The 72,089-nt window shown below is 38.8% G+C and overlaps 1 protein-coding gene across 4 annotated transcripts; it reads right to left on the bottom strand.

The window, feature by feature from the left end:
- Positions 1 to 26,238: 26,238 nt before the first annotated feature.
- ARHGDIB (Rho GDP dissociation inhibitor beta) lies at positions 26,239 to 64,157 on the bottom strand. 4 transcript variants are annotated; one of them, XM_020994321.2, is made up of 7 exons: positions 64,050 to 64,134; positions 61,420 to 61,524; positions 42,723 to 42,909; positions 41,449 to 41,532; positions 37,617 to 37,693; positions 28,573 to 28,636; positions 26,239 to 27,179 (listed from the first exon to the last, which is right to left on the bottom strand). In XM_020994321.2, exons 3-7 carry the CDS (start codon positions 42,898 to 42,900, stop codon positions 26,980 to 26,982), a joined length of 603 nt encoding a protein of 200 aa, XP_020849980.1. In that variant the 5' UTR covers positions 42,901 to 42,909; positions 61,420 to 61,524; positions 64,050 to 64,134; the 3' UTR covers positions 26,239 to 26,979. The 4 variants fall into 4 exon arrangements, with proteins under 4 accessions (XP_020849980.1, XP_020849981.1, XP_020849978.1 ...); XM_020994322.2 differs by having other exon boundaries at positions 42,723 to 42,906; XM_020994319.2 differs by lacking the exon at positions 61,420 to 61,524 and having other exon boundaries at positions 64,050 to 64,157.
- Positions 64,158 to 72,089: the final 7,932 nt, after the last annotated feature.

The following is a 72,089-nucleotide window of genomic DNA, read 5'->3' as shown; positions in this document are numbered from 1 at the left end:
TAGATCCTCTATTAAGAAAACCAATAGGCTGGACAGCACCAAGTTACTTTGTTTACGCAGGGTCTGGCCTACTGAAGGACTAGAGGTCTTTAATATTTCCTTTTATTTGTTAAGCAGGCTGTTTTGTTTGCATGGGAATAATAAATAAGCATGGACTTTATTCCTATTCCTTTTTTTCTGCTTTGGAAACATCTTCTAGTTTGATGGAGAAGCTTAATTATAGAAATTATTCTGGATTTGCTCAGAATCATTTTGTAGTTCTACACCCTAAACCCTGAGAAAAGATATGTGCTTATGAAGAAAGGTAGAGTACTAATCTGTCTCGTCACAGAGAAATCAGTCTCTATACAGTAGGTAAGGAACATCTATTTGTCAAGAATGAGCTCCTGTAGATTCAATATGTAGAATTTCAATATGGACATCAAGGTGATTATAACTTTCTATATCCCTAACACTAAATTTGTGCTGGGTTCTGGGGGTTTGGTACCCTTGTAAAGTCCTAAAATTGTCTTTCTCAGTGTATCTAGTTTATACTACCCCCAACCCCCCAGCTCCTGATTGGATGAATTGTTTGTTATTAGTCCAGTGTCTGAAATGACATGTTGGGTGGGGGAAAGGTGGGAAATGTATTGCACCCTCTGGGCTCACTCTCTCCACTTTGATGTCCCAAAAGAGTATAAGCACAAGGTGTTTGCCTTCTCAAAGCATTCCCAAAGCCTGGATGACTCTCTAAGCAATTTCTGTAACAACAACAACAAAAAAATCTGGATTCCATTAGACCAGAGGTATGACTGATTCTTTCAATTAATCCCAAAACATTTTCTGAATTCACACCTTACACTTTTAATTAATCTATTGATTCAACAAAGGTGCCCAGGAATTGTCTAAACCCTATTGTTCATTAATTGACTGGTTTTACGATTCAATCAAGTAGAGAATTCTCACCCAACCAAAGCATGAGTGTACTGTAATGAGAATTTTGTTACTCATATCAGTTGGTGTAGGGGGTTATGGATTGATTGATAAGAAATTTGTGTGACCTCTGCCTTTATGATAGGATTATAGTTCTGGCTTTACCATCTCTATCACTGGTTCAAGATATTGTCTACAAAAAGTTAAAATAGAAACACATTTTCATTGCTGAGCAGACTGAATTAACTGACTATAAGTACATATTGTTGGGGTCCCCAAGGCCACACACTCAGTTATTAATTAATAATCTATTTGATGCACACTACGTACACAATGGAGTTTCACTTCTTTCAAAGATCTCTTAAATGGAGTGACCTGCAATCACATAGTTATTATGTAGTAGTTAGCTACACTGGAGCATGTTTCAGTTAGAGTTGGAAGTCCATTCATCCATCACATTTATATATGCCTTTCAATTATTTCTGGGCTCCTTTTAGTTTTGACATATGGTCCTACTCAGTCCTTAATCTATAGAAAATCATTCCAGTAAGTTCCCTAACACTCTGACTACAGCTAGAATCCTAAACATTCTTGTACACTAGCTTGGATTCCTACATTCATATCTACAGCAAAAGAGTGAGAGAGAACAAGAGACCTAGAACCAGAGAAAGGAACACATATACAAATAATCCTATTGCAAGTTTACTTCCCTGAAGTACTATAGACTTATAATCTATATTTTTCCATATTTGTGTTTGGTCCCTATTGCTTTGGAAATGGATAAACCTAAAGAGATTTGGGGAAATGTATACACTTGAGTGATAAGGTGTTCTTTGGGATGAACAAATCCAGAGGGCTAGCCAAGAAAGGAAGCCAGAACAAGAAAACTAAATGTGAGAGTTGGCATGGAATAGGTCAGGACACTCTTTAGAGGCAGCAGCAAAAGACACCAACTTCCTTAACACAGATCTATGTGACTCACAGCTCCTAGTGCTAGAAATCTTTTTCTTCCCATTTATGGGGTGCTCAAGTAGTTGCCTTAGATATGCTTGAGTTTCCTTGCTATGCTCCTTGCAGAGCCATGGGTGTGGCCTGTCCTTTGTTTCTAATACACTCACTGCCACTATTTATTGCAATAGTGGGGTAATAGGAAGGGATAATACTAGGAGGTTGAAGATAAATCCAAATACTTCCAACCCTTTGAAGCTTGTAAAGTCTTCTTCTTTCCAAAGAGAAGTCCAAGAAAGATCTGGCCAAGGTCACCCTGACCCCTACAGGTTCCTCCTCAGGGATGTACTGGAAGATACACCTCCAATCTTTTGAATGAATCTGGTTGAAACTAGCCTGGTAATTTGTAAATGATCCCTGGGGCCTTGCCCTTGCAACATTATTCCAACGCAAAGACTACACATTTTAGATTCTAAAGCCTGGGCCTCATTGATTGATGGAGACACATTCTCACCTGAGGTAGACTAGTTTGGACCCCACCTTTACATATTGATCATTACTCTTAAATTTTTCACAGTTGTTTTCCTTGACAATGTTTTAGTTACTGTATAAATTGTTCTCTTGGTTCTTGCTTCAGTATAAATCAGTTCATACAAATATTCTCATGTTTTTCTGAATCCACTTCTTTTGATATTTCTTATGTCACAACAAAATATTCAATTACAGTAGTATGCAATAATTTGTTCAGCCATTCTGTGCTTGATAGACGTCCCTTACTTTCCCATCCTTTGCTACAACAAAAGGTGTTACCATATTTATGTACATATGGGTCCTTCTCTGATATTCTCGGGCTGCTGAAACAGTGACAAATTCTTTTAGCACACAGCCATCCTTGGTAGAGTTCTGAGAAAGTGTTATGACAAGCAGGACCTTTTTCAGCCAGATCATCCCCCAAACTTCTTATATCTGCTCTGGGGCTCTGGGGAGTTTTTCTTCCTCAAGCTATAGAGATAGGGTCATAGTAGCTTTTCACCAGCCATCTCTTCCAATAGCAAAGGATTGTTTTTATTCATCAATTCATTAGAGCCAAGCCCTGAAAAGTTGGTGTAAAGCCTCTTTCCCACTGTGTTTCTTCCTCTAAAACCAGAGAGGTCGTAAAGGGCAATACAAACCCCTGAGATATTTCCTCTCTTGGGCTGTAGATGATGCTATGGTGAAATCCTATCTTCTTCCATTCATTTAGTCCCCAGCAAACCAGTACCTCTCTTCTGATCAGAACAGCTCCCAGAAAAACAGATGCAGATTTTGCCTTTCAACTTTGATCAATTCCTATATGTTCCTATGTTCTGTCTTCTGTAAACAGCAATTCTTGTCTCCTACTATGTCTTCTGCCTCTAATCCCTGCTGGATTAAGCTTCCTCTCTTGTTTTTATCTTCTCTTTCCTATTCTGCTTCACCAGGTTTCTATTGCCTCAGATCAAGGCTTCCTCAGAAGCCATGACTCATCTCTAACTTATGAAGTAAAATTCAAACATGCCATATTTCTTCCAGGTCCCCGGCAGTCCTAATAAAATCTTCCCATAGTCTCCAAATAGTTATCAGCTATATCCTTCAAAATTCTGAAAGTAGGCACATGCAAATCAGCTGATAAACCATAGTGCTCTGCATCCATTGTGACCTCAGTTCTCTGACTTGAAAGAGATCCTCTCAGTAGTTTAGCTGAAGGACAGTTCTTTCTCAGATCTTCAGAACAGTCTGTGCCTCTTCTTCAACATGTGTTTCTTCTTAAGCCGATTTTATCTTTTTTCCTTACACAAATGTCCTTTTTATACCCCTTTCAGCAATCAAAATGTCTGTCTATTAAAAGAGTATGTGCACTTATTAGGTCTGGAGCAGAGGTGTTCCCAAGCAGCTAAACTCCCAACTACAGCCCAAACAAGATTAAAATGTAGCTAGAGATTATTTAACAAAATAAATAACAACATATGTAGTGTTAATTTGTCATTTTAAAGTCATTTCTATTTGAGTTTGATGTACCACTAGTCTAGAGCCCAGTGTGGGGTTGTAAGGTAGGGAATCACATGTGGGAAATGTAAAACTTAGATTTGCCCATTGTTATTTCATTAGGTTGTGACCTTCTGTTGTGTTTCTGTGTTTTTCTTAAGTTTTATGTATTTATTTTTGGGGTAGGTTGGAGTGAGGACCTGAAAAAGTTTGTGGGAAGCAACTATATACCCATCTTGACAATCATAAAACCTTCTGAGTTTACTTTTTAAAATATATTTTATATCTTCTTAGATACAAATGCTTAGACTTAGACAGAATGTAAGCCCCTTGAGGGAAAAAAGTTTTTCATCTTGCTTCTCTCACTTACAACCCATGGGATCACTTAGCCTCAGTTTTCTTATTTGCAAATTTATGGGCATTGAATCTTAGCTTCTAAATTTACAAACCTATGATTCCATGATACCCAGAATCTAAAATAGTGCCTGGCACATAGTAGGAACTTCATAAATGCTGTTTAAATTTAGTTAAATTTGGCTCCATCTTCTAGCCTGTCCAGATTTTTTAGAATCATGACTTTATCACCCAATATTTTAGCCATCTCTTTCGGCTTTGTGTCATCTGAAAATTTGAGAATGATGCCATAATTCCTTTGTCATTAATAAAAATGTTAAATTGTACAGAGCCAAGCATAGGTCCCTGGGGAATTTCTTTAGAGGACTCTTTCCAAGTTGAAGTTGGACTCTATTAAAATAGGTTACTTCCTCTTGAAGTATGGAGTATGTTTGTCATTCTTCCTCTTACTCCTCCAAACTTTTTCATATTTTAGCACTTTCTCTTCTTTTGTCTTTTTTTCCCCAGTAGTGTCTTTGTTGGTCCTATACAGGATCTGTCAAGATGGCCTCTCCCAATTTCTAAACCAGGCTCTGTAATCAGAGAAATTCTGAAGAGACAGGGAGAACTAGATAAAATAACTTGTAAGCAATTGTAATTTCCTTGTGGCAGTGTTTGAAGGCATTAACTGGAGCACTTAAGGAGTAGTAAAGCTATTGTTGGTAGATATTTAGACTGGTTCTGGTCTAGTGCTTTTCTGTAGTGCATGTAATTTACAGATGTAAAGTTAGATTTAGGTAAACCTTTAAGACCCTAGGAAGAGAAGATCTGCCTTGTCCAGGAATTCTTTCCAAGATAATTTAAATCCATGTGTCTCTACATCTCTTGCCTGATGTCTAACTGGCAAGGAGGAACTATAGTCTGGGGAGAGTATCTGTGTTCATGTTTCCCTGCCCTGGGCATATTATATCCAGTTCTCTTGGAAAATCTCAGCTTATAATGAGACAATGATTAACATGCTATGCAGATTACATTTCTTTTTTCTTTTTTTTTTTTGTGAGGCAATTGGGATTAAGTGACTTGCACACAGTCACACAGCTCGGCAATGTTAGGTATCTGAGCCCAGATTTGAACTCAGATCCTCCTGACTCCCGGGCTGGTACTCTATCCACTGTGCTACCTCGTTCCCCCCATATTACATTTCTGATACTGTAATCTTGAGGTCTGCCTTAGTATCTTAAAGGAAAGTTTGATAAACTGAGACATAACATCAACTTATCTTCCCTTGGATGAATTTGGCTGCCTCCTGGTACTTTTCAATTCTCTCTTTCTATTTTCCTTGGAGGTCTTGCCTGTGATGAGAACATGGTCTGAATTGCGCCATTGAGTAGGTTTATCATAGTCTGGAAAATTGAATCATATCACCAAAATAAACAGAGGCGGAAAGAAACAGAGAAATAGACCAACCACAGGTAATCCAATGAATGTGGAATTTTTAAAAATGGCTCCAAGAACCTTAATATAATAGAAAATGACATTGATAGTGGTCCTGTCTATTTTTCTTGTTCTTTTGTCATAGCTTTCTCCCTCTTATTCTTACTAGTCCTGTCTAAATGGGGGTGGAATTATGGCTATAGTTATGCTTGGAAACAACCATCTCTAAGCCATTTTCACAGGATTGTAGATTTAGAGTTAGAAGAGAATTTAGAAATCATCTAGTTCAGCCCCTTAATTTTACATTTGAGGAAACTGAGGCCTGGAAAGGATAAAGGACATAACCAAGGCAACTCGGTCAAGGACAGGAGGATTTTAATTTATTTCTGTGACTTCAAGCCAGTGATCTCTTCACTTTACCATGCTGCTAATCAGCTATTGTTTATCATTCAGTTGTATCTGACTTTTTGTGACCCTTTGGACCATAGTGTACATGGGGTTTTCTTGGCAAAGATATTAGAGTGATTTGCCATTTTCTTCTCCAGTGAAGTAAGGCAAACAGGTTATGTGACTTGCCCAGGATCACACAGCTAGTGTGTGCCTGAGGTAGGATGTGAAATTGGGTCTTCCTGATTCCAGGCCCAGCACTCTATCCACTGAGCCACCTAGCTTCCAGACAGCTCAGCTTCAGGTAAACAGCAGAAAAGATTCAGTTGTTTGAGCTGAGCTGGAGAAAACCATAATAAACGAAAAACACAGTTTGGGGCCAGCAAGGAGCCAGAATAATGAGGGACAAAGGATAGAGGTAAGATTTATGAAAAATCCTCTAACCCTTTCCTTACTTTTCCTTTCCTAAAAATATTATGGGAATGTTTCTCTTTGGAAAAAAAATGCCTCTCCCCTCCCCCCCCATCCCTTTTTGGCTTCCTCCTCCTGCATCCCACCTTTCCACCCACCCTTAACACATAGACCATTGACAGAAAGGTAATGTGTATACAGGAAGAGAGTGTTTAATGTAACACTGACAGTATTCCAAGAATGAGTAACAGGGAGGGAGGTAAGCAGATGAGATTCTCTTAAGCCACACACTGCTCTTCTGTACACAGATGTTATGATTCTGGCTATGGGTGGTTCCCTGAAAACTGCCAATTAGTAGAATGGGCAATGTTCCATTTATTCTTTTCTCTCTATTTCACCACATGCAAAGTCCACTCCCCAAAGCTTAAAACTGGAAGATTGTAAGGCCTGTAGCTGACCTTTTATCCAACCAGCTCCTTCTACCAGGAAGGGGGCCAAGTGTACATTCTTCCTGTAGGAAGAAAGCCTGAGGCATAAAGCATGAAATTACTTTAAAAAGTAAGAGGGAGAGAGAAAGAGAGCACAAGTCTCTCAAATACAGAGGACTTGTCAATGTGAAGTGGTTTCTCTTCAACAGAGATAGCCTGATGCTCCATTTGGGAGCAAAAGTATACAGCCTTGTGCATTGAAACATGACCATTATTTCAAAGAACCGATGGCAAAAGGGTGTTGGACTCAAGATGTAGAATTACATATACGTTTGGAGCCATGGAAAATGTGTGGATTTGTTTTGCTTAATAATGCTTATTTGTTACAATGATTATATTTGTCTTCTTTTATTTTTAATTTGAAGGAGAGAAGAGGTAGTGATGAGGTTCCAAAAAAAAAAGGACAAAAAGGAGAGTCATTTAAGCACTTTTAAAAACAATATACAAAAGAGGCCTGAAGGATATTTAGAAGGAAACATGGACAAGTAGTACAACTTTGATAATAGCATGTTAAATTTATTATATCTTTTTAAAAATGAAGATTTAAGATCCATTTTAATATTTAGCTTTAATTTATAATGAAGCTTTTATATCCATTTAAAAATGAAGTAAAAATTGACATTTACACACAAATCTCATTTTTGTTCTGCTTTGCATATACTATATATATATGTATATATATATATATAGTTCATTAAATTCGGAATTTAAAAAAATTGTAAAAGAAAACGTGAAGGGTATCATCAGGAAGTTAAAAAAAAGAAATACAAAGTAAAACCCCTTGGGTTTTCTTTTTTAAAAAATTTCCATATTAGCTATGTTGCAAAAGAAAAGAGAGAGACAGACAGAGAGAGAGACAGGAAAGGGAGAAAGAGAGACAGAGACGGGGCAGAAAGAGGGAGGGAGGAAGAGAAAAAGGGAGGGAGGAAAAGAGAGAAGGGGGTAAAAAAAGTATTCTTCAATCTGCACTCCGAGTTCATCAATTATCTCTATAGAGGTGGATAGCATTTTTCATCACGGGTCCTTTGGAATTGTCTTGGATCGTTGTCTTGATCAGGGTAGTTAAGTCTTTCACAGTTGATCATCCTTACAATGTTGCTGTTACTGTATAATGTGTTCTCCTGGTTCTGTTAACTTCACTTTGCATGAGCTGATTTTTCTGAAACCACCCCCCTCATCATTTCTTATAGAACAATAATATCCCATCGCAATCATATGCCATGACTCGTTCAGCTATTCCTCAGCTGATGAGTAATCCCTTGATTTCTAATTCTTTGCCAGCACAAAAAGAGTTATAAATGTTTTTGTACAAATAGGTCCTCCCCATGCCCTTTTCTTTAATCTCTTCAGCATACGGACCCAGTAGTGTTATTGCTGCATCAAAGGGTATATGCAGTTTTATAGCCCTTCAGTCATAATTCCAAATTGTTCTTTATAATGGTTGGCCCAGTTCATATCTCCAACAGTGCATTAATGTCCCAATTTTTCCCCATCCGCTCTAGTGTTTGTTATTTTCCTTTTCTGTCATGTTAGCTAATCTGATAGGTATGAGGTAGTATCTCAGAGTTGTTTTAATTTAGGTAGAGCATTTTCTTTCATGTGATTATTAATAGTTTTGATTTCTTCTTCTGAGAGCAGCTTGTTCATATCTTTCGACCATGTATCAATTACAGAATGGCTTTTTAAAAAAAATTTGGCTCAGTTACCTATATATTTGAGAAATAAGGACTTCATGAGAGAAATTTGCTGCAAAATCCTCCCTCCCCCCAACCCAGTTTCCTGCTTTCCTTCTACTTTTGGCTGTATTAGTGTTGTTTGTGCAAAACCTTTTTAATTTCATGCAATCAAAATTATCCATTTTACCTCCCATGATCCTCTCTATCTCTTATTTGGTTGTAAACATATCTATATTATCCACAAATCTAACAGGTATGTTTCCCCAAGCTCACCTAATTTACTTATGATATCGCTCTTTATGTCTAAATGATTTATCCATTTTACCTTAACTTGATATACAGCATGAGATGTTGGACTGCATCTAGTTTCTACCAAACTGCTTTCCTGTTTTCCCAGCAATTTTTGTCAAATGGTGGAATCTTTGGGTTTATGAAACACTAAATTACTATAGTCATTTACCATGGTGTACTGTGTACTTAATCTATTCCACTGGTCCACCACTCTATTTCTTAGCTTGTACCAGATTGTTTTGACGATTATTGCTTTGCAATATAGTTTGAAATCTGGTACTGCTAGGCTGCCTTCCTTCACATTTTTTCATTGATTCCCTTGTTATTCTTGACCCTTTCTTCTTCCAGATGAATTTTGTTAATATTTTTTCTAGCTCTATAAAATAATTGTTTAATAAGTTAATTGGTATGGCACTGAATAAGTAAATTAACTTAGGCAGAATTGTCATTTTAATTATTGGCTTAGCCTACCCAAGAGCAATTAATATTTCTCCACTTGTTTACAGATGTCATTATTTCTGTGAAAAGTGTTTTGTAATGGTGTTCATATAGTTCCTGGGTTTGTCTTGGCAGGTGGACTCCCAGGTATTTTATATTGTCTATAGTTGCTTTAAATAGAATTTCTCTTTCTATCTCTTGTTGCTGGGTTTTGTCGGTGGTATATAGAAATGCTGATGATTTATATGGGTTTATTTTGTATTCTGCAACTTTGCCAAAGTTGTTGCTTCAACTAGTTTTTTTAGTTGATTCTCTAGGGTTCTCTAAGTATACCATCATATTATTTGCAAATAATGTTAGTTTTGTTTCCTCATTGCCTATTTTTGTTCCTTCAATTTATTTTTCTTGTCTTAATGCTATAGCTAGAATTTCTAATACAATATTTAATAATGGTGATAATGACATCATTGCTTCACCCCTAATCTTATTGAGAAGGCTTCTAGTTTATTTCCATTATAGAATATTTCCATTATGGGAATATTTCCATATTCCCCTTATATTCCCATTACTCCCCTTGTTTTTGGTTTTAGTTAGAGACTTGTTATTTTAAGAAAGACTCCACTTATTTCTATGTTTTCTGGTGTTTTCAATAGGATTGGAGGTTGTACAAGTGAGATTTTCAACCTCATACTCATTAGGTCAGTAAAGAAGGAAAAAAAGGAAAATGGTAATTGTTGGAAGGTGGTGGGAGAGAAGAAGCACACTAAAGCATTGTTGTTTTAGTTGTTAATCCAAAAATTTTGGAAGATAATTTAGACCTGTACCACAACAGTTTCTACTCCAAGATGCCACTACAAGGCATATACCCATAAAAGGTATGCTTCCTCCGTAAGATAGTATTGAGCATTTGCCAACACAGCATTGCCTGTTGTCCGCAGTCACCTGGATGAAACACTGATCCATTAAACTTTAGGAACGGTGTTTTAACATATGTCTCCATACTAACTAAATACTGATGTTCATGAGACTAAGGGAAAGAAAAGCTTTCAAAATATAAAGGACAAATGGAAAAAACCGAAACCAGGTGGGAGCCTGATGAGGCTATGTATTATCACTCAATCGACCTGCTACTGGAGTTGTTCAGAAGGTGCTTTCAGTGAGCTTAAAGGGGTCAAACTTACATCTTAATAAAACTTTTATTCATTTACCAAAAGCAGTTATTTCATCCACCCTACAATAGTTTATAAAACATTAAATCACAAAAACTTGTCTCAGGATCACCTCTATCACTGAAAAAGATGAGATGGATAAAAATATTAATAATGAAAATGACAGCAACAACAGTTAATTCCACAGCTAGGTGATGTAGTGGATAGAGTGCTGAACCTGGAATTCTGAAGTACTGAGGTCAAACCCAGCCTCAAACACTAAATGTATGACTCTGAGCAAGTTGTTTAACCTGTCTGCCTCAGTTTCTTCATTTATAAAATGAGGATAATAATAGCACCTACCTCCAAGAGTTGTGAGGCTAAAATGAGATATTTGGAAAGTGCTTTGCCGGCCTTAAAACGCTATACAAATGTTTTATTGGTCAGGTGGGTGATGCGGTGGATAAAGTGCCAGACCTGGAGTCAGGAAAACCTGAGTACAAATCTGGTTTTAGACACTTACTAGTTGTGTGACCCTGGGCAAGTCACTTAACCCTATTTGCCTCAGTTTCCTTATCTGTAAAAAATGAGCCAGAGAAGGAAATGGCAAACCACTCCAGCATCTTTGCCAAGAAAACCCCAAATGGGGTCATGGAGAGTTGTTATTATTATTTTACAATAGTTTACAGAACATTATATATAAAAGAATGATAATAGTATAGTAATTTAGTCCAGGTCCATCTTTATCTGAACTACATCAAACAATAAAAATGAGATAAACCAAGTGATAGCAATAATAATAATAATAATAATAATAATAATAATAATAATAATACCAATCAACTATATCAAACTAGAGTGTTATCATGTACGAAATTGTTGCTTGGAATTGCCCAAATAAAACATTAATCCTTAAAAATTTAAAAACCACATTTTTACTAGATGTCCTCATACTGAATACTCATAATCTCCAATCTATGTGGGAAAAACATCTTTCAAAATTTAGAGACCTAAAGAAATCAAAATCATGTGGCAATAAGATAAAGTACATATCAGCCCCAGTATCTTGTCTGCTACTGGAGTTGCACCCAAGGTAATTTTGTGAACCTAAAGAAAATGAATGAGTTTGTATCCCATACTTTTGTGCAACTATAAAAATCAGTAATTTTATCCAGTTTTGAAACAATATATACAATATTTCACATAAAAAAATATTATGAAAGAACCCTATCAGGACCATTTTTATCTGAACTTGATCAAGATTAGGTGAGAAGGGCTAACAATAATATTTTAAATGGTAGTAATGATGATGGTAAGCTATCATTTCTTAGAGGGCAGGGATTCTGTCATTTAAAAAATGTTTATATACTAAACCTCTAACATGGTGCCTTTCACATAATAAGATACTTAAAACTGTCAAATGAATAACATCTTCATATGAAACTTCTGTAATTTTTTTCTACAACTTAAAAAAATAGTGACTGAGCATGGTGACTCGTGACTGTAATTCCAGCCACTGTGGAGGCTGAGGTGGGCAGTTTGCTTGAACTCAGGAGTTCTGAGCTGCAGTGGGCTATGACAATTATGTGTCTGCCCTGGGTCTGGCATGAATATAATGAGGTCCAGAAGCGAGGGCCCCCAGATTGCACAATAAGAGGCAAAATGGTACAAGTTGGGAAAGGAGCAGGTACAAAGTTCCTGTGTTGTTCAGCACTGGGCCATGAGGAAGCTGCTGCATTACCAATCTGTGCAAGATGGGAAGACCTAGTCTTAAGGAAAAAAAAGTGAAAATCGTCACCGAGCATAAACATTTTAAAATTCAGAGAAGAATATGATAATTGTATAAGAAACTGGATTTCTACTATGTGTAGTTTTGTTTATTGTAGTAGGTAAAGGCACATATAGATGTACATAAAATTTAACAAGAATCTAGTGATATCTCCAAAACATATATACCCAAAAGACAGAAAAGAGCAAGGGAAAGGATTTATACATACACACAAAACTATTATAATGGCACTTTTTGTTATAGCAAAGAGCTAGAAACTAAGGGTGCCTATCTGTTAAGGAATAGCTGATGAAATTATGGTGCATAAATGTAATAGAATATTATTATAATATAAGCAAATATGAAAGGAACAGTTTCAGAGAAACTTGGGAAGATTTGTATAAACAAATGCTGAGTGAAGTGAACAGAACCAGTAGACATTATATGATGACTACAGCTGTGTAAAACTTAAGAATTATGATCAATGCAATGATCAACCATGATTCCACAGGACTGATGATGAGGCATGTTGGCCTCTTTCTGACAGAGAGGTGGACTCAAGGTACAGAATGAAAAATACATTTTCAGATGTTTCCATTATGCATATTGGCTTTGTTTGACCATTCTAATTTGTCACAAAGGAGGACTGGGTTTTTTTTTGGTGATGGTGGTAGGGTGATGGGGCCAGTGATAAGTATACTAAAAAAAAGAGAGAAAAGAGTACAATGAAACATTTTTAAAATGCACAGAAGAGAATGTAAGGAATTTCAGAAGGAGGCAGAGACAAGCAGTACTCTTTCCAGGAAACTGACTTTTTTCAGAATTAACTTGACCATGGAACACTCTTGACTTTGGAATATGGAACCCATAGCTACTAGTCTAGTGAGACTGGGATTATACAATACCTCAGGGATGAAGAGAAGTCATAAGGTGCCTTAGAAATCATCTAGTCTGACCTCATTTTACAGAATTAGGAAATTTAGGTTTATAAAAGGGACTTGTTCAAGTTTGACTGGTCATTTGAATGCAAGCCTTCTACCTCCTAATCCAGAGTTATTTCCACTACATAAAATTGTAGGAATGCAAATCAAGCCCATACTCATAAGGAAAACATGCTAAAATAGTGAATATTTTGTTACAATTTAGTATTTGGTATTTTAGAAGGAAAATGTCATTAACATTGAGATTTTCTCACAGAACCCTTATTCATATTACAAAGAACATCAGACCAAATCCTACAAAAACGGTTGGTGAAATGTGCTTTTAGACTTAATTGCCTCCTGCCAATAGGCTCAGCTGCATTGTTATTCTTACCATAATCTTAATTATCAATTCATTCATTAAACAGGTATTTATGAGTGTCCACTACTGAAGCAACATCCTTATCCCTTGTTCCTCCAGCAATTTCTAGTTGCAAAATACTTGGAAATTTTCCCACCTAATTTATACTTTTTGCCAAATGTACCCTCCCACTTTACTTTCATTCCAGTTATTTCTTGAAGTTTCCCAGAAGTGGTGGGAACAGGAAACACAACTCTTTTCAGGTGTTTTTGAATTAGAAGTCAGTATTAGCCTATGGTGATAGAAATATGGGAATGTATAAAAATGTGTCCTCAGGAAGCAGGATGCAATGAAAAGAAGATGGAACTTGGAGTCAGAGGGCCTGGTTTCAAATCCCAGGTCTGTCCCTTATTACTTGTGTGACCTTAGAAAATTCACCACAACTCTGTTTCCTCATCTGTAAAATGAAATGGATGGACTAGATGACCTCAAGAACCGAATCTATGATCCGATGTCTTGCCTCCCTTTCTTCAGCTTATGAGGGTCTTTAAAAAGAGCCTGTCTATTCATTTCACTATTTCTTAAACTAATAAACTCTGGAAAATTCATATGTAGATTTCCTGAAAACAATATTGGAACAAGAAATCAGTCTCTTGGAAAGAGAATTTGCATAGGGCACTGGAAAGAAAATCTGACCCTGAAACCAACAGTTTGGGGAAAATTTTATTTAATTACCCCCTTTATATGTACCAGGCAACTTTCCACAGACCCATCTGTTACTTAGCAGAAAAGCCAGTCCAGAATGAAAAGCAGTAGAGATTTGCTTGGTCCTCAGGTCATAAACAAAAACAGCAGCAGCAAAAACAACATTTAATAATAATGATGATAATGATAATAATAATGATGATGATGATGATGATGATGATAATAATAATAAAATGATGACTATTCCAAGTTCTTGATGAAGATTCCTGTTAAAATTATAAGATGTAAACTGAGGAAAAAGCATTTGCCTGGGGATAGGAAAGACATAAACAGAGGCACTCCCAAACCTGCCAGTGAGTTCAGACAGGAAATAATGTGTTTGTATTTAGTAATGCCTATAAGCAAATCTGTCTAAGCAGATCTCAAAGGCACACTCAAAACAGCTATGCAACTAGTGGTAAGTAAAAAACCAAAAAAATAAGAGAGAAAAAATATATTCCAGAGAAGAACACAGAGTTCTGGAAAGTAATAAATGTGACTTTATGAATAATAAATCATGTCAGACAATTCAGAATTATTTTGCAAAAAGCACTAGACTTGGAGGCAGGAACTGACTATACAATTTCAAGTCTTGGCTCTGACACTTACTAGTGGAGAGTCCTGGGAGAAATCACTTTTTCTCTTTGGGACTCAGTTTCCTCATCTGTTAAAAAAGAGCAGATTAGATTTGTGAGTTCTAGCGTCTTCTCTGACAGAGTTAGGTCTTCCAGGTGCATGGGAAACAATACTACAGCAACTTTCGTTTCCTAGGATTCGTCTTATATTCTCTTCTGCTTTGGCTTCTATGACATTACTTTATTCTAACTCTTTTGCTTCTGTCTGAACACACTTTATGCCTCTTTTGCTGGTTCGTCATTAATTTCTCGTTCCCCTAAGTTCTATCCTGTGCCCTCTTCTCTTCTATTTCTACATGAGCAGCGATCTCATTATCTCTTATGTGTTCAATCATTATCTCTTACGAGATGCCTCACCACATAATTCTTAGCTGATAACTATATGTGAACATATGTTTACATACACACATGTCTCTGTATCTTTCTCTTTCATAAATTTAAGCTTCATATCACCAACTGCCTGCTGGGCATGATGTGAACAATTGCATAATCCATCTGCATCTCGAATGCAACATGCCCCAAAGAGAACCCATCATCTTTCACCTTAACCTTGCCCCTCCTCCATAGGTCCCTATTTCAGTCTCAGTTACCCAAGTTTATTGCCTTGGAGGCATTCTTGAATCTTTTTTCTTCCTCCTCATATCCTCTTCTCCAACATACAATATTTCTAATTCATTGCCATCACAAAAGAGCTGCTATAAATATTTTTTGTACAAATAAGTCCTTTTCATCTTTCTTTGTTATCTTTGGGATATAGACCTAGTAGTGATGTTGTTGGATCAAGACCCCAGGAGATTTAATCAGATCAGTGAAACAGGGTATAGGGAAAGAAGAGCCCAGGGTAGATCCCTTAGGTGTGACCATACACGGCCATGGAAGATAATCTAGCAAAGGAGGTTAAGACAGACTAGTCAGATTAATAGAAGGACCAGAAGAGAGCAAAGTTATAAATATACAGGGAAAAGAGAATATTCAGGCTGACAGGGTGGTTAGCAGTGACAAATACTGTCAAAATCATTTTCATAAAGCATAAGGAAGTGGGGGAAGGGAATATTTATGTAGTATCTACTATGTACCAGGCACTGTGCTAAGAGCTTTATAAATGTAATCTCATTTGATGCTTGCAATAACGTGTGAGGTAGGTGAATTATTATCCCCATTTCACAGCTGAGGAAGCTGAGGCATAGATAATTTAAATATCTTGCCCAGGGTCACATGGTTACTAAATGTCTGAGGTCAGAGTAGAACTCAGGTCTTTGTAACTCCATGCCCGGTGTTCTATCCATAGGTCTTACCACATTATTCCCCTGCTCAAAACTCTTCAATCGGTCCCTTTTACCTCTAGGATGGAACAGCTTCTCAGTCTGGCATTTAAGGTCCTTCACACCTAGTTCCATCCTTATTCCCCATAAGGTTTCATGTGTTCAACTTCATCTGTTCCCCAAACATAAAATTTCACTTCCCACCTCCATTAATTTGGTTTTTATTCCCCATGTCAGGATTGAAATCCCTCCTTTAGTCCTCCTAACAGAAGCTTAATCTTCCTTCAAAGCTTAGTTTAGATGCTACCTCCTCTGGGAAGCAAAATATTCTGTACCTGTCTCTCATTACCAGGTAAAGAATTTTATTCAGGATTTTTGCTAACTGCAAACTGTAGAGAATTGTCTCAGAATGCTTTGCATTAGATATTAGGAGTTGGTAAGATCCACGGAGATAAATTACTGTTGCTGTGGACTCTTCTTTGATTACTTTTGCGTTGACTTGATGATACAAATGTTTAGAGATGATTTTGGTTCAATTATTATCTAACAAATTCAACTAATATTAATAAATGCCTACTATTTATAAGACAGTGTTCTGGACAACGTGGTTTTGTAGATACCAATAGAATCACTGCTATCAAAGCTTATAGACTACAAGGGAGGATATAATATGCCCATCACTAAGAATAGTGAGAATATGATGTTACTAAATACCTTCAGCATGATTGGCATATAGTCATTGGAGATAAGTGTATGGACTATGTGACTACTTATGATTATCTTTCAGGCCTCAGATCCTCTTATTCAGCAACTAAAAAACTGTGATAAAGGCCTCACTACCCTGCCAATGTATGATGAAATAGGGTGATGCTGCTTCCTGTGACATAGTATTTCCATGCCTCCACAATGGTGCTGACCCCAAATGACACAGCTTCAAACTTTTGAACCACAGTATAAAATGCAGACGTTGCTATTTTTTCTAAATCCTAAAGCAGGAGAATAAAAAAATGATTGTGCAGGAGAGAAGAAACTTAGGAACAGAGCCAAGAAAGAGGAGCACAAATGAAAACTCACTAACAGTAGCCCAAATAGAATAGAAATCAAAAGCTCAATTCATTGTCCTTTGAAATTTCATTGAAATCTACAAATGCAGGCTGATTTTTGCAATTACATTCCTCTAAAATTCTTTAGCTAGCCAGATTATATTCTTACTGTAGCCTAGACATATTATTTCATTTTTCAAAAGTCTTCAGTAGCTAACCTAGAAATATTACCATTCCCTGAACTTATCCTATTGCCTAAATTTGTACAGCCCATCCCCTATGGCTAGCACACACTCTCTCCAATTCATTCAGTTTTTTCTTCATTTAAACTTTCATTCATTTATTCATTCAATAAATCTTTATTAAGCATTTGCTGTGTGTGGATCCTGGTGCCAAGTACTAAAGAGGGGCAAGACTCAAGTAAGACACAGTCCAGGACCCCATAGAGCCTATGATCTAGTAGAAAGAAATTTCATAAAACATAGATTACTATAATGTATATTATTATGTGGGTATTCAAGTTATTTTTTTAAGTACTGTATGAGATCTGATTGGGAAGGTCCTTACCAAACAAGGGTTCAGGGAAAGCTTCATGAAGGAGGTAGCATTTGAGTTAAAGGGTAGGTAGGAATTCAATGTGCAAGGAGTTTAGGGTTTAACATTTCATAAATAATAACCTATTTGGTATAAGCATTGGGAATAAATGCTTGTAGGAGGAATGACACAGGGCATGTTCAGGGTGAGGTAGGACTGCTGACTAGAGGAGAGAAATTCAATTTACCAATAGCATAAAGTACATGAAGGGGAGTAATATGAGATAAGATTGATAAGTTAGGGTAGCATCAGATTTTTGAGGTCTTTGAAAACTAGGGAGAGGAGTTTCAACAATGGTAACCAATAAGGATCCAGTGAATGTTTTTAACAGGCTAAAGGTATGAGCAGTTTTGTGCTAAATGAAAGGAAAGGGCAGAAAGTAGAAGTTGGATGATTTATTAGGCAATAAGTCTAAGAACATAATAATGAGGTGGATAAATAACAGGGTGACAAGAGTGGGAAAACAGAGGAGAGGATGGATGTAAGAAATGTTATGGAAAGGATATGGTAACTGTTAAGATGTAAGGACATATATAATATAAGTGATATAAGGAGACAGAAAAGTACAAGATAACTCCAAGGTTTAAAAACAGGGTAAATGATGGTGTCATGGACAGAAACAGTGAAGTAAAGAGGACCACATTTAACTGAAAAGACTATAAGCTTGGGTTTTAGACATGGGGAGTTTAACATAGTATGGAGTAGTGGATAAGATTCTAGACTTGAAGTGAGGAAGACTTAAGCTCCAATTCCACCTTGGATACTTACTAGCTGTGTTCCTGAGGATCTCATTTAATCTCTCTGTGCCTCAGTGTCTTCATCTGTAAAATAAGGAAGAATCACCCTCTAAGGCCTTTACAACTCTAAAATCTATGATTCTGATTATAAGGTACTAATAGGACATTTGGGTGTGACCTGGCATTCATAAGAAAGGTCAGAGTCTTACATATATACATTGGGGATTCATCTGTACAGAGGAAATAGTGGTTGAAGTTGTAGGAGTGAATGATATTGCCAAGGAAGAAAGAGTAGAGAGAGAAAAAGAATACCGAGGATGGATCTTTGAAAAATACCAGCATTTAGAAGATCAGGGGGGAAAAAAGCCAAGAGACAGATGAAGTGGATAGAGAAGCTGACCATTAACAAAAATATGCATCTGAAGCCAAGAAAGAAAGAGTACCTGGTAGGAGGTGTGTAGTCAATAACCTCAAAAGTCGTAAAGAGATCTATCTGATAAAAATGGTGGGGGGAACTAATTTGGTAATAGCATGGTTTATGGTGATCCTAGAGTAGTTTCAATGCAATGGTTGATGTGAAACCCAAATTGCAAGGGGTTGAGAAGAGAATTGATAATGAGGAAATGGAGACTTTAGCTGTGGACAGGGTTTTGAAGTAGTTAAGTCATAATGTCAGGAGCTAAAGAAACTCTGAGGTCAAGTGCAAATGAAGACACAACTATAAACCAGAGAGTATGTGATGAAGCCAGAGCTGACAATTCCTTAGCCTGTTTATGTGAATTAGGATCTAGTCTCAGGGCTAGTGTTGGTTGAACAGAGGTACAGTGACCTGACTGGGAATAGAGACTAAGGGATAATAGAAAAGAATAAGGCAAAAGAACAAACAACTAGTATAGTTAGGAAATGAGCTAGGGTGGGAAATTTTACTGATTGAATGGTAGTAAGGTTGGAGATTGTAGTTGGGGAGCGAGCTCCTGAAGGAGCTCGCAGTGTGAGAATGCTTTGTTGACTTTATAGCAGAGAATAAGAGAGTGAATCAGCATGGGATAGGACAAGTATGGAGCTAGAACCATGGCTGTTCATTAAGGCCTACATGGGAAAAATATGTAGAGTAAGTGGATATTAATGACCCTTCTTGCCCAGAGATATACTAGTGGGAGAGGGATGTGTTGGAAAGCTGTAAAGATAAGATTCTGTTTTGTGTAGCGTGCATGAATTATGGGAGCAAGATGTAGACAGAAAGGTTAGCAGTGATAAGGAGTAGCAAGTGATACCTCTCATTCAGTGACAGAAAGGAAGAAGGTAAAATTGGATGATGATGCTGAGATTTGAGGAACAGAGGAAGGAAACTCAAGGAGCCCATGTCAGGAATCTTAGAATTACCAAAAGTGGCATGGCCTGCCTCAGGAAGTGGTGGGTCCACTCCACTAGTAGACTTCAAATGAAGGCTGTATAACTATTTGTTGGCCTTGTTGTAGAGAGAATTCTTTAACGTGAACTGGATAGTTCCTGAGACCCTTTACAATTCTTGAGATTCTATGATCTCCTCAGTAAAGTTAGGAACCTGAGTCACCTGCTGGAAATGGGGGAAAGGGAGGGAAGGGTAGTCAGTATGAGAAGAAAAGATTTGTAACAGCTGATGGGGGAAATGAGATAGGAATTAGATAAGGGTAGGGTAGAAGATTGTCCTAAAAAAGCTCCCAAATGAAGTCATATACTACTGATTTGTAGTATTAGTAAAAATCAGTTTGTTTTCTGGACTTTGTGACACTAAGCTGTCCTACTGCAGGTATGGGGGAATGGTATGGTTACACAGGGCTTTGCAAGTTGTGAATGGCATAAGATTGAGTAAAAGGAAGGATGTGAGAAATCTTAGAGTAATGGCTATTGAAAAGTTAAAGTGGCAGTCTGGGTATGAAGGCAAGTGAAACCAAAATGGAGGAGGTGGTCTCAAACCACTGGAATAGGTTTAGGTCCTAAAGATCCCTTGAGACATAAGGTCAAAGAGTAGATTTAGATTGTGCCCTACAGTTTGACAATATGGAAGAGATAAAAAGGATAGTAGATTATGTTTAGGAGAATGTCAAAATTATAGATCTTGGAGGTTGTGCTAATCCCAAAAGTGCAACCAGAAGTTATACCTGCTAAATCTCTCCTCACCCAGAGGCTTATAGAAGTTTTTGTCTCACTGAGCATCAGGGGAAAGTTTTGTTCTGTCTGTGCCTTTTGAAGGTACCTTCATTCTGCCTTTAGAGCCAATTAAGAGGCTTTTCATCACTTCAATTTAAGGCAGCAGGAAACAGTCAAAGGACATCTAAAATGCTTTTGAACTAGGGAAAATCTTCTCCATCCTGTCTATCACATGTTTCAGGAAGTATGCTCACCGAGTCTCCATGCAAGTTGATACCAGGCAGAGCACACACAAGGTACTCTAAAGGCTGGGTTCCTATTGGACAGTTCCCCTACATGCATAGATAGCGGAGAGTTTGATGAATATAGAGTAGTGATTTGGAAGGGCTCAAAGGAATTACTTAAGAGTTATTAAAATTGATTGGAGTAGGTCTGGAAAGGCATAAGGATTAAAAATTAAATAATTAAAATTAAAATAATTAATTAAAATCAAAATAGGGTGAAAAGTTAGGAGAATGTGGTATGAGAATGCCACTTGAATCTAGACCAAAATTCACCTCTAGGGAAAATGATTCCTCCATCCTCAATATTCTCATTTTGCTTAGACTTTTCCTTTGTACTTGCTTTACTTCAACCTTCTTTGCATCAGGTATTCATATATATCTCTTTTCTCTCATTTATGTCCTTGAGAACAGTGCCCATGTGTTTATTTTTGTATTCCCAGTGTCTAGTAGGGTACTATATATATATGTGTGTGTGTGTGTGTGTGTGTGTGTGTGTGTATGTATATATATGTTTATATATATGTATGTATGTATATGCGTATATATATGTATATATATATATACATATATATATATATATATATATATATATATACATAATAGATGCTTAATAATTGTCTGTTGAATTGAATGGTATTGTGTGGGACCAACAGGTGGCAGTCACAATAGCTACTGCTTTGGTTCCTAACTTGGCAGCCAACTCTTACTGCTATCTCTAGCATTACTTTCTACCACAAACTTGGAGGGAACTGAAAGCCAAGATACCTGGTAGAATTAAGGATGTAGCATGCTAGGCATGCCAGAAGGAGGGGATCCTTGGGATGTCCTATATATTCCCCCTTTTCTTGCTAACCTCTGTAGCATTACAATTTTAATATATGCACTGTGAATTTGAGTACTACTCCCCTCATTCTCAAGGAATTTGGGCTTCTACTTGGTCACAGTTGACTACTCTGCTCATGGACGGAAGAAACCAATCTGAGACAGAGACTACATTTTTTTTTTAAAGAAACAGGAATTAAAAAGCAAAGAATAACAGAGAGTAAGGGGATGATTTGATAGACTCAGAGATGGTTAGAACGAAAGGGGTGCTGGGGTCAGCTATAAGAGGATGTTAAATTTTCAGTTTGAGCATTTACACCTCAGAAATCAGCAATTGCCGTAAAACAGGGCTTGATTTATTGTTTTCTTGATTGTCTAGACTTAATAAAATGTTAATAATGAGGGTCAAATTTAAAAGATTGTGCCCTATAGTTTGTTCAATATTTACCAGCATACCCCTGGTATTGCTTTATAAACATTGCTTGAGCTCAGCAAGAGTGCAATAGAAGGCTCGGGGAATGAAGTCATAACCATCCTGGAAGGCTGATGACTGTAGGCTAATAATAATAATAATACTGATAAATGGCATTTCTATAATACCGTAAGGTTTGCAAAATGCTTTACATGAGTTATCTCATTTGAGTCTCACAACCTTCCTGATTAAGAGCTAAAGGGAACCTGAGATGATGGAATCCAAACTCTTCATTTTACAGATGAGGCAATTGAGGCCCAGAGACTTGTCCAAGGTCACACAGTGACTAAGACAGGATTTAAATACAGACTTCATGACTCAGCCCAGTGTTTTTCCCATTACACCATGCTTCCTTCCTGGTAAATATGGGAAAATAAAATTTGAGACTAACCAAATATTATTGAACTGTTCCTTCTAAAAGTTTTTGTGATGGGAATTTGAGTGTAGCAGGAATTAATTCCTCTCCCTGCACCATGCACCAGTGTTGAGATGCTGCATATAAATCATTGCATGCCCTGACGGAAAAGAAATCCTAATTAGGAATAAAGGGGCCACAGATATAGGTCATCACTGGGCATGCATTTTGTAGCACACAGTGACCTGGTACAATTTTTCCTGATATAACAAACTACTTTAGGCTATCAGAGGTGTCCTTTCCAGTCAGGGCTTATACAGGAAAAGAAAGAAAAAAAAGTTTTTCTCTTTTCCACATGACAATGAACACTATTATTTCCTTGATAACAACCCTGTTTGGTAGATAATAGAAGTGTTCCCTCTATAAAGGGAAGTATCCCAATCTATAAAGATGAAGAAACAGAAGTTCAGTGAGGTTTAGTGATTTGCCAAATTTTCCACAGCTTCTGTTGGTCAGAGCTTGTGTCCTGACTCCAGATCCACCTGAGTTCAAGTCCAGAACTCCAACCATAGTGACATCCTGTCTATCTCCATTCACATGTAAAATTATTATTGTTTTGTCCTCCATTTATTTCTTTAGAATTGTTTTTATTCTATCTCCTTTTAAGTTAATTCTTTGTTCCCTTTGATTAGTTCTGCTTGAACTACTTTGCTGCTAGTCTGTTCCCACAGGTTCTCTCCCCTTCACCTTTTCCCATTTGCCAATCTTTTCCCAAGTTCTCCAATTTTAAATTATTATTTTTCTTTATTTTATTCATTTAATCATCTATATTTCTTCCTCATTTGCTCTTCATTTCTCCCTTCAGTTATTGAAGCAATTAGTTCAAAATATCTCATCCCTTCCAACATCTTATTTTTAGTAATTTTATCTTACTATGACCTTTTCTAAGAACTTTCTTTTGTCTTGACCTTCTCGTTGTATATCCTGTGTGTTACCATTTAAAATTGCTGAACTATAGTTTTACTTATGTTTTTTATTAATTGTGTCCCTTGTGTTATTAAAGATGCCGAAGTATCATGTTTGAACTCCTTTTTTATCTTATTTTTATGTTATTGTAGTTAATCAATCAATAAACTTTTATTAAGTGCCTAATATGTGCTAGGCACTGTGCTAAACACTTGTATATATTGCTTCATTCTCCTCTTCCCTCCTCCCCTTCACACTCCTCCCCCCCTTTTTTTTTGCCATGTCTTATCAATTCATGAGAGAAGCATGGTCAAATGGAAGTAGTACCCTACTGTAGAAATTATCCTGTGACTCAAATCAGGCCTCCTGGCCCCATGCCTTGCCCTCACCATAATTGGTCTTCTTCTCAAAGACCATTGCATACCATCTCTGGTTCTATGCCACGCCCCGCTTTGAGTACTGATTGCCCCAGAAAGTCCCATGTGTTTTCTCCTGGGGCCGGATGTTGCTTACAAAGGCATGATGTTCTAAGATCCCTCCAGTCTCGGTGGGAGTTGGGAGCTTAATTTTTATTCCCGGCTGTCCCTTATTTCTTTTGCAACTGTGTGGCATTTTCCTTAGGAAGAAAGTGATGATATCTGGTGGCTTTTTAAATCATTGCAGACATCGACAAGTTCCATTTTCATGCCTTTCCTACTCGTCTGTGTTTTTGTCTGAAGCTAAAATGGCTCACTACTTAAAAATGTGTTCCTATTTCTCCTCCTCCACTCACACCCTATTGTGCCTATTTTCAGCTGTGTACACAGAGTTGACAGCTGGGTGATGGGGAGTTGGAGTTGGCTATAGACAGGAAAGAGAAGGAATTAGGAGATTAAAGAGCAGGGATATCTGTGGGCTATCAAATGGTTGCCAATTAGAAAGTGGGATATCTGACTGCCTAAGCTTCCATCAAACAAAATATGCAAAAGCATGGGCAAAAGAGGAGGGAATTTTGAGGGAAAGGCATGTGTCTCCCCCGGGAGTTGCTAGGGGCAGTGCACATTTGATGAGAGACAGAAGATGTCTTTCAACTGAATACTTTCCATTGGTCCTAAAGATTAAAGCCCAGGGCCCTAGTAGCTCCATGAGATTCACAAGTTGAAATAAGGAAGACAGGGTTCCAGTAAGTTTGTTGGTTCACCATGCTATATGATAGATAGACCCCAGTCTCCATTAGCATCATACTACCCTCCTTGCCTAGAAAGTAATATATAGCCAGAAAATTCAGCACCTGGGGGGAAAATACATGGGATAGAAGGCATGGTGCCTAGGATTCTTTTTAAATGATGCTACACTGTTAGTTAATTCAGCCTTGGTCTCTATACTTTTTCTCTCTGCTTCTAATTCAGTATCATTTTTCTAGGAGTGGGCTATTATATCCTCATGATTATGTCAGAACATCCTTAGGAAAACAGCAGGTAAAATTTTAGGCCTTTGAATAATCAAGAAACTATCTAGAAAAACCTCAAGGACCCCCCCAACAGCCATGTTAGTAGTAGCCATGAAAACCTTGGCTACTCTGATATCCATAAGCAGCATAGGTTCTTGGGCAACATCAGCACTATCGAGGCACAGAGATAATAGGAATGGTCAATGACTCAACTGAGAGAAAAAAGCAGCTCAAATGGATATATTTATCCATTTCAGTACCAATTCCCTCAAAGTGCTATCCTCCAAGATCTTGGTGATGCGTGGGAATGACCCTACTTGATAGTTGTTTATGAATTATAATCCCCCAGACACTTTTCTGTTAAAATTTTCTGTTAGGGGTGAAATTCTTTTTTTCCATGAGGGGTTTTCCATTTTTCAAAAGATAATTTTAACATTTATCTTTGCTTTTACATCTCTATGTGGATAAATGTAGCTAGTAACTTGTTCTTTTACCCAGGGATTGCTGACCTTCTGCGACAAATTCTAGAGGCAGATCCTGCATGAGGAGGAAGCAAAAGAGCCAGCCAGACTGGACAGTTTCCAATGACTGCCTTGTTCTTCTCCTGTTTCAAATGTTGAACTTGGTGGATTGCCTGGGAAGCTGATCCTAATGTGCTCTTCTGTTAATGGGCTGAAGTGATCTCAGAGCCATGGGAATTCAGCCGATGGATTTAGGGCAGGGCTTCTTAAACTTTTTGTGTCATGGACCCTTTGGATAATCTTGTGAGCCTAAGGTCCCCTTCTCGGAATAATGTTTTTAAATGTATAAAATAAAATACATAAGATTATTACAAAGAAAACCAATGATATCAAAATACTTCTTTTAAAAAATCAAGTTCATGGAACCCTGGTTAAGAATCTCTACTTAGTGAATGTCGAGCTTCTGAAATAAAATGCCTAATTAACTAACGGGGTAAGGAGTAACCCTCCTTTTCACAGGCTGGCCAACTACATTGCCTTCACCTCATATCCAAAGAATTAATAAGAGAAACTTCCCTAGGGAAAGCTTCCAATCTGTGCCCTACAAATCACGGGAGCTCATGCTGCACTGTGACCAATGAAATGGGTGGTTCAAGGGCTTTAAGATCTCAGCACCACTAGGTATGCCCATGTACCTAGCACATGTAGAAAACAGATGACTAAAAATTTCCCAAGCTGCTGGTTTTGTTTAAAGGGAGAAATTGGGAAAATGAGAGGCTCAGCCATAATGGACAGCAGTAGTTTTATTCATAAATGATTGAATTGTTTACAGTTTTGCTCACAAATAGAAGACTCCAAGGTGGCTTTATTTATAAAAACAGATTAAGGCAGATTAAGGCCCTTTATCAGAACAGCAGCAACCATTATAGGATATTCCAATGGGAATTGGTTATTGGAACACCTGGGAAGTGGACTGCTAGTGGGAGATTGCTCTTAATCTCTCTCTCTCTCTCTCTCTCTCTCTCTCTCTCTCTCTCTCTCTCTCTGTCTCTCTCTATCTCTCTGTCTGTCTGTCTGTCTCTCTCTTTTTCTCTGTCTCTGTCTGTTTCTCTGTCTCTCTCTCTTTCTAAGTTCACTAGCTGCCGGGAGGGATAAATGGTACCTGAATGAAATGTTCATGTTGATCAAATTAGGGCTTCTCAAGGAGTTGATCCAAAAGGAGGAGAGAGTGGAAAGGGAATTGGTTTTAAGTCTTTTTTGCTCTTGTGGTGAAACTGAGTGTATTGTTTTCAGCATAGCAGGAAAAGAGGCCATGGGCTAACCTCAAAATTGTACCAAATGCCAATTGTACCAATGTATTAAATTTTACAGGGCACCATGTGAAAATGAGAATAGTTGAGGAGCTTTGGAGATCTTAGGGTTGGGGGCACACAGGAAGAGGAGCACAACCTTGGAGTTTTAGAACACATAATTCACTAGCAGTACAACAGGCAAGGGGGATGGGAAGGGAATGTAGAGCAAGGAGCTCATTCTGTCCACTCCTTTTTAATGGACAGATTCCACTCCCAGGTGAGATGGTTATGCTTGTCATCATCAGTGAAGAAGGACTTGTTGTGGTAAGTGCCTCGGGCCAGCATACCCTTGGGGGCTTCCTCTGGAGGTGTCAGGAACTCATACTCATCTAGCCTAGGCCCATAACTGCCAACCATGAATGTAGCTTTGTCCACTAAAAGAAAGAAAAATGCATTAGGAAGATCATCATTTAGAATGACATTGAAGATTACACAAGAGAATGTACCAAATTCTAGACTATTGGTGACTAGGGTTAGGTAGCCTGACAGAGAAGAACTCTGGACTAGTAATAGAATGAATGTCTAGGGACTACTTGGCTACCAATAACAAACTATGTGCCCTTGGGCAAGTAATTTAATTCCTTGGAGCCTATTTCCAACATTGTAAAATGAGTAGGTTGGCTGAAATGATCTCTAAGGGTTTTCTGCCTCTAGAATTTGATGATTCTGTATGAACATAAAGTTGACCATTTATAGAGATAGGGTATTAGTTCAATAATCAGAAAGAACACAAAGAATTGATTATTGCTGTTTGTCCTTCCTTCTGAAAGAGGACCAATGACATCATGAAGGTGAAGTCTTAACTTGCTCATGAATTGGATTTAAGTGAGGCAGAGCTTCACTAAATCATCCGCCTCTCTCTCTCCTCCAGTCATCAGAGTTCAGCAAGACAATGGCCTTGGATACAAGGAATCATAGTTGAAGCCAATCCATGAATTGATGAAAGAAGAGAAGCCATGGATCAGGAAGTAAGATTAGTTACAGTAAGTAGGTGAGTCAGGCCACTGAGAGAAGTAGATCTAAATGATGATGGCGATTTAGAATGATAGTCCAGTAGAAAATAGTAAACAGATTTCTCCAGGTGCTATTAAATGGTCTGAAGGAGTAACTGTAGACCTACTATAGCCATAATTCTTTTTTCCTCTTGCATATCTGACACCATGCTATATCTCGATACACTGCCAAAAGAAGGGACAAGGTTTATTTGTTTGTTCGTTAAAATTATTTTTCTATCATCTATCTATCCATTCATTTTTTCACTTATTTATTTATTTTTGGGAGAGACTGGGCACTGAAGGTAGTCAATCCAGATTATTCAGGACAAAACACATCTCCTTTGGGACTTGAATAATCATTGATTTCCTTTGTTGTCCAAATTCACCAGAGAATCTCTCGATATTCCCGAGTATTCTAGCTTCGGTGTAGACCTGACTTGTGTAATAATAATCTTGCCCCCTTCCATGTGGAAAGGGCTTTTTACTCAAATGCTTTCACATGCATTCACTCATTTTGTCTTCTCTTCACAGAGGTAACATGGGGTAGCAGACTATATACGGAGTTGGGGATATCTGGATTCATGTCTCACTTCTTACACTTACATTCCCTTTCCTTCATAATAATTTTAAATCATAGTTGGAGCATCTGAGGCCCAGAGAAGTTTAATGATTGACCTAAGTATTAATAATTAAGAAGAGACTAACCTCGTGTTCTTTTCTCTAGATAATGTTTACATATTGATAAGAGTTTGGAGAATGGGGAGTCTCTTACCTTTAGCCCCAGTCCTGTAGGTATGCTGCACATATTTCAGCCCTGACACAATGTCCTTGTTCACCTACAAGAAAGAAGTGACCCCAAGTAAGTCAAACAGATAGATATAATTCTCTTGCCTCTCAGTTTTGTGCAGCTGAAGCTTTTCTCTTCAATGTCTTAGCATGAAAGGGATTGAACTTTAGATTAAGGTGAATTGAAAGAGTGGGAAGATGGAGACCAAGGGGCAGAGGATACAAAACCTAACTGCTACATCCACCCCTTTGAGCTTGTCGGTCATTATGTTACACCAAAATATTCACATATTTTCACATACAATATTTCACAAAACATTCACATACAACTAGACATCCCTCATAGAACTGGACTCATGTGCTTTGATTCTGTGGGGAGAGACATATGCTCTGGTTCCTTGCTAAAGGATGTATGAACAATGGCTCATATGGGGTTGGCTTCCAGTCTTTTTTAAGTCAGTATTTTCTTTGTAGCTTTCCTTTGGACTTAAAGAGGTGGTGGTGGCTTTGTCTGTTCTCCCTTCCTTTTCCCCAGTACCTCCCCCTGCCCCAGCAATGGTGACTGGATACATATGGAAGTAAGAATATGTGCTTGCCTAGGCAATTGTGAGACACAAGTCCCTAGATGACTCTTCTGTTTTGTGTTTCTTTCCTTAAGCCTAGATCACTGAACAGTGATCCCGAGAGATCGATATTTCCAACAGACATCTGAGAAAAAATACTTACAGCAAATTTCCCTTATAAAGGTCTCATATCCAATAGGTACAAGAAACTGATTCAAATTTATAAAACTAAAAGCTATTTTCCAACAGATAAATAATCCAAAGATTATAAAAGGCAGTTTTCCAGGGAAGAAATCCAAGCTATCAACAACCATTAAAAAAGAGTTTGAATCACTAACAACTAAAGAAATGGAAATTAAAGTACTACCTTATGCCCGTCACACTGACAAGAGACAAAAGAGAAAAATGATCAGTGTTGGAGAGATTGAGGGAAAACAGGCACACTAATACACTGATGGTGGAGCTGTGAAATGGTTTAGTCATTCTGGAAAACAACTTGTAACTATGTCCAAAAACTTCCCAAACTGTGCATGCCCTTTGACTTATCTATACCACTATTGGGTTGTGCAGCAAGAGCAAGAGTGTGGGAGCATGACCTCAAGTATCATGGTTAACATAAACAGCAAAAAGCAGTTTTATCCCTTGGGAAAACGTTCATGCGACCCTGGGCCATCCCTGGCACCATGCCTTCTTTGTTCTGCTTCTGTATAATATCTGGCCTGGCCTAAAAGTGGTGAGGAGAACTACCATTGTCCTGCTGCTGCACAGGACAGGTCTTGTAGTAAGGTCCCCCAAGTAAAAGCTATTTGCATGTTTTTCTGTATCTCAGTATTCTGTTAGAGGTGGGACCATCTGTCTGGATGGTCTGCACCTTTACATAGGTGTAGATATCAAAGAGATCAAATAAAGAGGAAATGTACAAAAACATTTATAGTGGTGGGTTTTTTTTTTACCATAGGAGCCCCAAACTGAAAACAAATGGGTACTCCCCTATTCGGGAATGGCTCAACAAATTATGGTATATGATGATAATGAAATATTGTTGTAAAATAAATCATTAAATGGAAAATTTCAGAGGAAATGGGAAAGACCTTTATGAACTGATGGGGTGCAAAGTGAGAAGAACTAAGAAAACAATTTATACCACAACTTTATAAGAAAAATAACTTTGAAAAACTTTAGAATTCTGATCAATACAATGATAAACCACAATTATAGAGGACTGAATGTGAAAAATATCACTCAGCTCCTGCCAGAAAGGTGATGAATTTGAAATACAGAATGAGACATACATTTTTGGACATAACTAATGTGGGAATTTGTTTTGCTGAGTTATTATTGTTCAGTGTTTGGGTTTTCTTGGCAAAGATACTGTAGTAGTTTGCCATTTCCTTCTCCAGCTCCTTTTACAGATGGGGAAACTGAGGCAAACAGGGCTAAGTGACATGCCGAGGTTCACACAGCTAGTAAGTGCCTGAGGCCGCATTTGAACTCAGGCAGATGAGCTTTCCTGACTTCAGATTCAGAACTCTATCCATGCCAGCTAGCAGCCCCTGGCTGAGTTATACATGTTTGTAATGAGATTTTTCTTTTTCTTTTTTGTTGCTCAATTGGGAGTGGGAAAGAAAGATATTAAATGCTTTTCAAATAAATATTTTTAAAAGAAGTATACATTTCTAGCTTCAATATTTACTTTGTGAGTTTGAGAGGTCAGTGGGAGGTATACCTTTCTTGGAGGGGAAGATGGCCATGGCCAGGTGAAAGGACTAAGAAAGTGCAACTTAGAACCTGGTCTGGTAGAAGATTTGGAAATGTGAGCTGCTCCACAGCAACACAGATCTGAGATGCATGAATTATTTGTTAAGCTGTCCTACAAAATTGTATTTACCTGTAGGAAGTACATAATAACTGTATAAGTTACTATTTCACATTTTAAATATCTAATGATCACTTATGAGTCTTTATGTTTCAAGCATCTCTTTTTTGGTGGAAGACTGTATTAGCTATACTGTACCTGATATCTACTATGCATTTCAATAATACCCTTTTCTAAAAAGGACCCCAAAATCCCTTCTAGGGGATACTCAAGACATGGGCAGTAGACAGTGCAGTGGATAGAGTGCTGGGCCTAGACTCAAGAAGACTCATCTTCATAAGCTCAAATCCAGCCTCTGACACTTACTAGCTATGTGACACTGGGCGATCACTTAACCCTGTTTCCCTCAGTTTCTTTAACTGTAAAAGGAGCCGGAGAAGGAAATGGCAAACCACTCTAGCACCTTTACCATCAAAAACCCCCAAATGGGGTACAACTCTGTTGTGGAGACATTTTCTAGGTTTCTGGGATGGGAGCAATGTGTCAAAGAGTACAGGAAAAGCCTACACAGGTGGGATTTAAGCTTTCCCCAGGACACTTGGGCCCAGAGCTGGAGTCTCTTTGTGGGATGGACCCCTCTAGGCTAAAGTTGACACAAAGAACTAAAAACAAAATTTCTATACTCTCTCATTTAATGACCCTTCATGGTGAGCTCCCATACATTTAATTATCATCTCTATGCAGATGACTCCAAGATAAGATGATGTCCAGGCCTAGCTTCTCTCCTGAGCTCTAGTTTCACATCTTCAACTACTCTGGACGTTTCAAACTGGATGTCTGATAGTCATTTCAAACTCATCATGTCCAAAACAACTTATAATATTTTCCCCAAACCAGCCACAATTCTAAACTTCCATATTTTTGTCTAGAGCACTTTCTTCCTTTTATTGAAGATGTAGAATATTATAGGTATATTGAATATTTCATATACTGTCAGAAACAGGTGACAGACATATTGTTTAGTTTTACTGAATGCTTTTTTCTCTTAAAATCTTTATTACAAAGGATGACACGCTGAGTAGGGAAGGGAGCAAGAATTTATTTGGAAATTAATGTGTCATAAGAACAAAAGACATCAATAAAAAGATATTTCTTAAAAATTATTTGACCCTGAAGAAACATAGAATGTTTTCTTCCTGAGTTTTAGGTATATGTGTTCTAGTTCTGGTTTTCCTCTGGAGCTAGTCTTTGTGACTAGCCTGCCATATGTCACATAGATTATGTCCACTCTATCTCTGATTTTAAGGTATTTTGCCTTTTTTTTTTCCCTTTAGGCTAGACCTATGATTTCGTGAGCTCCTGGGGAGGAACTCCTTCTCTCCATTCATATCAGCATCTACTCTACAACTTTGCTTTTAAGCAGCTGGGTTGAAGAGAGGGCTGGAAGGGCTGAGTTCAAATCCTGCCTAAGCTATTTACCAGTTGGACCATGGGTAAGTCATTTAACTACTAGGTCGGCCCAAGTTTCCTCATCCATAAAATGAAGGAGTTGGACTCTATGGCCTCCTACATCCCTCCAAGGTCCAGATCTACAATCCTATCATTATAATCTTAGGCAAATGTTTGGGGGACATTGACATGTTCAGTGAGCTGCCCAGGATCACACAGCCGGTATGTATCAGAGGCAGGACCTAAACCCAGATCTGTCTGACTTTATGTTTATCTCTCCATCTGTTGTCCAGATTCTTATATGGGATGGTAAACTTTTTTGTTGGGGGAAAGGGGGGGGCAATTGGGGTTAAGTGACTTGCCCAGAGTCACATAGTAAGTGTCTGAAGCTAGATTTGAACTCAAGTCCTCCTCACTCCAGGTCCAGTGCCACTGAGTCACCTAGCTGCCCTGTGAACTTTTAAAAATATTTTGATAACTATATTTCAACATAATTGGCTTTCTTTGTAGTCCTATGTATTTTGTTCTATGCGTTTCAACACACTATTCTCTAAAGAGGTTTGTAGTCTTCACTGGACTGCCAAAGGGGTCCATAACACAAAAAAGGTAAGAATCTCTCTTTCACTCAATGGTTTAACACTGGTCATTTAGAAAGTCTCCCTTACACAAGTTAGGTATATAATTAGAAAGTGCATAGACCTAAAAGGGGAGGGAGGATGAGAAAGTTATTGCACACTTAGTGTGAGCACTGAGTCTGGAACAAAGGCTAGCATGGCAAATGTTTCTTTCCCTGTAAATAAAGCACTGGTGATATTCTTATGGATTTAGGCTCTACTTTCCTCTCTTTCCCATTTTCCTCCTAAATTTGGCACTTTCATTCAGCTTTTCAATGAAAACCTGCTAGTAAATTATGAAAACTTTTTCATTACCTGGCCCCTTTCTAAATTTCCAGTCTTCTTGCACTTTTCGCACTTCTGTGATCCATGACCCTGGCCTTGGTGCTCCTCAAACCCCACCCTCCATCTCCCATCTCTGGGCCTTTGGCTGTTTCCCATGCCGGTATGTTCTCCTTCTTATCTCAGTTTCTTAGTTTCCCTGGCTTCCTTCAAAATTAAATCTCACCTTCTACCTAAGGCTTTTTCCCGGTCCTCTCAGCTGCTAAGGACTTCACCTTCCATCTCCTCTGTAAATCTTACATGTACCTAATTATTTCCATGTTGTCTTCCCCACTAGAATAGGGGTTCCTTAAAATGAGAGACCATAGTTTTACCTTTCTTTGTTTCCCAAGCAGTTAACATGCAGCCTGACACAACTAGTGCTTAATAAATACTTGTTGGTTGATTAAATTCAAATTTTATTAAGCATCTATTAGTAAAATCATTTTAGAAAATAATATTGCAAAATAATAAAGCTACTAGGGTTATACCCAAAAGGAGGTAATTGGAATGAATAAAGTTCTATTTGTACAAAAGTATCCATAGCAGGATCTGAGTTATTTTTTAAATCACTGTTATTATTGATCTGTACCCAGGGCCAGATCTTAGTAAAGTGGACCTAAGTGCTTTTTTGATTTTAGTTTTCTTCCCTTCCTCCCATTCCCCCAAAATATCTTCTTTTAAAAATTCATTCAAAATTACTTATTAAGCGCCTGTTATGAGTACTGGGTCAGTTTATTAGCCTTATGAGTACTGGGTTCACTTACTAGGTTAGTGCCCTGAAATTTCTCAGAGATTTATTTTGTAGGTTAAGACCGTTGTCTCTTTTAAAAAATTCAAATACTCTTGGTAGGAATAATGCATTTGCTCCATTCATCACCCATTCTGTACTTCATCAGATCAGCTAGCTAACAAGGTGACCTAAGATAGGTCCATTTTAATTTGGGTAAGGAAACGTGATTTCTGTAATATAGGACAATGTCAGAATATGACAGGTTCAAAGATGAATTGTAGAAAAAAAAAAGAATTGTACCACCCCAAAACAAAAATAAAAACCTCCACTAATTTCAAAATTTTACCTCTGTCTTAGTTCTGCCTCTGTGGCCCTAAGTGGGCCTCCTGAGAGGATTCAGTCTAGATGATCTGATGAATCTGTGTAGGTGGGGACAAAGTTCTCACTGATTTATTTTCTCTGCTGGTTCCTTCCTTCTTCCCTAGACCACACTCCCAAACAGAATATGCTACCCATTCCTGGAAGCCACACCCAAGAGATTCATCACAATTGAGTTGTTTAGATCTCCTATGTCACAATCTCCTAATTAAGTTATTTCATGTGTTTTTGATAGTTTGATCATTTAGATTTCATTGATCAGATGTCCAAAACCTCAGCTGACAAATGTTCAATGATCTATCATATCACATGATAATAAGATCATAAACTTAGAGGCCTTAGAGGCCATGTAGCCCAACCCTCTCATTTTACAGATGAGGAAACTGAGGAATAGAGATCGTGAGTGACTTTCTCAAGATCATCCAGCTAGTAAGTACACAGCTAAGATTCCAACCTAAGTCTTCTGACTTCAAATCTAACATTTTTCATTATACCATACTACCTCATTTCAGGCCCTAAATTAATCCCATTATCTAACACTTTGTATTGGATCACACTGCTTCAATTTAGTCCCCCAGTTATTCTCACTGGAGGGAGTAGGTGTTGACAGAAGCATGTATTATCTGCATTAGCTGGTTACTATTCAGTTTGCCCAAATAATGATAGATCAACCACACTTCAGGTTACTCTGCTGCATAATCTTGGAATTATCCTTGACTTTTCTATCCCTCTTGCTTCTACCCCTCTCCTTCCAGTAGTTCCCAATGCCTATTAATTCTGTATCTCTTGAATGTACCCCCTTCTCTCCACTTATACAACCTATATCCTAGTTCAGACCTCTTTCCTGAACTATTTTAAGAGCCTCCTAATTGGTCTCCCTGCCCCCAGTCTTTCTCCTCTCTTCAACTCTACATAGCCATTAAAATAACATTCCTCAAATACAGATCTTGGAGGCAGGGTGGTATAGTGAAAAGTATGCTGGATTTGGAATCAGAAGACCTGGGTTCAAATCCTACTTCTTCTACTTACTACCCGTATGACATTGGACAACTCACGTTGCTTCTCTGGCCCTCAGTTTCCTCTTCTGTAAAATAAGGGTGTAAGACTAGGTTCTTTCTGGCTCCAAATCTATGATTCAAAGATCCATGTCACCCCTTTATTCAAAAATCTTCAGTGGCCACCTGATGCCTCTAGTATAAAATACAAAACCATCATCCTGGCCTTTAAAGCCCTCCACATTCTGGATCCCACCTACCTTATATCTGATCCAGTCAAACTTCTTTGCTAGCTATTCCCCATATGTGACAATCCATCTTTCACTGGAAGTGGAGTGCCTTTGCATAGGTGGCCCCCCAAATCTAAAATGCCCTATCGCTTTACCTCCCCTTCAGAGTATCTCTACCTTGAAAGCATAGCTCAGGTACCAGCTCCTACATAACACTTTCGCTGATGTTCTCAATCATTAGTATTCTCTCTTGGAAATATTTTCTATGATACTTTTAATTAGCTTCACTTCAATCAGTATTATTAAACTCCTACCATGTGCCAGCCACTGTGGGAGGTGTTAAGGATGAAAATCAAACAACAAAAAAATTGAAACAGTTCCTGCCTTCAGGGAGGTCACAATCTAGGAGTATGCAACATGTCCAGAAGTAAGCACAAGTACTCTTCTCCTAATCTAACTGGAGAAGTTACATGTATACAAATAGTCACATGTACACAAATTGAAGGTGGGCAGTACATGAGAAGTGCCACATTAGTGGTACAAATCATTGTGCATCAGGACTCAGACAAGTCAATGATCATCTCTAGTGAAGAAATCAGTAAAGCCTTTTTAGAGGAGGGGAACATTTGAGCTACTCTTTGAAGGATGGGCACAATTACAAATCATTGTGCATCAGGACTCAGACAAGTCAATGATCATCTCTAGTGAAGAAATCAGTAAAGCCTTTTTAGAGGAGGGGAACATTTGACCTACTCTTTGAAGGATGGGCACAATTCCTTTCATCATCATCATCATCATCATCATGTTCCTGTTATGTTACATTATTATGCCTTTTGTTTTTTATTGCCTTTGTTTTCAAATGTGAAACTCTCTATATCCTCGAGGGCTACTCCTTATAACAAAGAATAAAAGATAGAGGTGGGAAATATCAATTTTGGAAAATTAACCAACACAACAACAGAGTCTGACAGCATATACGATGTTCTACCCTCACTACTCTCAGATAAGCAAAGAAAAGATGAAGATTCATCTTCTCCTCTCTTCTTTAGGGGTAAGCTTAATGTATAATTATATATCATTAAATTATGGGCTTCTTGTTGTTTCCATTCATATTGCTGCAGTCATTGTCTATATTGTTTTCCTGGTTCAGCTTACATTACCTGGCATCATTTCATACAAGTCTTTTCATTCTTTTCTGCATCCTTTTAGCCATTGTTTCTTAAAACACAGTACTATCCAATTACGTTCATGTGACATAATTTATTTAGCCATTGTTCAATTGTTAGTCCCTACTTTGCTTTCAATTCTTTGTTACTACAAAAAAATGTTATACATATTTTGGTGTATATGGGAATTTTCTGTCTACTTTTTATCTTCTTGATTTATATCCCTGGCAATGGTACCCACAGATCAAAGGATGGGGCCATTTTTGTCATTTTTCCCCCTTGCCATTAATTGTCAATTGCTTTCTAGAATGGTCAAGCCAATTCACAACTCTACCAATAGTGTATTAGTCAGTGGTGTGTTGGTAAATGCTTAATAGCAAACTCTCTGGGGGAAAATTATGTACAACACACTTTTAAGTTTAGTCTTCATTATTGACATTTTATCCATCATTTTCTTAAATCTAGACAATCAACAAAACATTAACTCAAGCCCTGATTTACAGCGTTTGCAAGTTTCCAGGGTATAACTGCTCACAGGAAAATTTAACAATTGGCTCTCATAAGCCAGTTAGAGCTGGCTCCTGTACATCCCTGGTGGTGTGCATGACTTTCTACAACCCTTGATGGGTTTCATTTCTATAGGCAGAGGTGTCTCAGGTGCAGTGGGAAAGGGCATTCCAGACAGAAGCAGGGCAAGGCAAGACATAGAGATCCTTAAATAATTTACACATCATAAAGACCAACATCCCAACTCAAATTACTTACTTTGAAATTAATTTTGACTCTATATTCAGCTCCTTCCTTTAGCACAAAGACCTTTTTCTTGAGAGCTTCAAGATCCCCTGTGGAGGCAGATTCAAAATGATAATTTATGGTCATGGTATTATAGAGTTTAGAAAGGGAAAGACCTCAGAATCACCTGTCAATTCTCATCACCTCTTTTTGCAGATGAGAAAACTAAGGCCCAAAAAGAATAAATGTGTCATCCATGTATAATATAGTTAACACTGATACAGCTTTAAAATTTGCAATACACTTTATATACATTATCTTTCTGTTCCTTGAAAAAGACACTCCATCACCTAACTCAATGCTTTTTCACGGACTGTCCTCCATTTCTAAAATTCTTTTTCTCCTTATTTCCACCTCTTGGATTCCCTGCTTTCCTTCAAGTCTCAACTAAAATCTCATCTTCCACGGTAAGCCTTCTCTAGCCCTGCTTAATATTAGTTACTTCCCTCTGTGATCATTTCCAAATTATCTCATATATATCTTGTTTGTATACAGTTGTGTGTCTGGTATCTCCCCAATTAGAACATGAGCTCCTTGAAGGCAGGGACTGGTTTTTGCCTTTCTCTGTGCTCCAGAATACATATATAGAGATATATAGATATAGATAGATAGATAGATAATAGATAGATAGATAGATAGATATAGATATAGATATATGGATAGGTAGACAGATATAGATGTACATATACACATATGTAATATATATATATATATAAATGGTGCTTAATAAATGCTTGTTGACTTATCTCATATGACTTGTTGACTTTATCTTACAATACCCCCTTGACATAGGTGTTACTATTATCTTCATTTTATAGAGAAGGAAACCAGGGCTCAGAGGTAGAAAGTGATGACCCCATGGTCACACAGCTAGTAAGGGTCAAAAGCAGAAGTCAATGCTAGTTCCCTCCTGATTCCATCCCTAGCACTCTTCTCGTGACACTATTTCTCTAGTAAGTAATCAGGATTCATATATAATATATGCATATACACCATATATATGTATACACATATACTGAATAGATACACATACATATAATATATACACATATACAATAGATATACACATGCTAAATAGATACAAAATAATTTTGGAATAAGAAAAAAGACAACGCCAATCACTGGGTTTCTGGGGGGAGTGAGCAGGGTCTTGGACCAGGAAAAGGCCTCAAGTAGGCACCTTAGCTGAGACTAAAAGTGAGTCGGGTATTCCAAGAAAAGAAAGTGAGAAGGGACAACATTCCAAGCATTGGGGCCTGCCTGTGCAAAGATAAGGAGGTGGGAGATTGAGTACCATTTATAGGTAATAGTAAATAGGTCGTGTGGGTGGCGTAGGGTGTGTGAAAGGAAGTGATGTGAATCAGTACAGAAAGATAGATTGGAGCACAATGTCCAACAGGGGTTTACAGTTTATCCTACAGGCAATAAGGAACCATCGAAGCTTGAGCAGGGGAGTACCATGGTCATCTTGTTAATTTTGTAGGTGTGAGGAAGATAAATTAGAAAGGAGATAGACTCTCTGGTAGATCTGTTAGTCACTGATATATCAAGTTGCAGCTTGCTAGGAAGAGAAAAATACTATTTTCTTTTTCTTTTTCTTTTTTTTTTGGTAGTTTAAACAGAGAAATGGAAAACTATCCATTGTTCTTCTCTGCTATGTGAGTGTGGCCTTGCATATCTTTAAACATAGTGAATACTTTTGGCTGAGTGAATAAAAACTACCATGTGGGTTGTATTATGCATTTCTAGGTGTTTTTCCCTTAATTTCATTCTGTTCTTGACTGACCCTATTTTGTGAAGTGAAAGCTGCACCTGATAACAGTTAGAGTATTTCACACAGGAAGAGGTTAGTTACAGTACCAGTAAGAGAGAGAATTTCTTTCTGGGAGAGACACACAGCATTTTGGGGTAGTTGAGTTTGCAGTATTATGCCTTGCTCTGGTGGTTTCAGTTGAACAGGAAGTATATCTGCTCAATTTCTTATTTCCTCCCTCAGGCAAAATGTCCTTATAGGGTAAAGTGTGGATCTTTACAACTCTGCCCTTACACCTCCACCAAGCCTATTATTCTAGAATTGTCTATTCACCTGTGTCATAAGAGTCTGACCTTTGATTTGAGGCTAAGATATGGCCTCACTCTTGGCACCAGGCAAAACTGAAGCATGCAGTTTGTTTTCTGTGCCCCTGCTCTTCTTGGCTCTAAAACTTTCCTGCACCTCCTTTAGGTGTGCATGGTGTCCTCATGCTCTCAACCTCCCCTTCTTAAAAAAACAAACAAACAAACAAACAAAAACTTAAGACTCAGAAAAAGACCTTGACTCATTCACAGCCTTATAATGAGAATCTAAGTGGAATTACTCTTAATTTTATTCCAAGTTTGGACTTGACCTCCAAAGTCCTTCTGGCTCTAATCTATTCAGTTCAGCTCAGTTCAATTGAAACAAACAATGATTAAGCATCTACTATGCACAGAGGCAGCTAGGTGGTGAGTGAATAGAGTGCTTGGCCTAAAGTTAGGAAGACCTGAGTTCAAATCTAGCCTCAGATACTAGCTATGTGACCCTGCACAAATCACTTAATGCTGTTTGCCTCAGTTTCCTCACCTGTGAAATGAGCTGGAGAATGAAATGGTGAACTCCAGTCTCTTTGCCAACAAAACCCCAAATGGCATTAGAAAGAGTTACACGTGACTGAAACAACTGAACTACAACGATGTACGAGGACTTGTGCTAGTTTGTGGAGATACAAAGCCAAGAGCAAAATGGTCCCTTCTCTCAATAACCTTGCATTCTCCAGGAGAGGGAGCACAACATGTAGCCAGATAAGTAAATAAAATGTATAGTAAGATGAATTTCCAGAGGGAGAGAGTAGTAATACTGGAAGAAACAGGAACAGCCTCCGATAGCATGAGGCACCTGATGTGTGCTTTCAAGAAACTATCTAAGGATTCTATAAGACAGGGGTGATGGGAAACTACATGGCAGACATGGGAGGACCACTTGTGCAAAAGTATGGAGGTAGGAGATCAGAATGGTCCGCACAGAAAACAGCTACTAGGATAATTTGACTGGAAGAGAAAGCAGAGAGGTAGGAGGAGTAAAATGAAATACCAATGGGCTAGGCTTAGGATTTTGTATCTTATCCTAGAGTCAACAGAACCAAGGAACTGGCATCTTTCCAAGCCCTGAAGCCTAAAGTTAAATCTAACATAGTGAACTTTGGGGCATTATTAAAGAAGAGGTGGAGTTACTGGGGAGGCAGTAGGTTTTCTCACCCCAGAAACCATATCATTTCTCCCATCGGGGTATATATAGAGTGTATTAGGTCTGCCCTATGTGGCCTCATTCAAGTGCACTGCTTTCCTTAAGTTTTTGTAAGGTTTATTCTTAATAAATACAACATTCCCAGAGGGAATGCTCAAGTAATTGCTGAATTGTCTACATTTTTCCATCAGCAGCCTTGCTACGTGAAAATAAATTCTTTTCTCATTTTTCTGAGAATAATAGAATGAAGTCAACAGGAAGGTACAAATGGTTTTACTGTTCCAATCCTAGCAATTTATTTAAGTAGACAGAAGGGCAAGTCATCACAGAGGTCCTTCTTGAGTTTGGTATGACACTATGCATTCTGTGGATGATAAATTGTTAACTTATTCCTAACAACCTCTATATGTCACAAAGCTACTTCTCTGGCTTCTTTGCTACAGAAAATCCACTGATAACTTGTTTCTTGTATAAAGAGCTTCCCCAACCACCTCCCCAGACTCTCAACAAGTCCATTGGAAGAAGGTAAATGTATTTACTTACCAGTAAGGTCCATAGTGATTGGTCCTGGGGCAGTGTCACAGACTAGGGTGAGTCGAGTGACTACTACATTGGGAGCAGTTGGATCTGCAGAATCCGAAAAAGAATATTAAGTAGTTGATAAAGGCATAGAGATGAGAGATGTGTGTGTATGTGTATGTGTGTGAGAGAGACAGACAGAGATATAGAAACAGAGAGAGATGGAGACAGATACATAGAGACACGCATGGAGAAAGACAAAAGAGAGACAGAGACAGAGGGATAGAATATGTTGGGGGTTTTTTTCTGTGAAAACAGTTCAGTTCAACCAACATTAAATGCTTACTATGTACTATGCTCGGTATTGGAAGCAGTGGCAATATAAAAATGAAACAGTCCCTGTCTTCAAGTGGGTGGGGGTATAACACACATATATAAAAGTAAATTATGGGGCAGCTAGGTGGTGTGGTGGATAGAGCACTGAGCCTATCAGTCAGGAGGACCTGAATTCAAACCCGGCCTCAGACACGTGACACTTACTAGCTGTGTGACCCTGGGCAAGTCACTTAACCCCATTGCCTAGTGCCCCCCCCAAAAAAAACCTATAAAAAAGTAAATAATTACAAAGTATGAAAAAGTAGGGCATAGTAATTTCAGGAGGGAGAAAGTACCAATAGCTGCCCTGTAGGGCAGCCATGCTGAGCTTTGAAGGAAGCTAAGGATTCTACTGGGTGGAACTGAGGGAGTTAACTCCAGGCATGGAAGAGTATATGTCCAAAATGCTGGAAGCCAGGGATAGAATGTCATGTTTAGGGAGCTGCTAGCTAGCAGGGCAGTTTGAATGGAATGGGAAGTAACATGAAGTAGGTGGGAAAGGCCATGAAGAACACTTCATCAATCAAAAATGCTAAGTGTGAGGGTCATGAGGAGAGGTCTACCTGGATTTTGGGGGTGAGAGAAAGAGAAGAAAAAGAGGGAGAAAGATGAAGAGAGAAAGAGGAGAGGAAGATAAGAGGCTGGGGAAGAGAGAGAAAAGGAAAGTTTTATTTCCAAGTGTATCTCCAGGATACTTTCTCTATATGCCACCTAGTTATACTATACACACACACACACACACACACACACACACACACATGCCACCTAGTTATTTGTACCTAAAAAAAGACTGATCACATTATTAACCCTGCACCACATAATTCAGTGTAGGGCCTTTTCCCAGGGGCATATCCCTAAGGACCACTGCTTATCAGTTGCTCATAGTGATAGCAATATACCATCCAAAGATCCCCACCACATACCTGCTACCACAGGTCCATCCCCTAGCAGAGTTTTCTTGTATTTGGCAAGACTTTCATCATCTTTGTCCATCTCCTGCAGCTCCTTCAGAGACTTCTGAGGTGGGGGCTTGTAATTGAGCTTGCCATCCAGTTCCTCCTCCTCCTCCTCCAGGTGTGTTTCAGGGTCCTTTTCTGTCATTGTGATCTACTTCACAGAGAGGGGGGACAAGTGGTTAGCCAGAGGAAACAGTCAGCAGATGTGAAGGATCTACTCTCAGCTATGAGAATAAGAGAAGTCAGTTCAATTCAACAGGAATCTAATATGTACTAAGTACTATGCAGATTATTTGGCACTGCCCTCAAGGAGCTTACATTCTATTGTAGATGTGGGGGTGGGGAGGAACAACACGTATACAAATAAATGGATAATACATACAAAATAAATACAAAGTGGCTTTATGGGGGTTGCAGCAGGAACAGTAACATCTGGAACAGTCAGGAAGGGCCTTAACTAAGTCTTAAATGGAGTTAATAATACCAAGATGAGAAGGTGAGGAAATAGAGTATTCCAAGCATGGGCTAATAGCCTGTGCAAAGATGGGTAATTGGATGCTATCCGCAGAGAACAGATAGCAGGTTTATTTGGTTAAAATACAGAGTATGTGATGGGGAGTAATGTGAAATCAGTCTGAAGAGATTTGCTGTGGGGCAGCTAGGTGGCATAGTAGATAGAGCACCGGCCCTGGATTCAGGAGGACCTGAGTTCAAAGGTGGCCTCGGACACATAACACTTACTAGCTGTGTGACCCTAGGCAAGTCACTTAACCCCATTGCCTAACCAAAAAAAAAAAAAGAGAGAGATTTGCTGCAAACAAATTGTGAAGGGTGTTCAATGCCAAACAGAATAATTTGAACCTTATTCTAAAGGCAGCAGGTGGAAGGAAGCTCATGGGATGATGGGGGAAGAGGGGAGGATGTGATATTTTAGGAATCTATATAGGGTATGGGCAGCTAGGTGGCACAGTGCATAGAATGCCTAGAGTCAGGAAGACTCATCTTCCTGAGTTCAAATCTGGCCTCAGATGCTTCCTAGCTGTGTGACCCTGGGAAAGTCACTTAATCCTGTCTCCCTCAGTTTCCTCATCTGTAAAATAAGCTGGAGAAGGAAATGACAAACCACTCCAGTATCTTTGCCAAGAAAACCCTAAATGGGGTCATGAAGAGTCAGGCACAACTGAAAAATGATTGAACAACAAATATTATTTGTGAATTTATTTTGTATACTGCTGCTCTGTAGAAGCTATTTTCTCAGACTCCTAATTTTCTGGAGTTTTCTAAGTCATCTGCAAATAATTATCTCTTCTTTGTCCATGTTTATCTGTTTAATTTCATTATTCTTCAATACTGCTAACTTAGATATCTGTATAGCCTATCCAATGTAAGCAAATGTAAGGACAGTAGTTTGGTGATGCAGTGGCAAGAGTGGTAGACCTGGAGAAAATGAGGCCCAAGTTCAAATCTGGCCTCAGGCACTTACTACCTATGGATGGTGGGCAAGTCACTTAACCTATCAGTCTTAATTTTCTTACCTATAAAATGAAGGATTTGGACTCAATGGCCTCTAAGGTCTTTATCCCTCTGTTTATGACTCTATGGCTCTATTTGTCAGATCATGGCAAGGGGAATAATAAGAACCTGAACTAGGGCAGAAGCAGTGAGAATTTACAATATAGAGGAGATAGACAGGAGATTTGTTGAGTTGAATCACTGAGAATCACTACATGACTTTTGGTTCCCAAGAAACCAGAAACAAAGTTAGGGAAACAATTTGGAAATTAAACCAAACCTCAGACTTGAAGAAGGACCTTTTTACAGAATAATTTTTAAAAAACATCCTCCTCCTACATATCTTGGCTCAACAATTCCTTTGCAGTTAGATTAGCAGGACAATAAAATGTCAGTGTTTCACAACTCAGAAAACAGCTCTTATTGCAGTGCTCAGGTCTGTTTCCTGTAAAGGAAGGAAGCATGTGGCTTATTCCTGCGGTAACTCTTGCCTTAGCTTGAGAACCATTTACAACTCAAGAGTTTTGCTTTTGGAATTTAATAGAAATAGAGGTCTTAAACAATCAAGTCACAGAAAATGAAATTTAACAAGTCATGAAGGACATACCAAAGAATAAAACAACTCTAGTCTAAGACAGATGTAAAAGAGAATTTTATCAAATATTCAAAGATCAATTAAAAACCTCTGCTTCATAAATTATTCACAAAACAAAGCATTATACAAAATTCAATTCTAGACAAATATGGCTTCATTAGCTAATCCATGGAAGTAAAGAAAGAAAACTATAGACCAAAACTGCTAATTAATCCATTAATGAGTACTGATGCAAAAATGTCAAATAAATTCCTAGCAAAGAGACTGTTTATCATAACCAAGTTGGATTTATGTTAGGGATTCAAGGTTGTTTCAATATCAGAAAAAGTTAACATAATTAGCCACATAAAAATAAAACTATGATTACATCAAATGCAAAAAATGTCCCCAAAATACATTTATTCATGCTTAAACCCTAAAAAGTATAAACATGCAAGAGGTACTTTAATGATAAATTATATAAATATATATATGTATATTATATAATATATACACACACACAATGTGTGTGTGCATGTGTATGTGTGTGTATGCCAAAACCTAGCATTATTTGCAATAGGGAAACATTAGAAGCTTTTCTAATAAACACAAGGGTAAAACAAGGATGCTCCCACTCCTCACTATTTTTTAATGTAACTCTAAACATGCTAGCAATAGTAATAACAAGAGAATGAAATTAAACAGATAAACATTGACAAAGAGGAGATAATTGTTACTATTTGCAGATGACTTAGAAAACTCCAGAAAATTAGGAAAGAGTCTGATTGAGACAGTAGCTTCTTTAGAGCAGCAGTATATAAAATAAATTCACAAAATTGTCATTATTTCTATATAGGAATAACAAAATCTTGGAGACAATAGAGAAAACTCCATTCAAAATACGTACAAAATGAATAAAATATTTGGTTATTAACCTACCAAGGCCATTCAAGATCCACAAATACAATTACAAAGCATAAAGTAATAAATAAGAACAAAGAATTGGAGGTGTATTCATTGCTCATGGTTGAGCCATTTCAATAGGATAAAAATGATCTTACTAAGTTAATTTACAAATTTAATGCTATGCCAGATCAAGTTATGAAAAGGTTGCTTTATAAAGCTAAACAACATAGAATTGTAAGGAAATAAAAAGGAAATGAAGGAGGAACAGAACTTTTAGACCTTAAATTACATTTTGAAGCAGTAATCATCAAAACTACTGGTGCCAGTTCAAAAATAGAGAAATAGATCAGTGCAACAGAATCACAATCAAACTTAACAACCCAACTATTGAATAAACCTAAGTATATGAACCACTTGATAAAGAACTTTCTATTTAACAAGAACTACTGAAAAAACTGAAAAATAGTCTGGCAGCAAGTAGGTTTAGACCAATACTTTGGTCTAAATATACCATAATAAAGCTCAAAGTGACTATACAGTCTCAATATAAAAGGACACTTTAAAAAAATAGAGGGAAATATGATCATGTACCTTTCATAGCTTTTGCTAGGGGGAGAATTCTTTGTTTTAAAATAATTTATACTGATATCTTTTGTCTTTACATTTTCTAAATTTCACTCCTATATACATACTCCTTTTCTTCTTCCCATAAAACCATTCCATGTAACAACGAATTTTTTTAAAAAAAGGACAGAAAAAAATAAGCAAAATCTGTCAGTACATCAAAAAATTCAGATAATATATTCAATGTTCTACAACTATGGATCATACACACAGAGACACACATCTACAGAAGTGTAGCAGGTGTTTTCTCATGTCTCTTCTTTATCAATCAGTCAGTAAACATTCATTAAATGCCTACTATGTACCAGATACTAATGTTAAGCAGTAGGGATACAAAAAGAGGCAAAAGACAGTCCCTGCTCTCTAGGAGCTTAAAATCAAAAGGGCGAACCACAAGTAAATATATGCAAAATATATGTTTGGATTATAAGGAATTAAGAAGAGAGTAAAAGGAGGAGGAGTCAGTCTTGTTCTTTGTAACTTTATAACATTAATTTTCAATAGTTTTCTGCTTTTTTCCATTTAAATTATTGGATTTCTTGTGTATATTACTTGCTTGGCTCTGCTTACTTCACTTTGTATCCGTTCATGCAAATTTTTCTGTATTCATAATATTCATTGCTTCTTATGGCACCATAAAAATTCCATTATACTTATGGTTAAAAAGTGACTAAAAAACTTAATTGAGGTACTTTGTTTTCAGTTCTTTAATACCACAAAAAGTACTGTTATAAATATTTTGGAGAATATGGAGATTCTTTATTTTATATGGATTAAAAAGTTCACTTTTTAGCCCTCTTATTTGCATAAAAAAGACAAAATAAGGTATTTTAATTACATTCCAATGTAATTAAATAGGTTTTGCCTCAATAAAATCAACATATCTTGGACAAGAATGGAAATTGTTTATTGGGAAAAATATCTGAATATTTGTCTGATATGTAAGATGTACATGGAATTAATAAAAACATATAAGACACAAAGTCATTCCACTATGGTTAAATGGTCAAAGGGAATGAACCAAAAATTCTCAAAAGAGGGCCTTCAAACTATGAATAGCCAGATCAATGAATGCTCCAAATTAATAATAAAGAGAACATACAAATCAAAACAATGCTGAGATTTTACCTCATACTTAGAAAAGTGGTAAAACGGATAAAAATAAATAGTCAATTTTGAGGGATGGCAGGAGGACAAGTACACTAACACACTGTTAATAAAGTTATGAATTAGTCTAACCATTCTAGAAGTCACTTTAGAATTGATGTTAAAAAGTGATTAAAATATTCATATCTTTTGACCCAGATACTCCAGTGATGGGCAGTGACCTCCAGGGAAATCAAAGACTAAAAGAAAGTTCTCATATATGCCAAAATATTCATGGCAATATTTTTTGTAATAAAGAACTAGAAACATAGATACCCATCAATAAGGGAATGGCTAAACACATTATAGTACATGAATGTAAATAAGATACTATAAATAAGAACTTAAAGAAGCACAGGAAAACTTACATGAAATTATTTTTGTTGTTTAGTTGTTTTTCAGTCATGTCTGACTCTTTAAGACCACATTTGGGGTTTTCTTGGTAGAGAGATTGGAGTGGTTTGTCATTTCCTTCTCTAGCTCATTTTGCAAATGAGAAAACCGAGGCAAACAAGGTTAAATGACTTGCTCAGGGTCATATAGCTAGTAAGTGTCAGGCTGAATGTGAACTCAGAAAGATGAGTCTTCCTGACTCCAGGCCCAGCACTGTATCACCTATGCTACCTAGTTGCCCCATATAAGTACAGAGTGAAATAAATAGATCCAGGAAAATAGCATATAAAATGACTACAAATATAAATTGAAAGAGCAACAACAAAAATTGAAACTAAATGTTATGCAACTGTAATGACCAAGTTTAGCCCCAGTGAAGAGATGAGAAAATGCATTTCTCCTCATTAATGGTCAAGAGGTGGGGGAGACCATGTATATAGATTATTATATATACTGAATTGCATTTGAAATCTTTGTTTTTAGTGAACTGCCTTTTTAAAACTTTCTTTTAATGTATTTTTTTTTAATAAAGGAAAGCTCACTGGAGAATAAAGAGGAGAGTGACGTACTTGGAAATTTAGGTGATATAAAAACAAAAAGTATCAATAAAATTAAAATGTTAAAAGCAAAAGTAGTCACATTTCCAAGAGAAACTTAATAAAGAAAAGAACAGAGATCACCCAGAATAGTATTTCCTAAGACTTCAAAACGAAGATGAAATTGCTAATTGTTAAGTGAGTGGTATGGATGGTTGCAGTAGACAATAGCTAGTTTCATGGACTTCATAGAGTAACAGTAAAAGCAGAAAAGTATTTGAATACAGATAGTCATCTATTTGGTGATTGCCAAGGATATCCGAGGCATATGTGGAAACAAGGAGCTCAGAATTTGTAGTAATTCTAGAATAATGGCTTTGAAAGAAACCTTTCATATGTGGCAGTAGAATGGAGGTGCCAGGGTCCCTTTACTACGGCTAGTGAGGTATAGATGACATCATGTCTCCTTCATCTCTAAGTTTATATGATCCTGTCTAAACAGATGTTATTTTTGGCCAAATACTGCAAAAAGCTTAATGTTTATCATTAAATAAGTCTGAAAGTTAGGGAAGAATTGGAAGAGTCATGTGATGTTGACAGAGTTAGGCAGAGAATGTTCAGGAATATAACAAAGGACTAGTTTATTCTAATAACATAAGGAGGAAAAAAGATAGTAAGCTACATGGACCAGAGATCTTGGTGTGGTAAAAAGCCCACACTGGATTTGAATCAGAATAGGAATAAGAAACAGATCAGTGATTTCACTCATAGAGGAAACAACTCCCTGTACCAAACAAAGTTTGAACACCTTTTCTATGACTTACTCTCTAGGTAAGAGTGACCTAGAGCACTGAGAGGTTAAATTACCTGCCCAAAGTCACTATGTGTCAGAGGTGATCTTTGAACTCAAGTCTTCCTGGCTTCAAAGCTAGTTCTCTATCTACTATACCATGTGGCTTTTCAGGAGTCAAACCCCCGCTTCGGTCATTTAATAGATGGTATCACCATAGGAAGTATACTCGACCTCTGTGGTCCTCACTTTCCTCATCCATAGACTAAATGCTGTCCAAGGTCCCCATCTAATTTAAGATTCTCTGATTCTCTGAAACCATCTGCTGCCTATACAGAGCTGAGTGAGACAAAGGGAAAAAATCAATATTAGGGAAAGCACAGAATAAGCCAGGAAAAGTTTCATTTTCAAATCAAATCAACAGATATTTGTAAAGCACTTAAATGCAAATTGTGCAAGTGAATGTTCTTACATGGCTTAACAGTTAAGTCACAAAGGTAAAGGGAGGACAAATCCTCCAAATCCTATCTCCTGCCAAATCTCCCAGACCCTGACAGCTGGATTCAAGGCTGAGCTCTTTCAGCAAAATGAAGCACAGTTGGGCAGGAATGATGACTCTGCTTTAGAAACCCTGATTAGACCCATGACTCAGCTTAAACTTCGGGCAAGGAACTTGTTCATCTCTTCAACATTTTCAGATGTTAAAGATACAAGGGGTTCTTGGTGGAGGGGAAAAGGGGGAGCATGACCACAGAAACTGACACAGGAGAGGAAATGCTCATATAGACTATGAGCAAGACTTTCATTGGGATGCACCTCATTTTCAATCTATTTCATTTTGGGTTGTTCTTTCTATTGAACTGGCAATCAGAAGATCTGAGTCTGTACTGATTTTGTCACTTCCCAGCTATGTGATTTTATACAAATTACTTGACTTCTCTGGGTCTGTTTCTTAAATATACGATGAGGGTATTGAGGTAAGGCATGATAAATATGAAGAATTTAAAGAAAAATGAGATGTATGAGAATGAGACAAATTGAAGAAAGAAGAGCCAAAAGGACAATGTATTTAAATGCTATAACAATGCAAATATTATCAACAAAGAGATGCAATGAAACTCTGGTCAAAAGTCAGCAGTTGAACTTGGAACATTATATTGTCAAAATTAAAGGGTACATTTCTCCTTTCTGTTAATCTGTAAATTAACTGTTGTTCAAGGAACATTCTTTGCAAGGGGATTTATTTTACATGTTTGTTAGGAAATGTCTGCTGCGTGAAAAAAAATTGATAATTTTTTAAAGAAAGGATTATAGAAAAGAGACTAAAAAAAATAGAAATAACAGATAGCCTTAAAGGTCATGAGTTACTATAGTTAACCTGAAAACACTCTTAAGACTTAAAGAAGTACTAATTTATATTAAAAAACAACAACAAACAGAAAGAGAGGATTGAGCTAGTCAATTTCCAAGGTCTCTTTCAGCTCTAAAATTATCTACTATTTTCCTTAGAACTTTACCATGTCATATCTATAATTCTAAATATTTAGAAATTCAGTTATTTATTTATGAAATTATACGTACAAATGCCCAGATGTTCATCATTTAATATATAGAGTTGCTTATTAAAATATAACACGTCACTATAGAGGTTCCTTTTAAATAATTTCAACTTTTTCCCAAAGCACCAGCCAGAATTATGTTCTATATTTCATATTACATATGTAAATGTACAAAGCATATGTCTATACATGCATATTATAGGTACATGTATATGCAAATGAACATAAATATATGTAGATATATACATACATATATGGATAGGGCCTAGGCCTATGATTTCTTTTGTGCCAAACTCTCCTAGTGAGGAATGCATATGAAGAACAGCACATTTTTCTGGTCTCAAGGAGTTGCCTAGAGGATTGAGAGGTTAAATGACTTCCACGTGGTCACACAGCATGTCAGCATGTGTTATAAATGAGACTTGAACACAAGTGTTCCTACTTCAAAGTTCAGCTCTATCTACTAAGCCATGCAGGCTCATGTGTACATGTATGTGTACGTGCAATGTCCTATGTGTGTGTATACCATTTAAATATACTCATATATAAAATCTATATTTTTATATATGGAAATAAATATATTTTATACACACATTTATATAATTAATTAATTTGTTGGGTATGTGTTCTTTAAGTATACTACCATGTGCATGGTACTGTGCTGGGCTCTATTGAGGATTTAAAGATAAATACTGGGGCAGCTAGGTGGCATAGCGGATAGAGCACTGGCCCTGGAGTCAGGAGGACCTGAGTTCAAATCCGGCCTCAGACACTTGATGCTTATTAGCTGTGTGACCCTGGGCAAGTCACTTAACCCCTTTGCCTAGTTTAAAAAAAAACACAAAACAAAGATAAATAGCAATATTCCTTTACTTTTCTGTTCCTCTTTGCAAAGTACTTTGATGTGTGTGTGTGTGTGTGTGTGTGTGTGTGTGTGTGTCCTGCATATCTTCATATAATCTTCACAATAACCTTGTGATAAAGATAGAAGTCTTACTATTACTGTTTTACATATGGCCACTAAAGTTCTTGGAGGCCAAGTGATTTGCCAAATGTCACATAATTAATAAATTCAAATCTGAGAGTAGAACCCATGTCTTGACCCCAACTTTGGTTCTTCCCCCACTACACCCCACTGCTTCTCAATGCACTGGAAGAGCTGGCTTGGAGCCGGTAAGAATACCAAGGCTAGAGTCCTTTAAAGCAGGGCTTTATTACTGTAAAAGCAAGTGGAACCACGCAGCTCAGGGTACTGGCTGGTTGTCAGAACAGAGAAGGAAGGCTGGGGGGGAAGGGCGGGGTGAGGTTATAGATAGTGGGGAAGGAGGAACAGAGAAGGTCCACCCCTATGGGTGTGACAAGGAAAGTGTCCATGTATGCAGGCATGAGTGTTAAACATCAGCAAATGCATGCTGGGAGCTGTAGAACTTACATAGTCATAAGATTATAATTAGGATTGACATGGCACAAAGATGGTTCTTGGGGCAAGAAAGGATGCACTGTGCAGTCCCTAAAGCACAAGGTGGCTGTCCATTGGAGGAGGAAAGAGACTTTCAGACTGCAGGGGCCTCACAGGGGTCTTGGTGGCCAGTGCCAGGACGTGTTATAAGATTACGGGGAAGAAGAAAAGAAGAAAAAAAAAGGCACTACCTTTATGTCTGAATTTCCCTACTTTTTGTTTTTTAGGAGAAGGGGAGAAGGCTCGGTCTCAGGGTCTACTTTCTGCTGAAAAGGGGAATCACGGGTGCGCTCAAAGGGGGGAAAAGTGGGATGTAGCTGCTGCCCACTTTGTTTCAGCAGTCAGCAGGGCCTTTTGGATGACCATCTGTACAGGAAGTTCCTGAAGGTGAGAAGACGGAAATTTTATAAACAAGTTAAGCAGTGCCGGCCAAAGATTAATAAACCAATAATAACACAGAAGGGTATAGCCAGGGAAATGAGCAAGGATACAAGCCAATTTTTCCAAGCTGGTGAGGATTGGGCCGGTTCGTGGAGGCACTTGGAGGCTGCTTTGGCCTTGGAAATGACAGTCTGAATTTGGCCAGATTGATTAACATAAAAGCAGCACTTCTCCCTAAGATAGGCACATATACCACCTTGCACTGCAGTCAAAACATCCAGAGTTCTGTGGTTTTGGAATACTACGGCAGCTAAGGATTGTTGTTGGTGGTTCTCAAGAGTTTTTAGACCTGAGGAAAGGCAATCATTGACTGGGGCAATTTCTTCAGAAAGTTGAGAAAACTATGTGGAAGAGGTGGTTGTGGCTCCAGTTCTTATTCCTAGGCCACCAAGAACTCCCATTCCTATCAGAGGGGGAATAAGAGGAAGTACTCGTTTGGTTCGCCCTTTGTTGTTAATGGGGTGATATGTGACTTTTGGGTGGGCAGTGGGGGTAAAAGGGTCCAGGTTGGTTATGTGAGGAAGAGCATAGGCTAAGGAGCATATCCCTGACCAAAAGGGAGGTAGGGTGCAGAACAAATTTATTCTGCAGATGAAGAAAAGGCCAGTAGAGGATGAGGTGAAATGAAGAAAGAAACATTGGTCAAACCCATCACTTCATTAATGAGGATCTTGGAGGGGGACATCAAAAGGACCATGGAGGAATTGGGAGTTGGATTGAAAGTATGGTCCCTCTTGTGGACTGACATGTTACCAGAGACATTATGGAAGGCCCAGAGGTATCCATGGGTAAGGTCCCGAACCATGGGAGGTATTGTATTTAGAAATTTGCAGCCATCTGGGTGGCTGGGAGTTCTGTAGGTTGTATTGAGCAAGTGGTTGGGATCTGCATGGAAGCCATTGAGGCAACCCTAGCAGTAAACGCCCCAGTCAGGCTGATTCCATGAATCTGTAAGGAAGGTGGCTTTTAAGGTGGCTTGTCCAAGGGCCACAGTCTTTCAAGAGGGTCTGGCTCCATCAGAACCTATCCCATCTGTTTGGACAGGTGGTCGGGTTGTAAGAGTGACAGTATGTGTGCAGAGGTCAGGTGGAAGGGATCCAACTTCTGGACCAGAGGGGTTAGCAAAGCAGCAAAAAAGGAAAGTTATATTTGGAGGGAGGTATAGGTTAGTATAGGTTGGCCTCGTGTATGACGGGTCTGGGTGTGGTACAACCCCAGCCTTGTCCATCCCAGATGAAAACATGCTTGTGCAATTGAGTGGTGGATATTGCCAATTACATGCCACACCGGTTACATCCATGACTGTGTCCCCTCAGTCATTTGTAGTTGCAGGGAGTACAGAAATAATGTCGAAAGGACCAACAGGAGGAGGCGTACTGTGACATTGGCTACAGAGAGGAGAGGGTGGCTCAAAGGGCTGTACAGCACAGTGAAAGAACAAGACAAGACAATAGGAGCATGGCAGCAGGGGTCAGGAAGGTACAGACTCAGCACAGGAGATGAAGGGCCTCAGGCAGCTAAGAGGGAATGGGCTGTCCTTTGCACCATTCCCAACAAGAACACAAGTAGAGAAGGAAGAGTAGGACACTAGTGAATAGTAGTGAGTCTTGGATGAGGAGCATTAAGTTTGAGCCTTTTTAAACAGGAAGCACAAATCCTCTACTGGTTCACAGAAATAGGAGGGGTAAGCCCTATCAGGATTGAGATCCTTTGCAGGTTTGACTCTAGTCCAATGGGTCCAGGTAGGCTGTCCATCAAGCTTCATTGCTGTGGGAGTAGAAAAAATCACCTTGAAAGAGAATGATCCATGGTGCTGAATAGGCTACAAGAGAGGTAGGGTGTGGAGAGCACCCTTGGGGTTAGCTTTAGCACAAGTGGCACAGGCCTTACAGACATGTTTTAAGGTCTTAGAGAGAGGGGTTTGATAAAGTTAGACAGGGGCTCATGACCTAAGTGGGTGGTATCATGGAGAAAGTGAAGAAATTTCCATCGGAGGGGCTTAGGGATTAACAGGCGGCCTGTAGGATCAGCCAGCCACCCAGAGTCAGAAAGGTGAAACCCCTTTGATAGAGCTGCATGAAATTCATCTTTGGCGTAGGAAGAGGGGATGTCTAGTTTGGGAAGGAAGGGATGGGTTGGTAAGGAGAATGGAGGGGGCCCCTTGATCTGCTCTTTGAACAACTTAGTCAGCTAGTTGGTTCCCATGAAACACCTCAGAGTCGTTATTTTGGTGACCCCTACAGTGCCTGATGGAGGCCTGAGAAGGGAGCTGGATGGCTCCAAGGTCCATGATTTGGGGTCCACATTTGACAGGGTACCCACTGGATGTGAGAAGGCCTAGCTCTTTCCAAACAGCTTTGTGGGCATGGAGAATGTGGAAAGCATATTTTGAATCAGTGTAGCTATTGAGGCACTTCCCCTTTTCTCAATGTAAGGGTCCGTGTCAAAGCAATGAGCTTGGCCTTCTGGCCAGAGACAGAGGGATCAAGGGAGCCTGATTCGATGGTGTCGAGAACGGAAATGACTGCGTAGCCCGAGTAGCAGGTGTCATCAACTGTGAAACTAGAGCAGAGGGCATCCAGCTCGGAGAGGGGTGTGTCTCTTAGGTCAGGTCAGGATAAACAGGAATGTACAAGGATCTCTTCACAGGAGTGAACAAGAGGGGCCTCTAGAAGGGGTGGTAGCAACGTGGCAGGATTCAGGACAGAACAAGTTTTCGGGGTGAGGTCAGGGGAGTCGAGAAGAAGGATCTGGTATTAGGTCAAGTGTTCATTGGAAAGCCACTGGGGTCCTTTAGTCTCCAGGATGCCTTGGGCACAGTGTGGGGTGTAAATAGAAAGAGGCTATCCTAGGGCTATTTTAGTAACTTCATTTATTAGAAGGCTGCGACTGAGGCAGGAAGGCCAACCAGAGGCAACAGGGTCAAGGGCTTTGAAGAAATAGGTGACTAGGCGGGGTTCTAAGCCAAGGTATTAAGTAAAGACCTCTTGGGCAAAACCCCAATTCTCATCTATGTAGAGATGGAAGGGCTTTCCAAGATCAGGAAGAGCCAGAGTGGGCACCAAGGAAAGGTGGTGTTTAAGATCTCGAAATGCCAGTTTCTGTGAGGGCCCCCATTCAAGGGAAGAGGTGTCTGGTCTGCAGGTGGCTTCATAGAGGGGAACTGTGATGGAACTGAAAGAGGGAATCCAAACCTACAATACCCCCCCATATAGAGGAAAGCCCGGAGCTGTTTCTTTGTGCTTGGACAGGGAATGGAAAGGATGGCCTGAGCCCTAGAGGGAGCTAGGGACCTTAGGACCTTAGGCCAGGTGAGAGCCTAAGGTTTGTCATGTACTGGGACAGGCCCTGAAATTTGGAAGGGGGGGATCTTATACCTACAGCCTGCAAGATGGTTTAGGGTTTCAGCAGCAGCAAGGAGACATTTCCTTTCAGAAGAGGTGCATATCAAGAGGTCATCCACGTATTGTATAAAGGTTGATTGGTGGGGCATGAGGTGCAATGAGCAGAGGTCTTGGGAAAGTGTTCAGCGAAAAAGATGGGGGCTATCTTGAAAACCCTGAGGAAGTACAGTCTAAAGTATACTGGAAAACCAAAGAAGAGTCAAGGGGAGTCCATTCAAAGGCAAAGATAAACTGACAGGCCTGATCCAGAGTGATACAGGAGAAAGCATCTTTGCAGTCTATGACAATAGACCAAGAGGTAGAGCCAGGGATCTGTGCAAAGAGGATGTAAAGGTTAGGGACCATTGGGTGTATAGGTATGACCATGGGTATTCACCTGAGGGAGGTCTTGGACCATGTGCCAGTTTCCATTAGGTTTCCAGACTGGGAGAATGGGGGTGTTGCCAGGAGACTGACAGGAGACCTGCAACCCATGATGTAGAAAGCAAGACATCAAGGATTGCAAACCCTCCCTAGCATAAGGTTAGATCCCCCAAGTGACATCTTTAAGCTAGATTTTGACAAGCTTAGCACGTATAGCTCAGCCTGGGACCCCATTTTCCCATACCCGAGGATTAACTGTCCCCTGAAAAAGGGAAGGGAAGGGTCTACTGTTGAGGCTAACATCATTAGGCACGGAAGCAAGGAGACAGATGATCCCAACTTAGTCATGAGGTCCTGTCCAAGGAAGGGACAAGGACTCTCAGGAAAAACCAGAAACCAGTGTGTAAAGAGAAGGTCCTCCAAGCAATAGGTCAAAAGACCAGTTTGCCTACCCATGCTGGGCTTCGCATCCAATCCCCACTAGGGGTTGGGGGGAAGGAAAGATCTGATAGGAGAAGGACGTGGGGATAGAAGTTGTCCCTGTATCAATCAAAAAATTGATAGGCTTACCCTTGATATCGACAGTTACTTGTGGTTCAGCCAGAGATGTTCAAGGAGGAAGGTAGGCCTTCCGTTGGGTACTGTCAGTACAAATCCTGAGAATCTCGGATGACAGGGTACTGGGAAGCTGGCTTCCAACCTCCTGCAAGTCCACCATGGGGGAGGTCCCACTTCCAGTGGTCCTCCTGCTTGCACAGGGGTCAAGGACTTGGTGGCTGTCGAGGCCTGGAGGATTTCAGGGGGCAATCTCTGGACCAATGACCAGGCTTTTTGCAGGTGAAGCAGCTATTTCCAGAACCTTTCTGAAGGGTTCACCATGACCAAAGTGGTTGCCAAAACCTGGGCAGTTGTCTGACCCTTCTGTCTTATTTTCTTATCCTTCTCCTCAGCCTGAGTTCTTTGTTAAATACTTTGAGAGCAATCTGAAACATGTCCTGGAACGGGGTTTTGGGACCCTTCTCTAGTTTCTGGAGCTTCCTATGAATGTCATAGGCCAAATTATTAATGAAATTTAACCCTAGAATGGTTGCTCCCACAGGCTACTTGGGGTCCAAATCTGTATATTTTCACATTGCCTCGAGGATGCGGTCCCTGAACGTCGCTGGGTTCTCCCCCTCCTCTTTCATTATCTCATTAAGCTTATCATAGTTCAACTGCTTCCGGAGGGCATTTTTGGTTACTTTAAGGATACAAATTAGCATATGATCTTTTAGGTACCTATCTCTAGCATCAGTATGGTCCCATTTAGGATCAGACTTTGGGACCGCATCCTCCCCAGTAGGGTATCTCCCAGGAAAGTGAGTAGCAAGCTGTTCTCCATGTGCTTGGGCAGCCTCCCAAATCATCCTTTTTCTTCTATAGTATAGCATTTAGACAGAATGAGGTTAATGTCTGACCATGAGAGATCAGATTGAAGGGGAATTTCCTCTAGTTCCTCTTGAAATTTGGTGGGGTTTTCCGGGTGATGGCCTAATCTCTCCTTGAATTGTAACAGACTTGAGACTGGAAAAGGGATATGGACTTCTGTATGACCTCCTGCAGGGTCTGGTACCTCATGAATGGGCATTGTAGGTGCAGGTGGTAGGGAGGCAGGGTTGGGCAGGAAAGGAGGAGGGGGAAGATATGGGGGTCCTCCCCCCATATGTGGAATGGTGAGGGTTCTGATCCTTCTGCATAAGAGGGTGATGGGGCTGAGGGAACTGGGGACTGCAACATCTTGTGGATGCCACGATAAGGGTCCAACTGAGGGGTCTTGGGAGTTAAAATGGGGTCATCTAAAATATCAGGAGACTCATTCAAGACTTTCTTTGAGTCTATTTTAGGGACAGGTTCAAGATCCATAAGAACTGTAGGGGGTCCAAATTGAACATTTCCTAAGAGCATTTTACAATTCTCCCAAATAGCAAAGCCAGAATCCTTTCAAGCAGGGCTTTATTGTAAAAGCAGATGGAACCATGAAGCTAAGGATACTGGTTGGTTGTTAGAACAGAGAAGGAATGGGGGTTTTTATAGGTAGTGGGGAAGGAGGAACAGAGGATGTCCCCTATGGGTTTGACAAGGAAAATGTCCATGTGCGCAGGTGCAAGTGTTAAACATCAGCAAATGCATGCTGGGGGCTGTAGAATTTACATAGTCATGAAGTTATAATTAGGATTGATGAGTCACAAAAATTGTTCTTGGGGCAAGAAAGGACGCACTGCATTTGTACTTGCATGAAAGTTAGGGAAAGTCTCTAAAGCACAAGGTGGCTGTTCATTGGAGAAGGAAAGAGATTTTCAGACTGCAGGGGCCTCACAGGGGTCTCAGGGGGGAGCACCAGGATGAGTTATAAGATCACAGGGAAGAAGAAAAGAAGAAGGAAAAAAAGGGCACTGCCTTTACGTCTGCATCAAGACACTCCTTGCTTTCGCTGAACATACAGAGTCTCCCAAAGCTCTCTCTCTTCATAATTTCTGGAGTCAAGCTGAAGTGAGCTCAGTAGTTTGGAGGAAGTTCCTTTATACTTGTAATTATATCATCCTCTAAGTGTTCTGTTTCCTGCCTCCTCTTCCTCTAGCATTCGAACCAATTTCAAACGCAAATGGTTGTGAAAATAAATAAAAGAGGAAGAAGAGAATGTAGTATCAGAAGCAAACAATTTTTAAACTTCATCTTATCTTCTTTTCATCCTTTTGAACTCACCTACTCTTCCATGCATAGCAATTTTCTAGAGTGAGGATAGAGTTGCGTTAATGCCCTCAATCTGGAAAATTCAGGCACGAAAGTTCACTTTGCCTTCAGTGAAGGAATTTCTTTTAAAATTAACCAGATAACTGTCTCCATTTTCCTCTGCCCTTAGTTTGTATAAACTCAACTTTGTTGATACTTATCCAATTTAAAAAAATTATTTACCCAGCAAAACACTGCTAAACATTGAGAATGCTGAGATACTGACTTGTACCCCTCAGGTTAGACACAGAAAACAAATAAACTTAAGCTTACCTGTGCCACAAGTTTGGCCTAGAACAGACCAATATAAATAAGCATATCCTGTCTAAGGCCATTACTTGGTTTCTTGAAAAAAAATATATATATATTATTATTATTAAGCAAAATAATGATGGAGAGCAGTTCTTTTCCAGTAGGTTTAGTTATAAATAAATTAATAATGGCTTTATTGCAAAATAATCTTGGTCAGACAATGTGGAACATTTCCATGCTTTTCACTGTGGCACCTTCAGGAAGTCAGAAGAGGAAAATACAAGTGCTGGCTCCTCCCAATCAGAAGGCTGAGCTGACTGGTGTGACTAGGGGATTTATACCAAATCTTGTATTTTCCCTTTGAATTTGGTGACCCATTTAAACAACCTGAAAACACTTGAAACCAACAGACTGAGAGAAAGAATTAGTCACTCTGGTCCTTTTGGTTAAGGTTGATAACGTAATGGTTAATTCAGTGTAAGGTGACCACTGTTTTAGTGTATCCTCTCACTTTCCCACTGTTTTTGTTTGTTGTTACTGGTGGTGGTGGTGGTGGTGTAGGTACCACCATAGGCATCAATGACCCTTGGGAGCTGACTGAATGGGCATTAAATTTTTATTCCCAGAAGATTTACAATGTACTCTCTGGGTGTGTCAGTATTTCCTTCGCCAAAAATAGAACTCATTTCTTTGAGGAGTATGAAAGGGACAAGGGGCTCTGGGAATCATGAGGATTGTTTATAATCTGAATAAACATTAAAGTAGGGATAGAACTATTATATTTTTTTTTAACTTCTTCACAAACAGTTTAATTTTAGATTCCATTTGCTGTTCTCTTTCTTAATCGAAGCCAGAGGTCAGCTGTGGATGCTGAGAAATGTCAGCAGAGGGGACAAAGTCAGAGCTAGGGGAGGAAATCTTGATGAGTAATATTGTAACTTGTGGAGGCCGAGATGAATCCAGAAACTGAGCTTACTAGAGTGTGTTCAATGATATAGCATATTTTTATAGAGAGTGGTTGTTAGGGAAAGGGAGGAGTGCTGGAGGGCAGAAGACCTAATTACCTCTTACACACAAGTAGAAAATGCAGAATTGTAGGGGGTATCTAAGCAAATATGCTCGTTTCACCCTCAATTCTGGCAGTCCTATTCTTCCCAGCCCAGAAGACAGGAACAATTCACCCATCTCTGGGGATGCAGATCTAGGCTAGGACATGTCTCTAATGCAGAGGTTCTTAGAATTATAATAATAATTATAACAATAAATTATAAATAATAATATTATTTTTCTCATGACACAATATTTTTTGCAGTGAAGATTCAAGGCACGTTAAATGTTTAATGGTTAACAGAGTAGGCTTCCCTAGCCATCACCAAAGCTTTCAGATTCCTTTGCCTTTCCTTAACCTTCCCTTCCCCCTCCCATCCTTTCTCTTTACTTCCTCAGAATTCACAGGGAAGGAGGTAAAGAAGGCTTTGCTCCTCCAAGTGTTTCTCCAGCCTTGCAAACAGCAAACAGCAGAAAGCAGATAGTAAACTCCAGCTAGGGACAAGAGCTGAGGAATGTGGAAGTCTTCCTGGTATACCTAGGGAAGTCTGCCAAGGCATACCTTTTGAGCAACTACTCTAATAGCTTAGCCTTGGAAGACTGGTGAGATTCTGGGCAGTAGTTCTTTACCTGAAGATCTGTGAACATGTTTTAGAAATATGCTCCCTGCTGTAGCTCAATATAATTGGCTTCCTTTGCAATCCTATGTATTTTATTTTATAAATTTAAAAACATTCTTCTGAGAAGTCCATAGGCTTCAGTAGACTGCCAAAGGGTACATGATACAAAAATGGTTGAGAATCTGCAAGTCTAGAGCCTATTGAATTCTGTTCCTAAGAGGTCTGAGGAGTTGGCTTCCTTTTAATATTCTTAAATCACCTTAAACTACCTTTTAAGCAGGACTCCCACATGATTCTGTGATGTGGCTGTAGTCCAGTCTTCCCTGGGTTATGCTAGACAAGGGATTCTCCCCAGCTGCTCCCTTCTTCCCATCCTAAAAAGAGGATAGATGCCCAAAAATCGGAGGTTAAGCCAGAATCATGAAATTCAGGTCTAAAGGGAGTAATTTTTTGTCATAAACTAAAAAACTTGTGGCTTTATAATGTAACATCAATAGCATAACTACAGTAAGCAGAGTTCTATTTTCTCTGCCTCTTGCTGGTACCAAGTGACTTTTCCTGTTTGACTGATGCTTCTTATCAGTGTATTCCTTACAAACTGAATTTATATGTAAGGAGCAAGAAGAATAGCAGGAAAGAGAAGTCATGTATTGAAGAGCTGCCTAGATCAGTACCAGATAAATAATAATAATAATAATAGCATAATAGTTATTGATATTCTTTAAAAATGTAGATCTGATGATATACATTAAATGTAAAAATATGAAAAGAGCACAACATACTTTTGATGATTATGTATGTTTAGAAAAGAAGACTTTAAGTAAGCAAAATTTTCTAGCTCTACCAGTCTCTGGATGTGGAACTCAAAAATGGTAGGGTTTTCTGAAGAAATGTGATATCCAGCACTGAGAAATGCAGTTCATTGTGACAGCTGGGAGGACTTGGCACTAACAAAACAGTTGCTTAAGTCATGTGATTGAAAAACATTCCCTCAATGACCACTTCAGAGAACACCTTCCTAGGTAATTATTGTCCCTGACTTTCCCTACCTTAGAGGTTTTCTCCCTGCTGGCTGCACTGTTCGAGTCACATTGCTTTTTGAAGAATTCCTCAAGATATTTCTCCTCCTACAGAGTTACTTTCCTAGGCTGAACTTTAATGGTAAATGAATCCTTCATACCAGGGTCCCCTAGCCTAGTAGTAAATCCCTGCCTACTAAAGCATAGTATTAACATAAGAGTAGCCTGTGGGATTCCTAGCAGTTTTACTTCAGACCTTATTACTATGAATAAAAAATATCAAGGGTAGGGATTAAACTCATTAAATTCTATATTTATAGAATAGTTCACATTTTGCAGCTAATCCACAATACTAATGCAATCTGTTTGTTTCTATGACAAACGTATGCATAGCAGAAATTCTATGACAAAATTAACAAAAAACATTGAACAAAATGCATTAAAAAAACATTATTTCCCCTGCTTCTTTCTTCCGAACACATGAATACTTAGCCATCTTTTCTTCTTTGAACATCCCTTCAGCGTTAGGCCACAAAAGAGAATAACTCACAATACAGAGAAATCTTTACTGTAAGCAATTCAAACTGTGGGGAGCAGGGCGTGATACAAGCCCTTCACCCTACTGTTACCTGGCGGGGGAACTTGGGAAAAATTAAATCTATCACAAGTCACCAGTCCAACACCCAACCTTAACCAAATCTAGAGATTATTACAGGCCAGATTAAAATATAAACAGCACATTTGAAAGATGGAGGGTTGAAGAAGGGAACTCAGTAAGCCCTTACATATACATGATAGAAATCGCTGTGATCCTTACAATAGCCTAGTAGAGTAGAGATCATTATTATCCTCTTTTTACGGATGAGAAAATTGAGACTCAGAAAGGTGACTGATTTGCGCAAGGTCACACAGCTAGTGTTAAGACATCAGTCACCCTGTGATGTGACCAATACAGCTCTCTAAAAGATCAAAATGATCCATTATCCTACCATGCAAAGAAAGAGTTAGACTCAGTTTCAATTTTTCAGAAGCCTGAGACTTAAGTACAGTTTGTGGGTGTGTGGGTGTGTTTTCTGACTTACCATATTTGATATGTTTTCAATCACTTCATATGTAAAAGAGTAAAAATGTGGCAGGCATAGCATTTATCTCTCTGCTCAGCTCACCATAGGATTTTATTACATTTTCTCTTTAGTCTTGGAAATACTAGGAAAGCACGCTTGATTAATAAATAACAATGTGTCCTACAAGCATGTGCCCTTTCATTGTTAAACTGCGTTGTACTCTATGGTGGTTGCAGTTTATAGATTTCCCTTAAATCACCAAAAAGTACATTTATGAGAGCAATTTAAATTTGGTGAACACTGAGCCATTTTTCTCAACTCTTAAAGTCTGCTTAAAAACAGGAAACCACATTTCTCCACCCCAACCCACCATCCACTGAGATGTTCCATATCAGGTTTGACTTATAGTTTTCCAACCACTCCTAAATTTGGCCTGGTGCCTGCTTTTATCTTAATAGGGCACCCTTCTCTGGACACACACACATGCACACATGCACATAGCCTCCACCTTTGCCCATCACTAAGGAATCTGGGCTGTGGGTGGCAGGTGTCTGGCCTCTCATCTCTCTCCTCAGGGTTAACTCTGACTTATTTGCTATAGCTCAACTCTGACTTCCCTTTCTGGTAGAGCCAAGACCATCCCTGCTGCTGCCCCTGCCCCAACACTTCTTGTCACAGGATGGCCTCTAAATAAGGTATCCTGACCCTCTCCCAGGAAAAATAAAGTACAGAGGTTCAGCCACTCAGGTCCAGAGATTCCCCATCCTTCCCTCCCCCCACCATAATCTCCAGCCTCCCCGTGGTATTTGAACTTACTTGCAGTGGATCGTGTCTCCCTCTGGGGTGCCTCTGTCTCTTAGCTCTTGCTTCTCAGTTCTGGCAGTTATGAAAAGGAAGGAAGTTGAATAGAAGAAAAAAAAAGTTTTAGACCTACTTGAAGAGGAAACTCCGAGCTGCCTCAAATCCTGTTCCTTTGCAAAGAGCTACATATCAGGACATATCTTTTGATAAACAGCCTGCACAAGAGCCTCTTAAGTAAATTGTGCATTTAGCAAAATGATTGCTCCTGTGGAAATGATATGCATGAAGTGTGCATTTGACCAACAATTATTGTGAATACATGCATGCATATGTTTATGTTTAGGTATGCAGAAGAGTTTAAGCATATAAGTTTATAGAGGCCCTGAAACCCAAAGGCCCTGAGTTTTCCCGGTACTCTACTTTTGTAAATAGCTCTTCACATAATCTTGGCTCCCACCTGGTTTATCTGCAAAATGTAAATAACAACGTCTAACTTGGAAAGAGATTTCTGAGACATCTCTATTGTAAATAAATATTGGCTGTGAAAACGTCAATGATAAGTGCATACGTATAGAAGTCTTAATTTTTTAGTTAGTCCCCATGTAGACAATTGTAATTAAGAAAGGAACACTCCATCAAAGACTTCAGAATTACCAACAATTGGGAAGTGATCACCATGCAATTTTCTGTGAAATGCAAAGTTAGTAAGATTTTTAAATTAATTAATTAATTTAATTAATTTAATGCCATTAACTAATTAAATCAATGTCACATTATTTACACCTTTGAAGGCACAATTTCTCTTTTACCCAGTAACCTTCCTAATGTAAATTCCCCTGTTTTCATTCCCCTAAAGTCAATGGGAAATTGCCCCCTCAATCTGAGTTTATGGCCCAATTTCCCTTTCCTCTCCTTCAATTCCTATAAACTCCAGCTAGCCAGGACTACCACCTATTGTGTTCCTGGAACTTGAAGAATCATCTCTCACCTGTGAGTATTTGCGCAGGCCATCCCTCATACCTAGAATGTTTTCCCTTCTCATCTCTTCCTTTTAGAATCCTTCCCTTCCTCAGCTCTATGGCTGGCTTTTCTCTTTCACCCTCAGCCCCTGTGAAAGTGTTCTCTGTTCTTTCTTCAAATATACATAGACCAGGGGTGGGGAACCTGCAGCCTCTAGGCCACATGTGGTCCTCTAGGTCCTCAAGTGAGGCCCTTTGACTGAATACAAACTTCGCAGTACAAATCCCCTTAATAAACGATTTGTTCTGTAAAACTTGGACCCAATCAAAAAACCTCACCCAAGGACCTAGGCCACAGCAGGTTCCCTACCCCTGACATAGACCTTTTTGTCTGGATCTTACCTCTGTCGCTTCCCACCCCAGCTATCCTGTACATAACAGTTGCGATATTTGCCTTGTAGCTCTATTCCCAAGTAGAATGTGAGGAATGCGATGGAAGGATACAGTTTGGTTTTTATCTTTGAATTTTCCTGGTCCAGAGCAGTGCCTTGCACATGGTAGGGGTTTAATAAATATTTGTTAAGTTGAATTTAACTGCAATGAATTAAGAAATACAGTTTAACCACTGTTTCACGTGATAGCCTATCTGAACTACCTGAAAACAGATCCATCACAGTGTAGTCACCTTGCTGGGCTCACTCTTCCAACTCTCACTCACAATGGCAGACTGGGTCAACAGAGTGAAGCTAACTCCTACACCATTCAGGATTCTAGAAGTAACACTGAGTGGTTGGGATTTCTATCACTATACTCCTTAAGCCCCCATCTAGTGTGCCCCTTATTATCAATCAACCAGTAGAACTCTATTAGAGTTGAGAAAGCTATGGTAAAAATAGTTGTTAAAAAAAATTCTCCCCTCAACCCAGGGGACACACTCTCCTCTTGCACCAAAGTTCTTGGGGGAAAGTTGCCTAAAACAAAGTACAAAAGCAATAGGGAATATGTGTGGCCCTGGAGTACCTGCCAGCTCCTAGTCTTCAAGATTCTTTTCTCCCTTTGTGGAGTCACCATGAGATTCCCTTTGATGCAGCTCTCCATTGGGCTCTGAATATGGTTGCCTTTCTAAATCTACTTTGCATTTCTTCTCTATTGAGAGGACTGATAATCCCTATAGCCACCACCATCCATCCTTTGACTTGCAGAAGTTTCCTCTGTCATCAGCTGCTGCTCCTACCTCCAGTGGACTCTGCTATTGACCTATTAGGACTTCTGATGGTTCTTCTGACCTTTTAAAGTTCACAAGGTCATAAGCTGATCAATTCTGCATCTGAAAACTCTGTTGGCTAAGATCAGGAAAGCACCGTTTCTTCTGTTAACAAAAGAAACAGAAGTATCATGTGCTCACAGATGCATGGCAACCAAAGGGAGGAATACAATTTGCTACTGCTCCCACACAACAGCTCATAGAAGGGTAAAAAAAAAAACCTTACGAGATTGGCATTATCCCTTTTTTATATGAACTAAGAACCAGGTCAGCAATCCCAAACCATCATCAGAAGACTCCATTGTTACACAGTACCAGCCACTCAATTACAAGTGGATGGAAACAGGTCCTCCCAAGTACCATTCACTGGATTGAAATCAGACAAAATGTCTGCACAGTAACCCATCAGGGAGTGCAATCTGAGCATTCTATAAGTACTGGGCCCTTGTTGTCCAGTTCCGCATTTTTGTCAGCATCAGTTTCTTGCCTCTATATTTCTTAGTCCATTTTTCTCTTTGAGAAGAAGCCACTCCCCACTCCTTTTCTCTGGTCCCTTGACTTAAATCTGTGTATCATGGGTTGCTAATTCCTTAATTAAGGTTGCATTAGTATGTACAAACGGCCTCAGGGACATCTTTAGAACCTGTTTGGATACTAAAATTTTGTTACAAATCAATTTGAACATTTAAAAAATAGCTAATTAAAGCAACAACAAGCAAAAAATTAAACTGATTTCATTACTTTTGTTCAGTGAAGAAAGATTAAAAATAGAATTTAAAAGGGAAAGAGTGCTAGAGTTCTATGCCCCCTGTTGTCTGACATGTTATCTTGGACACAGTAGTTGTTTCTTTCTCACTCTCTTTTGCTGGATCTTCTCTTCCTCTCTTACCCCCAACTGTAGTGCACCTTAAGGCTCTATTCTGAGCCTCTTCCTTTCACTCTCTACACCCTTTATATTTGTTATTTTATCAACTCCCAAGGATCAATTTATCACCTCTATGCAGATGACTACTGGGTATGCAGGTTTATTTTCTCTCTTGAGCTCCAGTCTTGCATCAAGAAAGGCCTGCTGAACAATCCCCATTGGATGTCTTGTAAATATCTCAAATTTAACATAGCCAAAATAGAACTAATTCTTCTCCATAAACCCACTTCACTTTTGAATTTTCCTATTTCTTTTTTTTAAGCAATATTTTATTTTTTCCCAATTACATGACAAGAAAATTTTTAGCATTCATTTTTACAAGATTTTAAGTTCCAAATTTTTCTACCTCCCTCCCTCGCCTTCCCTTTTCTGAAGATGGTAGGAAGTTTGATTCAGATTATATGTGTGTTATCATGTAAAACATATTTCCATATTAGTCATAGCTGTGAAAGAAAAAACAGATTAAAAGGGGAAACAAACAAAAAAGAATAAAGTAAGTGAAAAAATGCTTCAATCTGTAGTCAGAGTCCATCAGCTCTTTGTCTGGATATGGATAGCATTTTCCATCATAAGTCTTTTAGAATTTTCTTAGATCATTGCATTGCTGAGAAGAGTTAAGTCTGTCAAAGTAGATCATTGCACAATGTTGCTATTACTGTGTACAGTGTTCTCCTGGTTCTGCTCACTTCCTTCAGCCTCAGTTTATGTAAATCATTCCAAGTTTTTCTGAGATTCTTTTGCTCATCATTTCTTAGGGAATGATGGTATTCCATTACATTCATATACCACAGCTTGTTCAGTCATTCCCCGATTGATGAGCATCCCCTCAGTTTCCAATATTTGGCCACCATGAAAAGGGCTACTATAAATATTTTTTGCACATGTAGGTTCTTTTCCCTTTTTTATGATCTCTTTGGGATACAGACCTAGTAGTGGTATTGCTGGATTAAAGGTTATGCAAAGTTTGGTTGCTCTTTGGGCATAGTTCCAAAATGCTCTCCAGAATGGTTGGATCAGTTCACAACTCCCCCCACAATGCATTAATGTCTCAATTTTCCCACATTTTCTCCAACATCTATCATTTTCTTTTTTTTTGTCACATTAGCCAACTTATAGGTGTGAGGTGGTACCTCAGAGTTGTTTTAATTTACATTTATCTGATCAAGAGTGATTTAGAGCACTTCTTCATATGCCTATAGATAGCTTTGATTTCTTCATCTGAAAACTGCCTGTTTATATCCTTTGTCCATTTATTGATTGGGGAATGGCTTGTATTGTTATAAATTTGACTCAGTTCTCTATATATTTGAGAAATGAGGCCTTTATAAGAGACACTTGATATAAAGATTGTTCCTCAGCTTTCTGTGTTCCTTCTAATCTTGATAGCATTGGTTTTGTTTGTATAAAAGCTTTTTATTTTAATATAATCAAGATTATCTGTTTTACATTTTGTAATGCTCTCTGTCTCTTGTTTGGTCATGAATTCTTCCTTTCTCCATGGTGTCACCCTTTATGTATAAATCATGCACCCATTTTGATCTTATCTTGGTATATGATGTGAGATGTTGGTCTATACCTAGTTTACGTCCTATTGTTTTCCAGTTTTCTCAGCAGTTTTTACTGGATAGTGAGATCTTATCCCAAAGGCTGGAGTCTTTGGGTTTATCAAAAACTAGGTTATTATGGTCATTGATTACTGTGTCTTGTGTATCTAATCTATTTCACTGATCCATCACTTTATTTCTTAGCCATTACCAAATAGTTTTGATGATTACTGCTTTATAATATAATTTGAGATTTGGTATTTCTAGGCCATGTTCCTTTGTCTCCAGCTTCTTACCTTTACTCTGTGTGTGTGTCTCTCTGCTTCAGGTGTGTTTCTTATAAACAACATATTGTAGGATTCTGGTTTTTGATTTACTCTGCTATCCACTTCCATTTTATGGGAGAGTTCATCCCATTCACATTCACAATTATGATTACTGTGCATTTCCCTACATCCTATTTATCCTCTTATTTGTCCTCTCTTTTCACGCTTTCTTTCCTCATCAGTGTTTTGCTTCTACCTACCATTTCCCCAATCTGCTCTCCTTCTCTCAGTCAACCCCTCCTTTACTTAATTTCCTCCCCTGCTACTTCCCAGTCAAATAAGATAGATTTCTATTTTCAACTGATTGTATATTTATATATGGTGAGAGTAAGGTTCAAATGATGTGCGTTGCCCACCCTACCATGTTCCCTTCCACTCTAATGGGTCTTTCTTGCTTCTTCATATGAAATAATTCACCCCATTCTACCGCCCCCTTCCTTCTCCCTTTCTCTCCTCTTTCTCATCCCTTAATTTTTTATGTCATTCCCTCCAATTCACCTTATACTGTACCCTCTGTCTATTATATATTCCTTCTAGCTATACTATTGGTGGTATAATTATTAAGAATTACAAGTATCATCTTCCCAAATAAGGATGTAAACATTTTAGTTCTATCGAATCCCCTATGTTTTCTTTTCTTGTTTTTCTTTCCCCCTTTTACCTGTTTATGCTTCTCTTGGGTCTTGCTATTGGAGATCAAATTTTTGGTTTAATTCTGGTCTTCTCCTTATGAAAGCTTGAAATCCTTCTATTTCATTGAATGACCACTTTTCACTTCATGTATTATGCTTAATTTAGCCAGGAAGGTGATTCTTGGTTATAGTCCTAGCTCCTTTGCCTTCTGGAATATGAAGTTCCATGACCTCTGATTTTTAATGTTGCAGCTGCTAAGTCCTTTATAATCCTGATTGTGGCTTCCTGGTATTTGAATTGTTTCTTTCAAACCATTTGCAGTATTTTTTCCTTGACCTAATAGTTCTAAAATTTGGCTATAATGTTCCTTGGAGTTTTTATTTTGGGATCTCTTTCCTGAGGTGATCAGTGGATTCTGTCAATCCCTATTTTCCCCTCTGTTTACCAGGATATCAGGGTAGTTTTTCTCGATAATTTCTTGAAAGATGCTGTCCAGGTTCTCCATTTGATTATGGCTTTCAGGTAATCCAATGATTCTGACATTGTCTCTCCTGGATTTATTTTCCAGGTCTGTCATTTTTCCCAAAAGGTATTTTACATTTTCTTGTGTTTTTTCATTCCTCTGAATTTGTTTGATTGATTCTTGGTGTCTCATAGAGTCATTAGCTTCCACTTGCCCAACTCCAACTTTTAAGTAGTTGTTTTCCTCAATTAACTTTTGGACTTTCTTTTCTATTTGGCCAACTGTACTTTTTAAGGAGTTGTTTTCTTCAGTGGATTTTTGTATCTCCCTTTCCATTTGGCCAATTTACTTTTTAAGCAATTGTTTTCTTTGTCCAAGCTGTTGACTCTTTTTTCATAATTCTCTTGCATCACTCTAATTTCTTTTTCCAATTTTTTTCTCCTACCTCTTTTATATGATTTTTAAGCTCCTTTTTGAGCTCTTCCATGAGTTCTTTCTGGGCTTGAGACCATTTCCCATTTTTCTTGGGGGTTTTGCCCGTAGGTGTTTTGACATTGTTGTCCTCTTTTGAATTTGTGTCTTGATCTTCCTTGTCACTATCATAACTTTCTATCATCAGATTCTTTTTTTTTGTTGTTTTTTGCTCATATTTTTTGGTCTTTTTCCTTTCTTTTAAATTTGAGCTCTGCTCCCTGGGTGGAAGGGGTTCTGTCTCAGGCTTCTTGTGCCAGGTACTGCAGGCCCTGGCTATTTAGCTGGTGCTTCACTGATGTTGCCTTGAGGCTGTTGGGTGACCCTCATGTCTGGTGCTGTGCTGAAGGGATGGGGTTAGGGTGGCTGGAGCTACTGGAGAACTTAGGGGTCTGGCAGCTTACCTGGTGGTAAGCTGGGGTCCTGGTGGTGGTGTCCGGTATGTGCTGGAGCTGGTGGGTTGTTTCTGCATTTCCCCAGGGCAAAGCTGAGGAATGTGGAGTTCTGGCCTCTGGAGGTTGCCTGTTTGCTCAGGGCTACATGAAGCACTGAGTAGTTCTCAGACCTGGAGTCTAATCACTTCCTTGGCCATGCTGAGGCACATGGCGGTTCCTGGGGTTGGTGTTTGCCTGCTCCACCACACTGGGGCTCAGGATCTACCACTGGTTTGCTGAGGTGGGGCTTGCTGCTGGCTTTCTGGGATGCTTCCTCTCCTGGACCACACTCCCCCTTTACCCAAGTGAGACAGATCTTTCCCACCCATCATCCAGGTCTCTTGGGGCTCAAAGATTGTTTCACCCTGGCTTCTTGCTAATTCTGCTGCTCCAGGACTTGTTTAGGGATACTATTCTGTGGCTGTTTGGAGGTGAATATAGGAGAGTTACAGCAATTTACTGCTTACTCCACTATCTTGGCTCCTGGAAGACCCAGTTGAATTTCCCTGTTTCTGTTGAAGACATTACTTTTCTTCTACTCTTTTACATTGATAATCTTAGAGTCATTTCAGACTCTTCAATCTCACTCTATCTCCATATCAAACTAAACGAAAAATCTTGTGGATTTTACCTCCATAGCATCTCTTACTTTTATCCCCTTCCCTCTACTACCAGGCTACCATCCTCGTGCAGGCCTTCATTACCTCCTTCATAGGCTATTATAATGGCTCCATAATTGTTCTCCCTGTCTCACATCTCTTCCCTTGCCAATCCACCCCCCACACAGCTGCCGAAGTGACAGTTCTAAAGCATAAGTCTGACTGTGTCATCCCCCAAGTCATAACGTTCCAGGATCTCCCTGTTTCTTCCAAGACAAAGCATAAATGTTTCTGTTTGGTTTCCAAGGCCCTATTATATTATACATAATCCCTCTTCAGGCACACCCGCTAAAATGGCCTACCTGCTATTCTACATACAACAATGAGTTTGTGATACTCAGAAACCATCCTCTTGAATTTTGCAGTTAATTGAGGCT

The sequence above is a fragment of the Phascolarctos cinereus genome, unplaced genomic scaffold (genome assembly GCF_003287225.1).
Source record: "Phascolarctos cinereus isolate Bilbo 61053 unplaced genomic scaffold, phaCin_HiC Scaffold_1;HRSCAF=81, whole genome shotgun sequence".
In the NCBI taxonomy this organism is placed as follows: domain Eukaryota; kingdom Metazoa; phylum Chordata; class Mammalia; order Diprotodontia; family Phascolarctidae; genus Phascolarctos; species Phascolarctos cinereus.
The sequence above is the reverse complement of the archived record's forward strand: the minus strand, read 5'-3'. Positions and strand labels throughout refer to the sequence as shown.

Coding starts and splice junctions, on each gene's coding strand:
- ARHGDIB (XM_020994319.2), bottom strand. CDS start 42,900: ATGACAGAAAAGGACCCTGAAACACACCTGGAGGAGGAGGAGGAGGAA. Junction 37,694..41,448: donor AATCACTATGGACCTTACTG/GTAAGTAAATAC, acceptor CTGCCTCCACAG/GGGATCTTGAAGCTCTCAAG. Junction 28,637..37,616: donor GAGTCAAAATTAATTTCAAA/GTAAGTAATTTG, acceptor TCTTTCTTGTAG/GTGAACAAGGACATTGTGTC.